The sequence below is a fragment of the Pelmatolapia mariae genome, linkage group LG20 (genome assembly GCF_036321145.2).
Source record: "Pelmatolapia mariae isolate MD_Pm_ZW linkage group LG20, Pm_UMD_F_2, whole genome shotgun sequence".
Classification (NCBI taxonomy): Eukaryota; Metazoa; Chordata; class Actinopteri; order Cichliformes; family Cichlidae; genus Pelmatolapia; species Pelmatolapia mariae.
In genome coordinates this window covers 33,566,992-33,639,080 of record NC_086244.1, presented here as the reverse complement: position 1 = coordinate 33,639,080, position 72,089 = coordinate 33,566,992, and the positions used below count along the sequence as shown (strand labels likewise).

The 72,089-nt window shown below is 40.4% G+C and overlaps 1 protein-coding gene across 2 annotated transcripts; it reads left to right on the top strand.

Moving 5' to 3' along the window:
- Positions 1-12,406: 12,406 nt before the first annotated feature.
- ajap1 (adherens junctions associated protein 1) lies at positions 12,407-65,789 on the top strand. 2 transcript variants are annotated; one of them, XM_063464206.1, is made up of 7 exons: positions 12,407-13,033; positions 13,217-13,340; positions 44,404-45,146; positions 56,771-56,858; positions 56,999-57,241; positions 58,576-58,708; positions 59,635-65,789. In XM_063464206.1, exons 2-6 carry the CDS (start codon positions 13,312-13,314, stop codon positions 58,646-58,648), a joined length of 1,176 nt encoding a protein of 391 aa, XP_063320276.1. In that variant the 5' UTR covers positions 12,407-13,033; positions 13,217-13,311; the 3' UTR covers positions 58,649-58,708; positions 59,635-65,789. The 2 variants fall into 2 exon arrangements, with proteins under 2 accessions (XP_063320276.1, XP_063320275.1); XM_063464205.1 differs by having other exon boundaries at positions 12,407-13,340.
- Positions 65,790-72,089: the final 6,300 nt, after the last annotated feature.

Sequence of the window (72,089 nt, the reverse complement as noted above, 5' to 3'; positions counted from 1 at the left end):
TCTCCGCCTGCAGCAGCCGCAGCTTCATCCACGCCTGCAGCAGCCGCAGCTTCATCCACGCCTGCAGCAGCCGCAGCTTCATCCACGCCTGCAGCAGCCGCAGCTTCATCCACGCCTGCAGCAGCCGCAGCTTCATCCACGCCTGCAGCAGCCGCAGCTTCATCCACGCCTGCAGCAGCCGCAGCTTCATCCACGCCTGCAGCAGCCGCAGCTTCATCCACGCCTGCAGCAGCCTCGCTGCCGTCAGGTTCCGCAGCCGTCTCGCTGCCGTCAGGTTCCGCAGCCGTCTCGCTGCCCTCTGGTTCCGCAGCCGTCTCGCTGCCCCCTGGTTCCGCAGCCGCTCCGCCTACGCCTGGTCCAGCTTCAGCCTCTGCTTCTGCTACGCCTGGCCCGGCCTCTGTGTCTTCGTCCACGCCTGGCCCGGCCTCTGTGTCTTCGTCCACGCCTGGCCCGGCCTCTGTGTCTTCGTCCACGCCTGGCCCGGCCTCTGTGTCTTCGTCCACGCCTGGCCCGGCCTCTGTGTCTTCGTCCACGCCTGGCCCGGCCTCTGTGTCTTCGTCCACGCCTGGCCCTGCGGTTGCCGCACCGTCATGGGACCCGGTCCGTCCTGTTCCGCCTCGGCTCTGCCGGCCGTTTTCCAGGCCTCTAAGTTGGCATCGTGGCCGTCGAGGACGGCCTCCGGAAAGAGTTCGTCGCCGCCGCTGGCATCACGGCCGACCTCCAGACCAGCTCAGTGGCCGCCACTGCCTTCCAAGTGGTCGGCCTCCCGATTGGTTTTGCCTGCGGCGCCGCCGTTGCCGTGCGCACGGTCGGCCACCAGAACCGTTTGCCCGTCGCCACCGTTGCTGTGTGCACGGTCGGCCACCGGAACTGTTTTCCTGTCGTTGCCGTTCGCACGGTCAGCCTCCTGAACTTTTTGTGGACTCGTGTTGAGTTCCGGTCTAGTTTTGTTTGGATTGTTTCTGTATCGCTGGACTTTGGATTTCTTGGACTGTTTCTAGGTCTCCAGTGTTTCTGTTGTACTGTTTTTGTTTTTTTTGTGTTTATGGACTACTCTGGACTCATGCTCCTTGTTTTTTGTTTGGATCCTCCTCTCCGCCTGCCCGCACACAGAGCCCTGACACTAATGCCTGTGTCTCAATGTCACCTCGACTTGTGGCCCGCATAATGACGTGAAGAAATATTTTTAAAAAGTATTATTCAAAAAAGTATTTAATATGAAGGCACAAAGGCAGAGTGTTACATGCATTGCATGTATGAAGCATGTAAATATAATAACCACTGCAGCCAAAAAGAGTGCCTGACGAGCCCAGTTGTAAGTAAGCTATTTAGACTCGAGTGTACACTGTGTTCATGTTTTCCTTCGAAACAATAAGTTCCATTGGAGCAGCCTTTCAAATCCTCTCTCTGTCTCTCGCTAGCAAAGTTGACCCAGACAACAAAGTAAAGCTAGTTTTCAGCTACGAGCCCGACACGGAACCCGACGATTAGCCAGAGGTCCCTTTACTACGGTTCGGAGCCGCAGACCTGTTTTATATACGCGTGGAATAGTTTTCGATACGAGATCGCTGCAAAAAGTGCAGCCTTACCTAATGTCCACCCTATTGTTACTTATTTTATATTAAGATTTAAAAATCTAGTTGCTATTGGTATGGCGAGTAACCTTCAGTAATAGTAATAAATCACACAGCAATAGTACATTCATGTAGTTGTAAAAAGCGTGATAATATATTAAGTAATCCAAAGTATTCAGAATACGTTACTCTCATTGAGTAAAGTAACAGAATATGTTACAAAATACATATGGGGCATGTATTCTGTATTATGTAGTGGAATACATTTTGAAAGTAACCTTCCCAACACTGCAAAAGATATTTGAACATTTGACCTTATTTGACCTTCAAGAAAAGGTTAGAGGTCCAAAGTAACAGTCATATTTAGAATTCCCATATACCTTCCTTATATGCCAAGAGCATACAGGAATATATATTCTATTGTTCTATTATCTATTCTCATCAGTATAACGTTATAGCAGTAAGAGAAATAGTTTATTATCACTTAGACCTTCTATTGACCTGGTATGAGAGGTCAGAGGTCAAATGTGACATATTTTAAATCTTTATATGGTGCTTTCTACGTGTCCACTACACACACCACATTTGTAAGAATCATAGTTTTTACGTTATAAGGCTTTTTGACCAATAAATCGTTAAGCTGACATTAATGATCTTGGTGGATGTAAAACAAATTTGAATGGATTGCTAACACGACCCCACTCTACACTCACACAAAGTTTTATCAGAATTCATTTAAAACCTTTCGAGCTGTCGTGTTTACAGACGGAGTGACGGCACTACTAAAAAAATAACCTCCTTGGTTGGAGGTAATAACTCTTCGAATGGCCATGTGTTGATGAGTTCAAAACAACATCCTGGGGAAATTTGTGTGCACGGGGCGCTAGCAGACAAACACGGATGGAAAATGAATCTCCCGTAAGCATAAACTCAGTGAGCAAATAACTATGCAATGGCTAAGCTATTTGTGTTCATCATATCGAAGCTGCTGCTTGCTGATCATCCTACCCTTAGTCCCTTTGACTCCCCTTTGTTACTCGTGTAAGACCAGTGAGTAAAAGGCCTTTTACATAACTTGACCTGCTCAGCCAGCTGAGTTTGTTTTTAGTGCAAACATTATCCACTGACATGAAATAACTCCTAAATAACACAGCTGTAGCCAGTCGTTCATTATTTAACGAAGCAAAGGAAGTTCGGCAGATGAAATGCTGACTCTATTGCAACACTGCTTCTCTTTCACTCTTGAAAGCCAAAGACGTATATCCAGCTGTTCACAGTCATGCTGCACAGCGTCAGAGCCACTATAATCAACATAAATCCTGAAATATAGGTTTGCTGTTGCAAAGCTGCCTTGTACATTGTTTGCACAACTACTCCTTGAATGCAAATATTTTATTCTGATGTTGTTCTTATAATACATAAAGGGGTGCACAGAATTTTAAACCAGCAAACACCAAAGGAACGCTCCTTCTTTAGAGGCCACAAGTTTGTGATGTGGTAATGGATAACACATACATTGTAAGGTATTATTAAACCCTCCCACATATGTTGCTTGATCCCCACTAACAGCCCACACATGCCCATCATGTAGGCAGAGTCAGAAGACATAGAAGACGGATTCAAGGAGATGAACTGAAATGTGAAGTCACATGTTGGGTGTCTTGATTTGAAAATCAATCAAGCTCATATTGGGGAGTTTAAAAAGTGCCAAAAAAAAGTGACTGGTCAGTTAGCAGTTGTTTACTCTGGCATCAATGACTCAATTTCAAAGTAGGAGATGCTTTCTTGCACCTCTTCTTGGATGATAATGACTTTTCTTTGCATTTTGTGTTGGCAATTTCACACTGCTTTCCTCTGGACAAGGCTGAAATGCAGCACACCTCCTCACTCTGTTTTCTGTGCCGTGACTTAATTTAATGTGGTGTGGATAATTCAATTCACAATGAAAAACCGAAATGTTTTTTGAGTTATTAAAGACAACGGCTTGATTCATTGTCCTTCCCAATATGTGTTTTTCTCATTCATTAGTCATTAGCATGCCAAATGTTCCATACACAAAGACTACATTGATCAGTTGTGTCTCCTTTAGTTGAATTGTGCTCTAAGAGGAAGTGGATGAAAACTATGGATGGCCTGGAGTCAAGGAGCAATATATATCAATAAATATCTAACATAAAGTAGTCTTTCTGAGTAGACTGTAAGCGAGCTTCACTTAGCTTCTCTTACAGATCAGTGAGTGTGCACTACATAATGCAGGCAATACCTTCTGTTATTTATAGGAAAACTCAACCCCTGCTTTCAATTGAAATATTCTAATTAAAGTATTACATGTTTTATGTCTCAGACTGAATACTAAAAAAAGTGGAGTGGACAGTTTCCACCAATCCAATCATAGCAGAGTGCCAAATCGGATTCCTTGGCCACTCCGCATGTGGCTCAGAGTTAATGCCTAAGAGCTGAGGAGAAGCAGGACTATATTGCTGCCCTTTAACAACCTGTCTATTTATAGATTTACAGACTAATGTTAAAGAATAACAAGCAGCATTTAAAAAAAATGTGCTTTTTATTTGGCATTGTTTCCTATTTTTCAGCACAAAAATATGATCTCTGGTAAGTTAGACTGTTAATCCCAGCTGCCACTAAAATGTTCATCCAAATGATGTTGCCATAGTAACATCAGCTTTAGTCTCAGTCGAGCCTGCACATATTTGACCCATGAGATGCTGTGATTGTTAGATGTATGGTTGACATGCTAAAGAGTAGCTTGTGGTTCTGTGTAAAGCATATCAGAGTAAGGAGACAACACGTTAATGTGGGTTCAGCTCTGCATGTCCTCCATCCCTGAGAACTGAAGGTGGGCAACTCAGCCACTCAGTGTACTGCCATCTACAAAATAATAATAATGATGATAATAAAAGAAAACATTAAAGGTCATCTCTTTGTCTTGATGTATTTTGGCAACATTTAAAGAACAATTTTCATTCCCAAGTGCACCTTTTATTCAGAACACTGGACATAATTAAAGTTGTAACATAGGAAAAGTATATCTACACCAATATCATAGCTTACACAGCATTTTGCGATTAAAAGAAGCCAGTACAACTTTTGTGATGTAAAAAGTTGCTTGAAGAAATCCAGAGACTCCCCTGATAGTAACTCTTTTCCTCACAGTCTTTTAGGCTATTCTGGGAGACATGTCTGCCGGCTGATTCTGATTGGCACTACTTTGCCTACTAGTAGCATGAAGAGGAAAGTAAAAAGTGCCTATGTTGCAGCACTTGCAATATATTTTATCTGTGCTTGTGATTTCAGTTTGAAATTCCCACTAGCAAAGACGTTGACAGGAGAACCTGAGATTACATTTTTTTTCACTCTTTGATTCATAACTTTCTGTCATACCATGGAAGAATAATTTAGAGTGTTGTGCCAGGATTTGTGGGGTATTATACATATATAGTTGTTTCATACAGATGTTTTTAACTTGATTTTCTTTCTTGCAAAGTGTTGAATAATTTTCAGCTGATTTATATATCAAACTGTTAGATCACATTTTTAAAAGTAGTTAGATTTAATATGAACATTTCAAATGTAAATGTGTTACTGCCGAGAGGGCCAGGCTGTGGGTGTGGACTCAAATGCAGACACAGAGGGAGGCAAAACGGGCGTGAACACAGTGCTTTATTTACAGTGCCTAGTTAACTTACAAAGCAGGAAACTATGAATGCTATGAACGGAGAATGCTATGAACTGTGGAAGCTATGAACTGAGAACTATGAGGTCAAACTATGAACATGAAACTCTGACTGAGTGCTATGACTAGGTGCTAGATTTCATGGACGGATCCTGGGAATGGAAAAAGGGGCAGCGGCTTGGATGGAGGTACGCAGTCAGTGTTGCAGGTTAAAGTGTCATGCGAGGAGGGGGTGTCCAAGGAGTTCCGGGTGAGGAGTGTCCAGAGAGGGTCCAGAATGTACTTGGAGCAAGGGAGTTGGCAGGGAGGCAGGCAGGTGGAGTCTAATGATGAAAAGGAAGCAACCAGATGACAGAACCAGCGTCCAGGCGGAGATGTGAGTAGCTTAGCTTGGGAAGCGTGACTGCCAGGTGGGTCGTGAGTTAGCAGTAGATCTGGCAGAGGTCTGTTGTGAGTGCTGGTCTTATATGCTGGTGACTTGATTGGAACCAGGTGTGGAAGCTGATTGGAGTCTCTGCCTGAAGGTGGAGCCCAGCGGAGTGGAAAAACCCCGCACTCACCTGGGCCATGACAAAATGATTGGAAATGTAATTTGATCTGTCTGTGATTCCCTATTTAAAACATGAGCACTTTGATATTGATGAAAGGGATTGATGGTTAGTTAAATGTGGCTTTGAAGATGCAATGAATAAAGAAATACATAAATGAAAAGTTGCCACACAAAAGTAGGTGACTAGTCTCTTCTTTTAACATAAGGAATGTTGGGACAGATACCTTATATTTTTGCTTGATAAAAATGTGTTATCTTCTCAGTCTTCCGTGTAACTCAGTGATATATCCTCTGTCCAGGAACATAGTCCCACGTGAAATGTAAAAAATGTTTTATTCTTGATTTTAAAAACCCCCCAAACCTCTATATTATACAACTATACAGCCACACTAACATTAGCATGGTGGTTCAGTTGCTAGCACTGTTGCCTCACACCCAAGAGGTCTGGGGCCTTTCTGTGTGGAGTTTGCATGTTTTCCCCATTCTTGGGTTCCCTCCAAGTACTCTGGCTTCCTTCCAGAGTCCCACATGAATGGGTTAGGTTCACTGATTATTCTAAATTGGTTGTAGGCATGAATGCGATAGTGAGTAGTTGGTTTACGAGCGCTCTGTTTAAGCCCTGTGACAGACCGGATGTCCAGGATGTAACCCACTTCTCACCCTATGGCAGCTGGAATGGGCTCTAGCCCCCTTGCAACCTTGAGCCTGATAAGTGGAAGAAAATGGCCAGATGGACAGGCATCTTGCTTGGTGCTTGGCCTCAGCGTTAGAGCACCACTGAAGACTCATATTCCCAATCAAAATCGCAATCATCAACTTGTGCCTGGATCTGATCCTCTGGCCCAAGGCAGCATGTCCTCACTGTTGAGCCAACAGCCCCATGGGAGGAGGTCCTCCATGAGGAATATCAAGGGAACTATTATATACACACTTGGCAGCTGTGGCAAAGGTGTAGGGCTGGAAGGTGAAGGTGTGGCCAGTGGTCGTTAGCTGGAGAGGCTAACTAGAAGGCCCACTAGAAGACTGCTGAAGGAAGTCCACATCAGAGGACAGACCCATTAGAAGGCAATTAAGGAACTTGACACTGTCACCGACATAAGCACGTGGCGGACCTGCCTTGCCTGAGGATGTCATGTAATCAAAGGCTCAAACACCCAGTGTGGCTGATGTATACAACTGAAGATGTATTGCAGTGGTAGTAACTACATGAAAGGGTCAGAAGGATCTTTCCAGCATCACTCAAAGCAAGTGCTGTGATGAATTTTCAGGGACTGTGACACCAGGTCAGATCAAGCAAAGTTATATAAATACAGGACCAAAAATCTCTATATGTTTACACTGAAATAACATAATGCAGTAATGTTAAAGCAACTTGGAAACTCTTTCTTTTTTTCCTTAGTGCTTCCAACAATAACTCTAATAAATGCAAACATTGAAAGGATTTCTTTTTTTTATTTGACTGAGCAGCTAATTAAATAAAAAAAAAGTCTTGTCTACCTTTCCCATCTGTAGCTCAAAAAAGAGAAAGGAAACAAAAAAGTCAAGACGGTAAGCAACAAAAACTAGTAAAGTTTACTGGCTGACAGTCACTCACAATAACTCATGCTGATGAGAGGGGATTTGCTCCATGTGGTCAAGCTCTGAGACAGAGTACTCAGCAGCTTTTGGGACTCTGGATTGGGGTTTCGATTTGTGAGGGAGAGTTAAAGTTATTTGGCTTCCTGATTTAAGGGGCAGTGGTGGAGTATCAGAGATACAAGCTATAATTAACATATCACTGAAATGTTTGCTTTGTACTGATAATCAGACCAAAATGACTAATGATGACTGAATGATGAATATTTCCCTGTTTAAGGAAGGAAGAAAAGTGTGCATACTTACAATATAGTTAAGCTTTTAATTTGACTAACTTGTGGAACAGAGTCTTTTAGCCAGAGCCGAATAGCATTTTACTCACTATTTCATGTTTCCTCATAGCAGAAGGAGTTTCATCACATTTCCCTGCATGTGCATCCTTTAATAGTATATTTACATCCTGTATACAGACACAGTTTCATACAACTCATTTTTGAAAAGCTCATTGTGAGACGCAGTGAAATAAGTGTAACGTTTACCGAAGACGGTTGTCTTGCCTTAATCTTTGTAGACTGATGTTTGTGAGCTCTGCTTCATACTTGGATTTGCTTTTTTCTTTTAGTAAGTTTACAGTTTGGAAAGTAGAGGACGCCGTCCCCTGCAGCACCAGATTCTGTTTGTGAAAAAACAAGTGAGGGGCAGCCAATCAGAAGAAAGCCTACAGAGACTGTAGCCTTAAATTGAGACACTTGTTTCAGACAGGGTATTAACTGAGCGCCCGGCGTAAGATAAATGAGGATTAGTTTGAACTATGAGTCATGTAGAATTATTCCAGTGGAGTCCAAGAATAAAAATACGGAGACAGCACAATAGGTCTACTTCACTTTGTGAGCCTCTGTGCGCTTTCCGCTTCTGCTTCCAGTCACAGGAAACTTCTATTAAAGACAGAGTGAGTTAACTAATACATTATAAATAAACTGTACATAATTATTAGCGTTCACTGGAAAACTGAATCCATATGTGTGCTTACAAGCTCTTTTCGTATTCTCTTAAACATCTGTGCTTGTGGCCGTTTGTATAAACCTCTTAAGATTTCACTTTAGATTAAAGCCTTGGGCAGTTCAATTCAGTTTTATTTGTATAGCACCAAATCACAACAGATCTGGCTCAAGTCGTCTCAAGGCGCTTTGCACAGTAAGGACAAGCCTTCACAATATTATAGAGAGAAACCAAACAATTCCCTTTGAGCAAGGACTTGGCAGCAGTAGGGAGAAAAAAAACACAACAACTCCCTTTTAACAGGAAGAAACCTCAGGCAAAATCAGACTCGGGGAGGGCGGCCATCTGCCTCAACCGGTTGGGGTGAGGGAAGAGTGAAGAGCGCAAAGAAGAGCACTGAGAAGCAACAAACAACAAATACTCACCAGGTTGCTGAGGCCAGTAACAGATCAGAGACATGCAACCGTGGAGTCGGAAATACCCGCAGAAAGGTATAGGGAGAGAAGGGAGGGAAAAAGCACAGGAGAGAGAAGACACAAGAGACATAAATGGCCTCTTCCTCAGGGAGAGACTGCATGTTCTCTGCGTGTACCCCCAGCAAGACCACAGCTTTAAACTTCTGCAGCATCAATTTCACCCTTGCACACTTAACTGTACCCACAACTGCTGTTCAGAGTGACTCAGTCCAGCTTAGCAGACACACAGCAATACCCAAATCCCTCTTCCTTTTAATTCGCACTCTCGTGGCGGGGTGTTAATGGCTTACACAACAGATGTTTAGTATGCTGCGTTTAGGTCCATGTGAGCCCAAGCCACCCGCAGCCTTATATATGACAACCTGTGACTCTTATCTCGGAGGCAAAATAAGCCCGTTAACACTTTATTGCACATATGCTGCTCGCATGAAGTAACAAAGGCAAAGGCACGTGCGAGTGCGCACACAAACAGGGAAAGGGAGGAAGATGGCATGCAGAAACAGCAAGTGTGGGATATGGAGTGTGAATGAGAAGGGATGAGATGGAGGAAGTGACAGAGAGAAAAAGAGTGATGACAGCTTCCATCTGCTGCGGAGCCACGGACCGCTTCCTCAGACAGAGATACCCACTTGGATCAGTACGTACGTATACACAGTAATGGAGTAATGAGGGTATTTGACAGAAGTGTGCTTTATAGCAACAATTAGTGGGGGAGGAAAGTCGCCTCTTCGTGTATAGAGCAGTCACTGTTCTGAAACAGCTGCAGTTCTGATTGGGAGATGAGTGACTTTCTTCATAACTAGATGCTGATCAAGGCAACCCCAGACAGGCACGCCAGAGGCAAAGTGGGACTCGGGTTTAGACACTGAGAATTGGAGTGCAAAGCAAATTCAAATTCAGTAAATACAATGGCTATACATGCTTTTTTTTCTTTTCCAGGAAATTCTAGAGCGGCTGCAAAGGCTAAAAAACAGGTGTGATGCGTTCACCGGTTTGACACGTTGACCCCGAGCTGTACAAGAAAGGCCTGCACATCCCCTCTTTCTCTCACGCAAGAGCTGGTCTTGTCATGGGTAATATTTTCACCTATCTCGCTGTGCGGTCACATCAGCACAATGATTCTAATGAAATTGGATTTTGCCTACCGCTGATATCTTGTAGTACAGGTGTGCAAAAAGCCCCCAGGTTGACAGTTTAATGCTGCATTCGTGTCATATGGGAACGATGGTAGATATAAGCCCCTCACTAGAGAATACCTGTCGCTTTAGCTTCAGCACTCAGCTAGCAAATGTTACAAGGAAAAAACATTTAACCTCAGATTGTGGAGCTATTCCAAAGCTCGGGGTGATGTGATTGATCCTGATGTTCAGAGCACTTCCTGATATCTGACATCACTTTGTAGCCATCTCTGTTTATACTGTATATTGTACACTATGGACCTTTTTGACTTGTTGGTCAGGGAGTGTGAAAAGCACTGAAAACATCAATCACAGGTGAAAAACACATGATAATCAATTTGATTACATTGAATGGTGGGTGAGACCCCACATTTCTAATGACAAACTGATCTAACAGAATACAGAAATGTGTCTTTTTTCTGTCTCTTTTGAGCCTTTTAAAACAGTTAACGTGTTACAGACTTAACTGTAACTCTACTCACGTGTTACAGAGTAGGGGACCCTGCTTACATTTACTTAAAGTCTTACTTCTTTGGCATACAGTGAAATAATCCCTGCTCATTGCCTGCTGTTGCCATGCTTTCCATAAACAGAAACTGGTTCTCTGGTGAAGGACCATGTCCTAGTGGCATCAACAGGAACTACACATTCTGGATCATGACACCTGTACCAAGGAATATGGGAAGTATGAGCCAACACCAAACTGAAAAAGGATGGGAGGTGGAATACAAATTATGAATGATGGTAATAAAAACGTATTTCAGTCAGGCAAGTTCAAGTTCACTTAATACCACTTTCTTACAAAAGGCTGCCCATATTGTTCCATTATTCTTTCCAGTTCTTTGGTCAATTTACACCATCAAAATAAATCAAATGAAAAAGGTTTGAAACTTCAATTTTCCATTTTTTGATTACTTCACAAATGGGCTTGTCTGTGCCCCTGGTTAAAATGTTAATGTTTCATATTGGGCTGTTGCTTCAGAATTGGATTTTTGAACAAAAAAAGGGACTCTTTTTAATTTTCCGGGCACTCCTTTGTGGTTGGACTGGATCATTAGAGCATTTGCAGAGTCTAGAGACAGTTTAGAGTCTACAGTCAGCAATAGACCCGGTAATACAATCGCAGTATGTATCATATAGGCCAGTATTACCTTGGCTAATTTATTATCACACTGTGTTAGACATGAATAAAATGTCTTCAGCCACAGGTCAATGTATTGTTGTATTATACCTTACATGTGCTGTGGTAGACTAATTATTGCTGTGTCCTTGATTGGCTACATATTTATTAACCATTTTTATTTATTTCCCAGAGATTTTTTAATCCAAAAATATTGCTTCAAAAATTTATAAAGCAAATAAGAAAAAAATAACTTCTTATCTAAACTGAACAACAAGTTTTGCGGCTTCAACGAAAGACTGTATATAAAAAATGGATTTAGTTACTGTGATGCCATCTAGTTCAGCTTTTTGAAACCAGATGCCGGGACTGAAGAGTATATGTGATTAAATCAGCAATCCCGCTCCATCACAATTCACAGGTTATTGCTATAAAAAAACAAAAACAAATGCGACCTTGAACCTGAACACAGTTGGGGTGAAGACCCATTAGGCAATCATCGTGTATAAGTTTCAATAAAATTTCCTTTCAGAGTAAAATCTATTCTGAAGGGAGTAGCAAGTCTTGTAAAAATTGCCCATAAAACAATAAATATGATTTTGGCCTTTATGACAATTCAGATGGCTACTCATTAGATAATCATTGTTTAAGTTTGATTAAATTCTGATCAGTAGTATAGGAGGAAGATTAGAGGAGAGAGGGTGATTTTGACAACCTCCTTTTGCAGCCAGAGGCATTTATGCTTATTGATGTCCTTTTTATGTCCATCTTTTATATACAGTCTATGGCTTCAAAAAATGCTATACAAAGAATAACTAGCAGTTTGTGAGCAAGCTGATATTGAGCAGTGTTGTCGATCTCTTATGCCTGGCAGAACATAGCAATACCCAGGCTAAATGAATTGGGTCGTTTCTATTTTATGTGTCTCATATCATATAAAATATAAATTATTTTATGATATGCTATCTTACAGGCTACAAGGTTATTTGGCACAGCGATTCCCTTAGCTGGCTACAAAAGTGCAGATACGTAATGGTCTCACTGTTATATGGTCTTCCAACCGTAGTGTGCAGCTCTGCACACTTCTGTACTCTACTGGACTTGTCATACCCAGTCTTGCAGTCATGAATGTGCACCCATATGACGTGAGACACTCCAGCACATGACATATTTGGCTTTAAAGTGACGTCACGGCAGCGTGGGGCTCAGCAGGCAGATCGTTCGTCAGTCTGAGAGAAGAGGAGCAGCAGGAGGAGACGTGCCGGTCTCCTCTCCGCTGTAATGACAAGCCCTCACAGCCACTCTCTCCAACTCCTCTGAAACAACCCTCAGCCTACAGGATTTTCCTCCGCCGCTTCCCCTCTTCCTTTTTCTTTTCAGTTGCACCTTATTTCATTTTATTTTCCTTTATTTTACTTTATCTAACCTCTCAACCATCCCCCTCCACAGAGATGTCAACAGATAATGAAGACCCCCTGCCTCTGGTGACTTGAATCCTCCCTGCTTCAGAGAACTGAACATTCTCATCTTCCGCCCCCCATTTTTTTTCAATTTTCTTTTTTGGACGTTCATCTGCCGTTCAGCAATGTAGGAAAAGTGACGGCGTCATTTCAGCAATGAGGATGCCAGCTGCATGCCCTGATTTCGGCTCTCGGCGTCTTGCATCTTTGCCTTTTCTGCCGGGGCGACTGAAAAATGAACGATTTGCGTGAAGGCAAAGTTTGAGGGTACCTCTTTCGGTTTCCCGCTCACCTGTCCGCCTGCACGCGCCTACCCCCTCTCTCTCCTCTCGGCTGGTGAGCAGGGAGAGCAAATCATCGCCAACAGAAGAACTGACGAACAACTTCAAAGAGACCCGACTATTGTTCTGGTATTTTTAGTGGAATTTTATTTTGTTTGTTTTTTTCGGCAGCGTTTTTTTCCTCCTTTTTTTCCCCCTGTCCTTTTTTTTGGGAGGAATTTGATGTGCGCAACGTAGAAGGATATGGCTTAAATGATGTTTGCGTTGACAGCTGGAGTAAGGTCCGTAACTTGAGTGCTTTCTTTTCATCAGCAATTGCCGACTTTGGTGGAAAAACCCATCCAAATGGGAGGATACCTGGAGGACTGAGTCGGTTTTCGACAGTCGAGAGAGAGAGAGAGAAAAAAATGTGGATAAAACGGAGTGTCGCGCGCAGGTAAGGCACAAATTATTTTGTTCAGTAATTACTTTGTACTTAAATTCTTGAATGATTAGGGGGGAAAATGTAGACTGTGATTGTGCATTGTAATTTCTCTTCGACAGCGTGTCTCAATTTTTTCTTTTAAATCTACGCCACTGCAAGTTATTAGAGTCTGCTGGAATTGATGAACGAATAACATAGATCAATTGGACTGTGAAAAACGCGAGACTGTGGCTGCCGCTGTGTCAGAGTTATACACACATTAGCTGCTTTAGTGTTGGTAATAAGGAATATCCGGGTACAGGCTTTCTATAGATATGTTTTGTGATTTTTAAAAAAATTTTAAGGAAGAAAATAATTGGAAAATTTCACATCCTGTACGCTGGGGGTCGCCAACAGTACGGCGCAAGCGACGCACATACATTCGCAGATAACAGACGCGTGCTCAAAGCGACACGTGTGTAGACACACACGCGTGCGCGCGCGTGCACAGTCTCAAGGTTAGGTCTGTCAATTCCTCCCCACTTGTGAGAATAAACGCGTGCAGGTGAGCTCCACGTGCAATTCGTTGGCATAAAGTGAAGGTAAAATGAGGAAATAAATAAAACTGAGAAGCTTTGCCCCCCAAAATATTAAAGTACTTGGTGTTCTGATGAGTGCGTATCCAAGCACAAGGAGAGGATGGCATACAAAATATCTGTGCGCAGGGGTCAGCTTGATCACACTGAACAACACCTCCCTTATCTTTTTAGGCTACATTAAAGTCTTTTTGCCAGAGAAATTGTTTTTTTTTTTTTTAATGATAGATATGATAGAACTACATCCCTAAAGTGAAGATATAGAAAGTAGGCTTCAGACTCCATCTGATGAGTGAGGAAGTCTAAACAAAAGCCCTAAGTGAGATCATTCATTTGCCCCAAAGTGGGTTTATAGGTAATGACACACTGCAAAATGAGACCAAGTCTGTTTTCTTGCCACCTGCTGGATCCCATTCCCACCGGCAGCTCATATTCCTGCCCAGTTGCAGCCGTACATTTGTTATGCATGACACACGCTGTACATCTTTAGGGCTGACCTCGCAGGGTAATGGGAATGCACGTCTTAGACAGAGCAGTTGTGCGAGATGATGAAATGAAATGCCATGCCTTTAGATGGATCGGCAAGGGGCACAGAGAAACCAATTTCCATCATCGGGAATTTCCTTGTCACTTGCTCACACAAACTGGAATGTCCAAATGGGACATTGGACGATCTGCAGCCGCTGTTATGGACTGAAGTCGCTTGTTATTAGCAGTAATGTACCCTGTTTTGTAGTCAGGTATTTTTACTGGCTTGGGCCTTTTCAGGGCGCAGAAGTTATTGTGCACACAGGAATCTGTGCACATGCATTAAAGGCAATAAAGTTGTTTATGTGACAGAGATCTGTCCATTTTCCTTTAAGTTAAACCCCAATTAACAAAACTCGTTAAAGAATATTAAAATGCTCTCGGTAGTTCAGTAGCTGTAGCCGAAGCGTCTTCATGAGGTGCCCACGGTTACTCTGTGCACAAGAAACCCCGCCACAGTCTAAAGTTTTGCATTGCTGTCGCTGATTATCAGACATTGATGGCAGCAGTTGGTGGCGGGGCTTTTACTGGAGTGATTTCCTTCCCTGCAGTATGGGTGGTGAAAATATTTGTTTTCCTTTGTTTGAAAAAAAAAAGGATGGATGAACTGAATGTGTACAGAGAAAGCCACTGTACCTGTTGGAAGAGACAAAGAACAAACCACCTACAGAAAGTAAATATGTGGGCGTAAATGCAACCGCGCTGGCTTCAGTAGACCAGGAGAAAAAAAAGGGCTGATGGAGAGTTACAGATACAATTTTAAAAAACAAGGCTTCTAGAGATGACTACAGTAGTTACTCATCGTTCTGGGCAAACCGTCTCATTAAGACAGCCTGTTGGCTAAGGCTGGGCTTTAGTAATTATCACTATTATTTATAGACTTACTAAAAAGACTGTAAAGATGTGATGATAACATGGGAACGAATTGTAATTGGGTTCTTATTTCAGAAAAAAAATGTCATTTAAAGTAGCCATCCCAAATTGTAAACCAGCTGTTTGTTGGTGTGCATTCAGTTTTTCTCGTAAATGGATAACAATGAACGCTCATGACCTGCGACATGCTTCACTGTCTGTGACGTGTGAAATCTTCCAGTCAAAGCTAAATGCCGGTAATTTGCAGCGTTATAACGAGCTTGAACCAGAGAGCATCTGACTCGAGGGTTAACCAGCGGGGATTCGGCTCTCACACACTCGGGATCTCTGGGCTGAGCCTTTCATGGATGTCACACAGTTTCAGGTCCCCCATGGCGAGCTCTTGTACAGCTGAGGCACCGGAGATGCTATCAAGCCTCGGCACACTGCGGCAGTAAAAAGCGTTGCTGACTGAGACACCAGTTGCCTTTTACGAAGGCTTTATTTGTCTTGTTTCACTTGCCTGGAGGAGGATTGTAAAGCGTAGATGGCTGTGTCTTTATGTTTAGCCTTTTCTGTTCAATAGGCATACGTCGAGTGATCAAGAGTGATACATCGAGTGAATTTGACAGTAGTGATTCGGATATGCACTAAAAAAGAAAAGAGAGTGGTTTTAATGAGCTGTGAGCTGCCTAATATTGCTACACCTGGTGATAATTTCTTTGGTATTTTGCGAGTTACTCCTGTGTGAAAAAGAAAACTGTTATAATAGTCTAATTCTGATTAATATCACTGGCTTAATGAGAAGGGTTCCTCATGTATTACAGTTTGCAGTGAGGTGTTTTTTTCTTCCCCAATGAGAAACAGTTGCACAGCATCATCAGTCTGCAGCTGGTTATATGACAAGCCGTGGTTCTCTTAGCTAGCCCTACTAAGAACTCCAGGGCTAAACATGGCATTACTGTGTTAGGGGCCATCAGATATTCAGATATTCCTATGATTTAGGTGCCATCTTAATAGCCTCTATGAGGGTTATTAACTGGGCCTCTCTGGAGCGTGATTAACCTAATTTGCAGTGAAATAGGCTGTGTTGCTTCTTGGAGATCCTATCCTCTGGAGGCGTGTGTGTCTGTGTGTATGTGAGAGTGTGTCTGCATGTGTGTCATTAGCACCCTGTGCTCAGCAGGAATCTGTTAGATCCAGAAGGACTGGTACAGGTTGTCCCTTTCTAATGACATAAAAGACAAAAAAGGCATGGACGCTGTCCATCTAAACCTTCTGGAAATACCTCTGAGAAAGAAAGAGAACAAGAGAGAGGCTAGCTGTTGTTGAAGACGTGGGTGAAACATGAACGACCTGTCACTGACTGGCATAGCAATTAGCAGAGAGGAGTCAAAGGCAGAATGGGACCGTAACTGCTACTGTGCTTTAGTTTCTTACTGCAACACATGAGTGCATATCAGAAGCTTGAAATGAGAAGCCTGGAGTTTAGCTCATTAAGTTTTTTCTTTCTTTTTTTTTTGAAAACCGAACACTTAAAATACTTGAATTTATGTGCTGGTGATCAAAAAAAAATCAATAGCATTCAGAATAAGTGTTTTGCTTTGTGGAACCGGCTGTAGACCGCCAAAGGACAGTAAACCTCCGAATAAAACCTCCATATTCAGATCTCATGAATTTATAGTCCGTGTTCTAACTTTATTGGCAGCAACCTTCAGCCTGATTGTGTTTAATGACTGGCTTGTCCGCTTTGTGCTACATGAAAAAAGTGTGCGTGTTTCTATCGCACTGGAGCACAACCATCCACAGAGTAAAGGAACTAACAGCACAGAACTCATACTTGATTCATGTAGTGAGCTTTTGCTGGATCAATACTGCCTCTACAAAGGATCAGACTTATCCGTCATGGCCCTTCCCACTAACTGGCCTTCTCCAGGCACTGGGGGTGCCTCTCAGAGGGCCATTTTCTACTCCTCCTCCTCCTCCACCAAAACCCCAAACTGCCACCTGCTTTATTTTGTGTTTAGGTACTTAGTGGTATTTGCTGTCAAGTTTGGCACAAGAGACAAACAAGACTTAAAGACAGTAAAGGGCTGATATGATCGGAGCACTGTCCTGTTATTTCTTTTTTCCACCATGTTTCTTTACAGCCCTGCTTATCTTTCTGAGCATGTGGGTCATGTACACTCTACTGCAGGACATTGTGCAGTGGGAGTAATTAATGGGATGATGCAACACTCTTGGCTGTTGCGCCTTAGACCCCCCATATACACACATATACACACTCTGCCCCACCCATTTTCTCTTTTGTTTGTTTTCCTCGATGAATTATGTTCTGACCTCAGCAATGCAGCAATGTTTCTTACACTACAGCCATAGTAGCAGCTGCTGCAGCTCAGCCTTTCAGGCATGGATGGAGTCTTATTTGTGTGCATATCTGTTTGTGTGTGTGTGTGTGCGCGTTGCACACTACCAAAACATTTGGAAGATTTCATACAATATTTGCCTCCCAGAGGCCTGCTGCACCGAGGCAATCCATAAATCTCTGGAACTCTTTGCAAAGCCAACTGTGGTATTTATCTCCCTAATACTGGATATCTACTGAGGACAGCTTAACTCCTACACCTCGCAGCCTGCATTTTTACGAGCAATGCAAACACATGCCGCTGAGATCCCTAAAAATAAAATAGCTAAATAAATAAATATAAACACAGCAAGCATCTAGAGATAATTATAAACAGTACATTTTGATTTATGATGAGAAGAGCTAGGATTTATTTTAGAAGTAGAGTGGGGAAATAAGGGATGTACTGAGGCATTCGAGCATCATCCAAAGTAAAAGGTCATAACAGAAGTTCATGTTTCTACACAGATGATCAGTATCTTCCTACCAATGTTTCTGACCTTTCAATTTGATGTTCAAGATATTCTGGAACAAAGCTCATGTATTACAGATAACATGGAAAGGTACTGTATGTTCACTATCAGTAACTGAGGAGGGTCGCTCTGTATTTCTGGTAATTTGGAAAAAGGACAAAACATTTAGTTTCCTCAGAGTCAAGATGAAAGCCGGGCCACTGTGGAAGGGAAATTGTTTCTATAACCTGCATTAAAGCAGACAACTTGAGTGATATGCCTTTTTTCTTTTATTGCTGATCAGTGGGATATGTCAGCGGGGATTGTAAACATCTGGCAAGTCTCAATGCTAATCACATTCATTTGATACCAGAGGCATGTTACTTGGTTAGAGTGGCATTGAGGAGGATTTAGCCACCACAGTCAACAAATTAGAAACACAACGTAGTGGGAATAAGCGATTTGGTTCCTGTGTATCTTGGCAATTGTGCTTGCCAATACAGAACCATTTGCATGTAGGTATGTTAGTGTGTGTGAGTGCGAGTGTGTGTATACATGCTGGGTTATATTTGCCCCATCACTTAGTCTGAGAGCTGAGAGCTTGAGCACACAGCCCTTTTCACTTTCCAACAAAGGCGTGATTGCATATTCAACAGGCTGCAAATACAGACTCAGGGTATCACGGCTCTTCCTTTAAGTGGACAGAGGATGAACCCCCTCAGGTCTTCTTGATGAAATGCAAATGCTTCTGCAATTGAAATGCAAACAACGACCAACAACCACGGTCTGATTGTCAGTTTAAGTATGCGATGTAAAGCTGAATGGGAGGGTTAGAAAATGTGCAGTACATAAATATTGGACATTAAAACAATAAATTCTTATAATCAGAGGATAAATGATGCCATAATTATATCAAAAAATAGATTTGTTTTTAAGGTACATTCATCACACTTGAATGTTTCATGAGCGCTATGAATTCAGAACAAGTCAAGTAATGAATGAGCTCAGTGAGTGTTAATAAAGCGACTTGTATTGATACGGTGCCACGTTTGTATTATATAAAGATGTATTATTATATTCAGGATTTCTGTTTACTGTTTAGCTGAAATCCAACTACACAGGTCAACTAATTAAGGTAGGCTAAGCTATCATATGAATCCAACTGTAAATCAGTGCTCCCCTTCTGTTATAGATACATTTTACTTCCATATTCCACTTCCCAGTGTCTCTCTGTCTCCGCCTTCTCTCCTCCTGTGTGCACATACGCAGTCCTGCTGTTCTGTCTGTTCCACCACACAATTAGTGATTAGCGCTACAGCAGGTAGCTAGTGCTGTAAAAATCAAGTGCAACATAAAATTGTACCCACCCTCTCCAGTCACATCTAATCACACATTTATATGAAAAACGTGATGCTCTTCTTCCATGTTTCTGCACTTATGTCTTCAAAATAAATGACTAAATAATACAACTGTTATTGTGGGTATTGATTTTTATTCCACATATTAATTTATAAAATTATTATGTGGAATATTTTAACTATAATACATTAGAAATACTAATTTTATACATTTAGAGCCATAATTTGTTTGTAAATTAGACCATTTCTGTAATTTTGCCTTTGTACTTGTATCCCCCCACAAGGGATTTTATATCAAACAATCAAGATGTGATTGAAGTACATACTCAGAGGCTATAAATTAATTGGAAAAACTAACCTGATTTTTAAATATAACGACTGTATTTATTACTTGGATTCTTTGACTGACTTGAAGAGTCCTAATTTTCTTTATCTCGACAAACTTCATTTGCACTGTTATGTACCATCTAATCAATTTTGCAGCATTCGAAAATCTGAACAGAATATATACTTCACATTTCTTCCTGCTGCTTCTGTCAACAGTCACATCATCAATAAACAGTGGCGCCCCAGTACCCCTGGCAGCCATACAGCCACATCCTGTCACATTGCCTCCATCATGTTTCGCAGATAACGTGGTATGTTTAGGATCATGAATTGTTTCTTTCCTTTTCCAAAGTTTTCTCTTCCCATCATTATGGCAAACAGTTTTTTTGGTTTCTTCCATTTTTCTTTGTTTTTAGAAGTTGCACAGGCTCTTTTAGATGTTTTCTGGCAAAATCTGACCTGGCCTTCCTGTTCTTGAGTGTAACCAGAGGTTTGCACCTTGTTGTAAATAAACACTGTAATATTTTAAGAATGAATCAGACTGTTAATGTTGCCACTCCTAAATGTTTTGCTGTCCCTGTGACAGGTGTGCTCTGTTTTTCAATGTCATGACGTCTTCTGTCCCTTGGACTAACATCTTGTGGAGCATATATTTAAAATGACAGCGAAAAGCTATAAAATACACATCCAACACTGTGAATCGACTTCACACATTCTGATTGTTTTGTCATGAAATAACAAGAGAACACAGGCTAGACCTGGCCATGAAACTTCTTGGCCAATTAATGTTGAAGCTGTAAAACTTTCTGAAATAAAGCTGAAAGTATGAACTTCAATTATATTTGATTGTTTGTGTGTGGTGTGTAGGGTAATAACTACAAAAACAGGCTTTGTTCAAAATTTATGACTCTTCCTGTAAATGCAAAAATCTAATAAAACAAACCTACGGGCATGAAAAAACTAAACAAATAAGAAAACCTTTGACAGCAAATAAACCACAGTTATTAAGAGTGAAATGGTACTTAAACATAAATACTGTTAACTTTAAGTATAGCAATGAAGCCCTGCTACTGCACTTGATAGTAGACAAAGGACAGCTGACTCACTGCACCTCCTTGGTGATTGTCAAATAATAAATACATTGATGATGACTGAGAACAGGCTATTAATTGAAAGAAAGTAGGGCACATTTTTGTTATTGTGACAGTTACTATTATGTGATAGCTATGGTAACATATGTGTAACATTGGGGGATGAAAAATAAAAACGGAAAACATGATGTTCATCATGAGGATCGCTTGTAGTTAAATGTATAAAGACGCAAAAACTCCCGTCCCACTAATCTTCCCTCAGAAATAAAAAGGCCGTTGGAGTCTTTACCCTGAAAAGTTCTCTGCACATTGGGAGATATTGGAGGGAAAAAAAGTGCCAAGCAAAGGGAAAAATGAAAAGTGAGCGGAAATGGATTAAAATAACAATAGAGCATTTTGCTAATAGTCCATTTTGAGCTGTTGCCACAATGTGATACTGTCTGTGAGAATTATGGTGGATAAGAAAGGTGCTGATGTCTCTAGAGACATACTAATGCTTTGCATGCCTTACTTTGTGAGAATGTTAGTGTTTGATAATGGATAATGCTGACTGTCATTCTTTCTCTAAGACATGTTGCCTATTAGCACATATTAAATCCTGCAGACAGTTTTAGTAAATGAGGCTTTGCTTTCTATTAGAAAATAATTAACTTTTGAATTTGATAAAAATCTAAAGCACTATTTCAACAACGTCTCAAAGTTCAGTGCCATAAAATGTTTCCATTGTGTCTGGGTCTGTGGGCCAGGTGCCAGTTAAAATGAGTTTTAAATGGAATAATGGAACAAACTGTGTAGCCTCATAATTCACAAATATCCTGTATGCAGCACCATTCATCAAAGCTGCAGAGAACTCCTTTCAGCATTTTGTATACCTTCTGACATTTTCAATTTGCATTATCATTAACAGTCTATTGTGTTTATTGAACTGGAAAAGCAGGCCTGCCATATTTTTCACATGAATAACATTCATTTCTCTGAGAAGTTCAGCCTTTTAAATGGTCGTATATTTTCTTAAATGACAACTGGGTGTTTCTTTCAGGCTGTACGCATGATTACACACTGTTCTGCAGATTTTTGTTTCTTTTTCAAGAGATGATCCCAGTCAATTTAGGCATTATCTCCCTGGAGACACATTAAGCCCTTTCAGATATGCACTTCTTTGCAGCGATCACACTGCGCCTGAACTTGTCGACTTCATCCTTGCACTCTGGTCATGTGTCCATAAAAGCAGTGGTGGCAGTATTACTAAATTGGATGTAGTAACTATAAAAATGACACAGTATAGTATTGGCATATTTTGCAATATTGTACACTAAATATTAATATTTTCTTAAATAAATTAAAAATACTATGAGTACTATGAACACAAGGTCTCATCTCTCTGATGCCAACATGTTGCCATCAGTCTGAATGAGTTTTTGTCAGGGAACACAACTCAAGGAAACTCGACTCAATTGGTTGTCAGTTGGTTGTTTACTGGTTATATTCATATAGAACAGGATGGTTGCTGAGCACAGGTGTAATTAAATGGGAATTTCTGTCTATAAAGAAAGAGATATGCAATTTTGATGATTTATTACAGTTAATTGCTGGATAATCAAAAATGGATTGAATGTAATTGCCAACCTTTAATTGGCATTCAGTTGCAGACTGATTGCAGTCCAGGGCTCGCAAAATCGCTAGCCCGACGTCCCGGAGCTAGCGATATCTCCGGTCGGGCGACCAAAATCTATCTCAGCCCCGCCCGTCGGGCTATATGATAACCCGACGGGCGGGGCTGAGATAGATTTTGGTCGACCGGAGATATCGCTAGCTCCGGGACGTCGGGCTAGCGATTTTGCGAGCCCTGCAGTCTGACTCTGTCTTAGAGCAACATCTATGGCAGGTTTAAGTGACAGTCTTGGTGTGCTTGACAGTCATTTTGCAACGAAAAAGACAAAACAAAAAATTCTGAAGGGATTTGATAACCTTTTCTTATTGGATAAAACAGACATTGATATGGTTTAATTCTAAGGACATAATTTGCAGTTAAAAACAAGGTCCCACCTCTTGTAGTAACTATACTGCATGCATTACTTTAAACACAATAAGTTTGAATACTTGCACTTGCACTAAAGAGCAGGCATGCACAGGGCATGTAACATGTGCTGCATGTGCCGATAGTTTCTCAGTTTGATAAAGTTGTTTTGGAATAGCATTAAATACTATTAAGATTACAAACTATCTGTCTGGGAAACATATTCTTCTGCCATTTTTTTAGTAAGAAAAAAAAATCATTTAATGCAGCACACATGTACTAACCAATCATGCATGTACTGTAGCTCTCTCCATCTTATCTGTCATGAGCAACATTAACATAAAAGAAAGCCCACTTTCACAGACTTTCACAGACTGATGAAGCCTGCAGTATTATAGTATCAGCTGTATTATAGTAACCCATGTCTGAAAAGGGCTGTAGATTACACCCGACTCTAGCTCTGATCTGCCTGTCAGGTTTAAGTGATCAATGTACTGAGGTGAGATCAGGGTAGGCTCATAGAATACTGTGGCTACGAGTAACCGCTAGTTGCAGTGATATGACATAAATATTTCAGCTGTTAATGGCTTCACATTTTTACTACCGATGCCCTCATAATAGTAGATTTCATGCAAACCAGTGTAGAAGAATATTACTGTTATTGGAACCTTTGCATTTGCTTTATGTTACAAAATTTCAGCTCAAATTTGCTGGCAGCTTTTGCATTGATAGAAACTGCTTATTTTGCTTATAGAATGTGGTAGATTTAACTGACAGATAAGCAAGCTACATTAATGGTTAAATGAGATGTAAGTCAAATTCATCCAAACCTTTATCTTAGTTCATCAAACAGTTATAAAGGAAACTGAGTCTGGACTAACATGGTGGGCTGAACAACACACCAGTATGTGCTTATTAAAATAACAGATGCAGATTTAAAAGCAGTGACCAGGCTTATTGCCAGAAAGCAGTCTTTGTGTGATCAGTAGCAAAAGCACATTAACTGAGTAGCCTGTACTGTAGGTCAGCTCTTCATGTAAATGGATAGGAGGATGAAAGCAAATAGCTGGGGGGAACAAAGGTGGTGTTATTTCTACAATAAATAAAGAACAGCAGATTTCATTCTTTTTTCTTTTTTCTTTTTTTTTTTAAAGGCAGAGCTAGTTTGATTCCACCCAGAATCGTGTGTTTTCTCCATTGTGTGGAGAAAACAGTGTGAGAAGAGAAAGAAGGCCTGAGAGACAGGTGTATTAAGGGCAGCAGAGTGGTCAGAGAGTGTATTTGAGTAAGTGTGTTTCTGGACCTTGTTGAAGTGAAGCTCCCACATATTCCCTCAGTCCCCCTGAGAGTTCTGCACCGTGTGAGCACTGTGCAAAAAAACAGCCTCACTTTTGTTCTATAACCTAAATGTCCCAAAGGTCTGCAGCCCTATCATCTGCTTCCCACCCCACACGCACACAGATGATGAAGCAGCAGTTTGAAATTAAACCTGTCTGAATATATTTAGTCTGCATCAGATTTATTCATGCACATAAAACGTCTGCTTTTATACATTCTAGATCTCGAGTCTATTTGGTCACAGTACACAGTAGAGGTTGGGCAATATTTTCTCAAAATGATGTTACGATATTTCAAGGAATTTTGTGATAACGATATTTATGATGATACAGAAAAAAAATACTGAAGTGTATTTTCCACCATTCTTTTCAAATTAGCTCGTTTATGACACACTAACTGATTCAAAGTGAGAATCTTGTGCATTCAGTTGTCAGCAGGAGCAGATTTATATTGCATTACTAGTGACATAGCAGTATATATAGTAACACAGGAAAGCCACAAAAGTAGCCAAGGAAATGTTATGTAATAGTAAAACATAACTGCTTATCACTTTAGTTTAACAATAGCTAAAGAAACTTTACCTTTTAACTCTTCGGGAGTCTGGGATGTTGAGCTTTTTAACCAGCTGCTTAAAGTCCTGTTTTACCACCATGTAACCGCATCAGTAATTTTCCTTTACCTTTCACACAACTGGCAGATGTTCCGCCTTCGTCCAATCGAGTCATTTGTTAAAGCTCGGGTCACACGTGTACTTGATGGTTTGTTTGTGCCTGAAGTGGTGAGCCAAGTTTGTTTTTTCCACTTCGGTGTTCCTGCATTGTAGTGTCTCCAGCTTACAATATAAAGTGTCTTAATTTACTGTTATTGTGATTTTGTATAAATAACATTATATTGAACTGAATTGAATGTTTTGCAAAGTGCTGTGTTTGGTTGAAGTGACTTCTTTACTAAACATCAATGGAGGCTGACACATGGCCTTTGCTGTCAGACAAATTTGGCCTTGTTCTGTGTGCTAGGGAATATCATTGTATCAATGATAGCGTGATACCACCACAACACAGTTTATCACAGAAAGAGTTGCATACACACAGTAAAGTATGTAAAAAATAGAAGCAAGTTTTGATGCATGAAATACGTTTTTAATCTTTGTTTGCAGTCGATTTCTCTGTACATCATTTTAATCATCATTTTAAACCCAAACATATTCTGTGATTAGTTTTTGGTTACAGCTGATCGAGTTTAGTCCATTGTAAAATTGTTGATTTGTTTACCAAACACAGATGAACTCATTTCTACACCGCCGCATTTTCTAACCAGCGGTCTCTGAATATAAACTAGTACTGATACTAATATATGCACAATATTATCATCATCAGTGCCGTCATACCATGACTGACTGAGATTGACCAAGGCTTGGCTGTTGGCATGCCTCAAACTAGCTATAAAAGCACCATCTCTGATCTTACTGAACTTGGTGGAAATCTGACTGGACAGAGGTACTGAGATGAAGTGTTCTAACCTGAACTTGTGGCATTCTTGCAGCAGCAGTCCACCTTTCAGCTATTTCAACAGAAGACTGCTTGTTTCCACACTGCCAAAGTACGCAGCAGGGCTTTCTGGATCCCAAGCATATCCAGACACTTCCTTGGCCAGCTTTTATTTATGTCTGCTATTGAACATGCCTAGGACATGCTGGGTTGACATGTTCATCAGAAACAGCTACAAACAGTGACCACTACACAGCTGTAACGACAGACACTTGTGCAGTCTGTGCGCAGATGGGTGTCAACTTGCATAACGTCCAAGACCTCGTATTAAACATCTTTTAGTCCAAGCTTTATTAAGTTAGTATCTATAATATCTATTTAAAATACAATACAATGTTTCTTTTTTGACTTGCATATACACATACATGGAAACAACTGTTTTTTAATGTAATATTTTGTTTTTCTCGCCGACCACAGATCTGTTTTCTGTAAGATGAATGCATCTGTATGATACCTGTTAAAATGCAGTTTTCTCAATCGTGATCTACTGTATTTGTAGTCACTAGTCACTAATCACTAGTTGACATGGTTATTTACCAAAAAACAGCCAAAACAGAACATTTGTTATTATTTATGATACCAGGTCTGTTAAGATATTTTACTTTAAAATCCCAGTATGGACAATCATGGTAGCACAAATATATTGTAAATGTGTGAAGAGTCAAGTTGGTAGCAACTAAAAGTGAAAATCACCAGACACCCCATGGTATAAAATTATCACAATACTTCGCAAGATACCACATTCTGGCAATTTTTAAACTTGGTCAGTGTCTGTTTTATCCACTAATAAACTGATGTTATTTCACTCCAGTTTGACAGGCTACTAACACTGTCACTTAAACCTGTCATAAATGTTGCCTTAAGATGGAGTCAGTCTGCAAATGAATGGGGTATAGTTGGAACTTACATGCAATCTTTTTCCAATAATTACCAGCTAATTGTGATAAACCATCAAAAGTCACTGTTGCCATCTACAGAAATTCACATTTAACTACTACATTTGTGCTCAACAACCTTCCTGTTCTATAGGAATATAACCAGAATACAGCGATGTGACAGCCAGCTGAATTGATTCCTGTAAGTTTTACTCATTGACAAAGACTCATTCATACTGATGTCCATGTGTTGGCAATCTGTGGAGTTATAAATTAGACAACAATTATTTGTAAACTGTCAACAGTCTCTCTGAGGCTGATAGCAATCAGTCAACTTTATCAAGCTAAGCGCGTCCACTGTCGGATGGATTTTCCGTTGAGTTGACTTAATGCAAGTTTTCTCAGTGAACATTATCTCAGGATGGTGATGCATGAGACAAGGCCTCTTGTTTGTTGTATTTTATTGCATTGAATAAAATATCGATATTTGGTGTCCTTGTATCAATAAAATCTCACCACGCAAAATACGGCAATATCATGCCTTCATTTTTTACCCACCACTAGTAGTGCTTCGGCAGTTCCACCAATGATTCAAAAAAGCCTCAAACATTAGAAGCTTCATTTTATCAGTGGGGAATATGAAGGTTTGAGAGCCTCTTTACTACAGACATGGATCAAAACAAAATTTTAAAAGGTTCATAATTTTACATGAAACTGGCTTTGTAATCATTCAACCTTTCCTTTTGTCTTCCACCTGCTGCTGATGTGAGCCTGTCTGCTCTGGGTCTTCTGCCGGGAGAGAGCATGATTTGATTCAAGTTCTACATAAAAAGCCAACTGAATGTCTGGTCATAAGTCAAAGCAACATGTTAAATATTTCATGCACTTTTATTAATCGGTCTAAAATGAGCCAAAAAAATTTTTTATCACAGGATGTGTTTTAACCCTGTCAGATTGTCTTTCTGGAGCGTTTGGAATTTTCAGGAAACTTACAGCTAACAGGAAACATTTTATAAATTTGATTGTACGGTTTGAAAAAAATAAAAGCTTAGCTGACTAAACTGATTCCACTCCAAACTTCCTTTGCTTTCTTGAAGTGGGATTGTATAAGGTACTTATCCATAGTCAGAATATTACCTACTGTTGGCATGCCCTCAACCAGATATGGAGATAAAGCAAGGTATTGATGTAGGCGTGTATTTTAGCCACCCACTTACAGAAATCAATATTAGATTAGGCTTAGGCTATGTTTAAAACAGGCTGTAAAACATTTTTCTGCCTTGCCGTCAGATGACCATTTCACAATCGGTGTAATCGCCTTCTAAAGTCACTGGACTTTGTCAACACAGTAATTTTACCTCGGAGAATGCTGGATTTGCAGGTCAACTGCTGCCTCAAGTGATTAGCTTATTTTTGTTATTTTCTGATCACACAGTGGTGGTCCAGCAATCCAGTGCTCTGCACGGTAAAATTACAGTTTGTGTCAACGAAGCCTGTTGATTTTGAATCAGCAAACTTTGATTGTAAGATTAACTCTGTAAGCCTCCCAACTTTGAAATATTATTTATTCTTGGACAAGTGCCGTGAGAGCAGCCAGACATTCAGGTTTCATAACCCAACGTCAGAATATGTCTTTGTCAGCTGTAATTTCTTATCCTCTATCTCCCTTAAAAATCTCACCTTGACAGGGGAAGTGTATAACATTGATCATATTGATAAAGATTAAAGTAAATATCCCAGAGTGCGATGCTGCCAAACCTTTGGTCCTGGCATTCATGTGGATAAAATTTCACAAAACTTTGCATGATTTTTTTTATCATCTTATCTTAGCAAGCTTTCCATGATGATTCTCCCCTCATTGCTGTCGGATTATTCTCCTAATGATTGGACTTTGTGTTTGATTCTTTAGTAAAGCTGTGAGAAATTCTGAACTACAGCACTAAAAATATTTGTAAGTTTGTTTTGATCATGTGTGGTGTCTTCTCCAGTAGCGCCTTTGTTTTACAGAGAGAGCCAATTGTTTTGAGCCTCCCAACTTGAGGCGGTTTCAGCTGCACAGGACATCTCTGCTGACCTCCTCTTGAACATAGTGATTATTCTGGGTCAGACTCTTTTAAAGCTACATGCTGGAATTAATGGAACTGGGAAGGGCAAATAGGGAATGTTATTGTGCCCTTGTTTCTCAGCTGAAAAAAAAAAAGACATGTTTTACCTCGCTAATCCTAGAGGGGTCAGTCATTTCCATTCAGTGTAAATTTGTGTTTTCTGTAGGAAAGCACGTCAATTCCCAGTGTGAGAGTGATGGAATTATTTAATGTGTGTCGGCATTGTTTTTCATGTTCTAGAGGTCAGAATTGAGTCTTTGGGGAGATTAAGCAGCACTTTAGCTCCCCAGGTCTTCATCCACTTGTGGTTTTTATTGTGAGGCTAAAATGACATTAATCCTCTTATTACTACTACTGAAACCGGAGGTCTGTTAGCATAATGTGACAGTGCATGATACATTTTCTGTTATACAGTTCTATCAGTCTTACCTGGCCAGTGATCTCTGTGGCAAAGGATTATTTGATGTTTGGTGACTATAGACAAGTTAAGTTCACTACCAAGATATTGTGTTGTGAGGTCAGCAGTGACCAAAACAATAATAACAACCAATTATAATTACCACGTAAAGATTTTAGGTTAACTGAGCCACAATGCAATGCCAACAACATGTTCATGAAAATCTAGAACTTATCGATATTCAGTTTGCAAGTAAATAAGGCCCTGTTGTAATCTGATCCAGCAGTCAAATGCAGCTAGCTTTGCCAGTGCATCCAGTCTGCAATCCTATGTGCATTGCCCTTAGAGTAAGTCGTCCTTGTTCTGTGGCCTGGATGTTATCAGAGAGTTTTTACCCCCAGAGGGGTAAGACTACCACACAGCTCCTTCCCTGTTCTCTCCTTTCTTTCTCCATCTCTGTCACTCTCTTAGGGTAATTCAAATGCATACTCCATATACTCCCATCTCTATTTTAAGAATCTTCTCCCTCGTGTGGACATGCTGTGCTTGGGGCTGGTCGAATTGGGGAAGGTTGAATGACTGGAAACAGACTGTATGAGCGCTCACAAGCATCCCACTGTCTTTGGTGTGTTCTCAATCCATAATCCTTTAAAGTTGTTCAATCTAGCAACATAGCCACTGGAGCGACTTAATAGTTGCCCCTAAGTGTATGACTTTCAAGATATGAACCATCCACAAATCCCCTGCAGGCTTTTGCAAAAAGCCATGACAGTGTAATGTTTTTCAAACAACTTGGTTATAAATAATGTTAAAGGACTCAATACCAGAATTAATGTTTCTAAGGGAAAAAGTTGATAGCACAGACATAAGATATTAATTCACTGACTGATAATAACCTTCTGTTAATCTGCAAACATTACAGTAGCTATTATAACAGTGTTGGGAGAATGAGTATATGACCATGAATAATAAATGTGTCAACAAATACCTCCTTTTTGTTGATACATTTAATGTAAACAGGAAACCCCTAGTGACCTCCATCGAAACCCGAATAAGCGATCAGTGTAAACACAGTCTACAAACTTGACATGCTGACTAATCTGCATTGTGCTGTTATGCTCAGTTCTATTGTTTGCTTTAGCCTAGAAGCTGAAGTATCTGAAAGTGGTTAGAATACAGCAGTTTAACACAAAGCATAAATCATGGATAAAGAGGTACCTTTTTTATATAAATTTTTTAAGTTCAAGGCAAATAAAAAACTTTTCACCAAAGAAAATATTTAACAGTTGGAAATGGCCTATGACAAATGTCACCTACAATCCAGTTTTGAGATCTCTTTCCAGGGCCTTAACACCCACTCACATGCGTCAGTTGAGCTCAGTAGGTCTCATGATATAGTGAGGCAAGGTCTCATAATAGTTTCACCTGAAAACTCTGGTGATAATGACCCACACCCTTTTTCACACCTTGGCTCATGTGTTGACCAACGATTGATCGTGTGCCTCAACGACCCTCTTAATGAAAAGCTCCCAGTAGGACTTAAATACCTTTTCTTTACAAGCTCCTTAGTTAAACAAAGTTGTTATATTACTTTGCGTATTCCACAGATTCATTTGAGGTCATTTTGAATTTTTTTTAAATAAGGCTTAACAAGAAAACATTTATGGCAAAATGATGTCTTTACATAAGACAAACTACAACTGAGAAGCAAATGTTGGTGGATATCCATAACTGAATACAAATTGCGATCAAAAACTTAGCCATAGAAACAAAAATGAGACGTGATACGATGATACACAAATGATTAAACGTTGCCAGTTTCCCCATGGTGCAGCATGTTGTTGTGGTGGGTAGCACCATCACCTCACAGCAGTCCTGGGTTCAAATTTGCTTGCCAGCTTGGGCCTTTCTGTGTGCGTTTCCATGTTCTCTACTTGGCTTCACTCTGGGTACTCTGGCTTCCTCCCAAAACATGCATGTTACATTAATTGGTGACTCTTAGCTGGCATGATGTGAAGGTGTGTGATTGGCTTTATGATAGCGCTGCAGTAGATCGGTGACCTGATGTACCCTATGACAACTGGGATAGGCTCCAGCCGCACCACTCAGGTTCATGGGAGAAAACGGATGGATATCATCTTGATAAATACTATCAAATACAAAATTCTGTTACAAACTGAAAACTTGAAGGTGTGGCTTATCCTCGAAGTGATGATAGTTGAGTATTTATGTACAACTCAACTTCAGTATTCATCAGATACTTTACTATGATATTTGTCCCCAAGGGTCAAACTGCCAGTGTGTAGTTCTACTGTACCATGCTGAGGCATCTAAGGGACAATGTTCAAGAAGAGCACATAGAATATGATTTAACTACCTGCAACTGTATCTACTTTCAGTTGTCTCGATAATGGCAGGTGGGAGTAATCAAAATGAGGCCCAGGAGACCAGAAAGCACAATAAAAGTACAAAAATCAAAGTCTTTGACCAAGATACAGTGGTCGGGAAAGTCAGCAGAGGAGGCTGCTGACTTTCCCGACCTTTCACGAGGACCTTAACAGTTGAAAGTTAAGGTCCTCGTTACTATTTGATTAAATATGGTAATAAATTCGTGGTAGCATTATGGTTTTGATTGGCAGATGATTAATACTAAAAAAGGGGAAAAAAACCCTTAACAAGATTGAAAATATATCTTATTGTATGTTACTACCAAATTTATGTGCAGTGTTTACATGTTTCACTGTAGCTGTATGTAGGACTCTGCTGCGTTCTGCTGACATTTATTCTAGTTTCTCTGCCCTCTACTTTTTTTTTATTTTGTGTGTTACAGATCCATAATCAGACAATTTGAGATTACTGAAGATGACCACAACCTTAAGTGCAATAAAATCTCCCTAAAATCCTTAAGCTGATGGCACTGAATACCTTATTCAGCGATATTAGGAATACTTTATTGCTTTTCTGTTACAGCTTCCGCTCTCTACAAACATTATTATTATGTTTTTTTTAAAAGAAACCAATAAAAAGAAGGCACACACAACCTCCACCACTACCCCGACTCCCACTGCCCAGCCAAAGGGTTCTGTCGCGGGGAACAATATGAAAAAAGAAAAGTCAAGTTAGTTAAAAACAAGTATGATGCTGAGATGTTGTCCTCCAGTTTATACTCATAGTCTCATTTTAACCTCTTGCTGCGCCTGCTTGGTCCAACCAGGGAAAACCACCCACTGCATCGTGAAACTTTCTGAACTGTAGCTGGTGAACCTTTTCCCCAGTGTATATATATCTATATATATATAGACACATATATATGTATATATATATATATATATATATATATATATATATAGACACATATAAGTGTGTGTGTGTATTTACAGGTGCTGTTTTTAGAAGTGTGTGGGAGACACATGAATACCATAGTTCAATGTGTAAATACTCTATAAATTGCTCGTGCTACCCTGTATAACACCAGTTACTTTCTGTACTCTTGAGATTGTTCACAAAAGGCTGAATCGGAGCACTTTTCCTGGGGCATGCAAAGCCCCACTGAGAGGTTATAAAAAAGGAAAGGAAACCATTGGTTCAGTCTAAATCTTGTCTGGCATATAGCGTCTGCCATTCCACCCAGATTTTCAGCAGAGGTGGAGTCACCTTCAATAAGGCACCTTTCAAATGCCAGCCAAGAAAATTATGTGTACTCAGTGGCAGGGCTGTCAAGACCATGCTGATCAAATTTCTATGGATGGCAGCCTGGGGATCCAGGTTGAAGGGATTGAAGAAGGCATGCCTTTTTCACCTCCCTCAGGTGGGAAGCCCATCTGCTGAGGCCTCAGATCTGCAAACTCCCAACAAGTTCTAATTAAGACCTACTTCGCACAAGTGATCACAGTGTGATGATGAACCAAGAAATGGGCCAGAGATAGTGCGCAGAGACAATTAGGTGCAATATCTGATTAGCTTCAGAGATAATAGTTCTGTTTTACTGGGTCTAACAGGGTGAAAAGGATGAGTTCAAAGAGTCAGATAATCCTTTACTAGGCCCTTGTACTCTCATGACGATAATTTAAGTACACTATAAGGAAGAAATTTTCCTCTAAATTTAGACTTTTTAAAATAGTCTGTGTGTAGTATCACTTTAATGTATTCTTAACTGTTTTATCACTCTCTGTTAAGCTTGACTTCTTCTGATTACTAAAACATCGAGGCTCTGTGAAGCATTATAAAAAGGCTTCAGAAGAGCCTTTAAAGTTGGCCTCATTCACAGATGCTGTTTCCTGCCCTTTGTTTCTTTGCTTATCCGTGTCCCACTGGCAAATGGTTTGCAGAATTGCTGCGCATAATAGCCTACACAGCACTCAACTACTTTGATCTTTTCTAGGGAAAGAGCGGAATCATCAGGCACCGGGCACTGCTCTCCTTTTTCAAGATGCTTGACATGTTGCAAGCCGTAAGGATGTGATGAGTTTCCTCTTCACTCAGATAAAATGGTGGTTGTAACCGGCCCAAAAACCGTCACGATGCCGACTGTCACGATGCTGACTGTCACGATTAGATTATTTATTTAGATTGTGGTCGTTTGACATATTTAATACAGCAAATCTGGCATTGCATTGAAATCCTTAAAAGAATTTGACAAAATAATACTGCAAATATGAAGAAGATAATGATGATGCACAGACTGACTTACAGTTTAATGTTATAAAAAAAAACCCTCTAAAAATGCAAGCTCCTCCCATCATTCATGTATTTATTGACCTCATTATGTGCACACGTCTATTAAAATTTTAATAATGTACCAGTTCAATTATTAAGCTTTCAGATTTGCTTTCCACCCAGTTTATCCTGTTTTTATCAGCTGAGTTGGTTATTAGTGTAGGTTCTCATTCATCCAGGTCATGGTAGTCTAGGGTCTCACCTCTTAGTGGGAAAAGTTTGTCTTGTGCCAATTCAAGTGAGTCGACAGAAAAAACTAAATATGCAACTAACCTGACGTTTGAAATAAGCCTGTGAGTTGGTGCGAATTAAATATATTTCGGGGTTTTTTTATTTTGTTTGACCATTAAAGGAATTTGAAAGTGTGACTTTGGACTGAGATGTTTATAAACCAAAGAATTAAGCTAGCTGACACTCAGAGAATTCAGACTGTGAGTAAAATAAAATTATAGTGTTTTTAATATATACAGTCAGGTCCATAAATATTGGGACATCGACACAATTCTAACATTTTTGGCTCTATACACAACCACAATGGATTCCAAATGAAACGAACAAGACATGCTTTAACTGCAGACTGTCAGCTTTTATTTGAGGGTTTTTACATCCAAATCAGGTGAACAGTATAGGAATTATGACAGTTTGTATATGTGCCTCCCACTTCTTAAGGGACCAAAAGTAATGGGACAATTGGCTTCTCAGCTGTTCCATGGCCAGGTGTGTGTTATTCCCTCATTACCCCAATTACAATGAACAAATAAAAGGTCCAGAGTTCATTTCAAGTGTGCTGTTTGCTTTTTGAACCTGTTGCTGTCAACTGCCAGGATGAGATCCAAAGAGCTGTCACTATCAGTGAAGCAAGCCATCATTAGGCTGAAAAAACAAAACAAACCCATCAGAGAGATAGCAAAAACATCAGGTGTGGCCAAAACAACTGTTTAGAACATTCCCAAAAAGAAGGAACGCACTGGTGAGCTCAGCAACACCAAAAAACTAGTGAGCAAATGCTTCGAGAAGCTGGTCAGGGACTTCATCTGCTCTGCACTACCCGACTCACTGGACCCTCTACAGTTCGCATACCGCCACAACAGGTCCACTGATGATGCCATAGCCCTGACACTCCATGCTGCCCTGTCACACCTGGAGAAGAGAGACACGTATGTGAGAATGCTGTTTGTAGATTACAGCTCAGCATTCAACACCATCGTTCCCTCGAAGCTGGACAGGAAACTGCAGGATCTAGGACTGAGCAGCTCCCTCTGCAGCTGGATCCTTAACTTCCTGTCTGACAGACGCCAAGTGGTCAGACTGGGCAGCACCACCTCATCCCCCATCACACTGAACACTGGTGCTCCACAGGGGTGTGTACTGAGCCCTCTCCTGTACTCACTCTACACCTACGACTGCACGGCCACTAGAAACTCCAACATCATTGTGAAGTTTGCGGACGACACTACAGTGGTGGGTCTTATTACCAACGGTGATGAGACGGCCTACAGGGAGGAGGTCAGCGCCCTGACCCACTGGTGTCAAGACAACCATCTCACCCTCAACGTCGCAAAGACAAAGGAGTTGATAGTGGACTTCCGGAGGTGCAGAGGAGTACACACCCCCATCACCATCAACGGCGCAGCTGTGGAGAGAGTGAGCAGCTTCCGCTTCCTTGGTGTACATCTGGCTGAGGATCTTACGTGGTCAGTACACATAAACAAAACAGTGAAGAAGGCGCAGCAGCGCCTCTTCTTTCTCAGGAGACTGAAGAGATTCGGCATGAGCCCCCGCATCCTCAGGACCTTCTATCGCTGTGCCATTGAGAGCATCCTCACTGGATGCATCACCACCTGGTACGGCAACAGCACCGCTCACAACCGCAAAGCTCTCCAGAGAGTAGTGCGGTGTGCTGAACGGATAATTGGAGGTGAGCTTCCCTCCCTCCAAGACATCTACAGGAAGCGGTGCCTGAGGAAAGCGGGGAGGATCATCAAGGACTCCAGTCACCCCAGCCATAAACTGTTCAGACTACTTCCATCAGGAAGGAGGTTCTGCAGCATCCGGTCCCGTACCAGCAGACTGAGAGACAGCTTTTTCCATCAGGCCATCAGACTGCTGAACACTTCATAGACACCTCACCCTCACTACTGGAACTTCAACATTATGCACTCCATACTGTCTATAAATACCACTGTTTTGCACATACCAACCTCTGTATATTTTATATATCTTATTTTATTGTTTACTTTATTTCATTTGTAAAACATGTATATACATACTATATACACACTCAAACACACACACGTAGAAAAACATATTTAGTATACACATTCAGTAATGTATATACCTTTACATATTGTACATATATTTATTACTTTTTAGATTAGCCATTTTTATATTTTGCTTGTTTTACATTATTGTATTTTGCACAACTCTGTTGCTTGTGAAGCTCGCACACAAGAATTTCACTCACATGTACTGTACCAGTGTACCTGCACATGTGATGTGACAATAAAAGTGATTTGATTTGATTTGATTTGAAAACTAGGAAGACCACGGGACACAACTGTGGTGGATGACCAAAGAATCCTTTCCCTGGTGAAGAAAACACCCTTCACAACAGTTGGCCAGATCAAGAACACTCTCTAGGAGGCAGGTGTATGTGCGTCAAAGTCAACAATCAAGAGAAGAGTCCACCAGTGTGAATACAAAGGGTTCACCACAAGATGTAAACCTTTGGTGAGCCCCAAAAACAGGCAGGCCAGATTAGAGTTTGCCAAACGACATCTGAAAAAGCCGTCGCAGTTCTGGAACAACATCCTATGGACAGATGAGACCAACATCAACTTGTACCAGAGTGATGGGAAGAGAAGAGTATGGAGAAGGAAAGGAACTGCTCATGATCCTAAGCATACCACCTCATCAGTGAAGCATTGTGGTGGAAGTGTCATGGCGTGGGCAGACAAATGCTTCAAAACTCATTGGACGGCGCTTCACAGTGCAGGTGGACAACGACCCAAAGCATACTGCAAAAGCAACCAAAGAGTTTTTGAAGGGAAAGAAGTGGACTGTTTTGCAATGGCCAAGTCAATCACCTGACCTGAATCCGATTGAGCATGTATTTCACTTGCTGAAGACAAAACTGAAGGGAAAATGCCCCAAGAACAAGCAGGAACTGAAGACTGTTGCAGTAGAGGCCTGGCAGAGCATCACCAGGGATGAAACCCGGCGTCTGGTGATGTCTATGTGTTCCAGACTTCAGGCTGTGATTGACTGTAAAGGATTTGCAACCAAGTATTAAAAAATGAATGTTTGATTTATGGTTCTTATTCTGTCCCATTACTTTTGGTCCCTCAAGAAGTGGGAGGCACATTTCCAAACTGTTGTAATTCCTACACCGTTTACCTGATTTGGATGTAAATACCCTCAAATAAAAGCTGACACTCTGCAGTTAAAGCATGTCTTGTTCGTTTCATTTGGAATCCATTGTGGTGGTGTATAGAGCCAAAAATGTTAGAATTGTTTTGATGTCCCAATATTTATGGACCTGACTGTATATACATATATACGGTACATATATTACACCAATTCATGATCTTTGAAGCATTTTTAGTGTTGGTAATGCAGACTACTGGTGCAGAGAGTGTAACAGAGTTTTAAACAGCATGATAAATCCAACATTTGCATACATTCAGTTTAACACAGACCTGAATTTTGCTGTCAGTGAGATAAATTAAAGTCAGCTTAAGCATCTCTATATGATGCTTCAGCTAAGCCCACATAACATATGCTTCTATAAGAGGAAAGGAAATGTAATTACTTAATTTAGAGTGCCATAGTCTCTGTGCTGCTCAAAGCAAGAATCCGCAATCGCTGCTCTGCCTGAGTTCACAGACGATGAAAGAGTAAAAAACAATAGGCTGGAAACCCAGTGGTCAAGCACACACCACAGTAGTCCACTTTTCATGTCAACAATCTGACATATAGGATGCAGACGCTGTGTCTTCGAGGCATAATAGCCCGTATGAATGGCCTTTTTTTATTAACCACTCACACCCTTTTCTCAAGCATTTGATTCAGGATTATGCCGTGAATCTTTTTCACAGACTTCAAAGGCTACTCTTCATTCATTTTGGTCTTTTGATGGTATTATGTTGGTTAAGCGAGGTTTCCAGTTTCAAGGCCAGGTAAATGGTATTAAGTGCCGTACGCGATGGATTACTCACTGTAATGTTTTCCTGTTTTGCGCAACAGCACTGCATTGGCTTTTGAAGAAGAAAGTGACAGAAAATCGGAAAAAAATAACGAAAAATTCATTTTAGTTCCAGTGTTAGTGAGACAGTCACACTGTGTGCTGAAATTCTGCTGGCAAAGTCTTCACTTTGACATTTGTTGTTAGATTTCGGATGACCTTTTTGGCATTTGCACATTGGAAGCTTATATATGGTTTACTAATAATATATTTGTGGCTGACTGTGATTTTGTGCTTATAGATCATGTGTTTAATTTGGTGTGCCTGTCAAAGACTAATCCCCCCCCCCCCCCCACACACACACACACACACACACACCACCCCCCGACTGTGGCATTTGTAAAAAGCTGCAGAATAAGTTGAAAGTAGATTTACTGAATATAGTACGGCTTAAACCGGCAATGAGCAGAGTGAGAAGTCAAGCTTGGTGAACCTTCCTCCAGCGCTTTTTCATATTTGGTAATCTAAATATATTGCTCCAAAATATCACATCTTACATACACTGTTACATCACTGAGTTTCTGTTGAAATCCTACATCACTTGAGTTTGGTTAAGGATGGCAGAGGCTTGAAACACACGCACACACACGCACACGCACACACACACACACACACACACACACACGTTCCTTCAATTTCTTGCATTTTAGTGTAATTAGAGTCCACACACATAGCAAGAACCACGGTTGCTGGATCGATAAGGTACAAGAAGCAGTGAAGGATAGCAGCAAATATGTTATTTACAAAACATATTGTGCTTTATGTGTAATATAATGGTAGAAACTCCTGGAATGTGTCTACGTGCTATGCACAGCAATTTTGTTTTGCCTGATATGTCTGCGAACAGAAGCCCAAGGTACCTCTTTCATCTGCTGTCTGTCAAGTCTTGGTTAAAATCATCATTCTAGCAAGTCTTTCGCTGACCTTCAAACCTGAGTCCTCCAGGCCAGCAGACATGCTAATTAACGGATCGGTCCGTAACTTCACAAAGCAATTTCATTCCCTGTATGTCTGGGTTCAAAAATGGGCCTGGCATACTGAGATTCAGGACTAAAAAGTATCCTGTAGGGTCACTGAATGATGCCTGAATAATGCATTTAAATTGGCTTTCGGTTAACTTCACCAAGTCTCCAATAAACATGTGCATGAGATACTCCTTCTTGTGAAAGGACTGCATGTAAGAAGGGGCCTGAGAAACTCATTAGAGAGTCATTAGATGTCACAAGCTCTACTAAAGGGATTTCCTGCCATATCGGCAAGGCTTACCTATATTCTGAAGTTAGCATTGACAGTATGATAGAGCATGTGCTCATAAAATAGGACACCAGACACACAATCCAACCAGAAAGCAATCTGGTATGTTCATGCTGTGAAAACTGCAATTATTCCGCCATCTGTGCGGTATACTTGTAGATTATATTTTCATTATGCAGGATGTCAAAGAGTATTAGCAATTCTGAAATTATGCAAGTGCTGTTCTTAGAAAACATCGGTTGAAGGAAATTTATCTGTAGCATGTGTTGTTCTTGCTGTAACTTTTTTTTCCTTTTCTGTCTAATTCAACACCAATATCAACACATTGCTTCACAGTGTAGAAGGTATGTGAATGAAAGGCAAGTGAAAATATGTCAACATGTTAGTGAATCAAGTTTATGAACACTGCTTAATTTTAGATACATTTTAGAGCAGTAATAACAGTATTTTTTAAAGATCTCTCATTATAGCTACTTTATATAAAACACTGGCCATGACTAAAAAAGTAGTTATGGTTTTGCTTCTTAATATTGATCAGACAGTTTAGTCAAAATAGACTAATAAAACATAAACCTTGAAGTCCACAATGAAGTTAATCAGCTTATAGTTGACTTCTTATAGGTGCTCCTCCTTATGGTTCAAAGCATTTTGGTCCATTAGTACATAATGCTCTCCTCTTTTTCAAAGTAATTAAGAATGATTAAGCGAACCTACTGGACAACTTGGAGTTTAGTATCTTATCCAAGAATACTTCAACATGCAGGCTGGAGGAGCTAAGGATCGAACTGCCAGCCTAATGATTAGCAGATGACCCGCTCTAGCTCCTGAGCCACAGCTGTGATACTAAAGATGGTGCAGGCACAGAAAGAAGTTCCTTTTATTTTAGGAATAATTTTTGCATCTGTGCTCTCAATGTTCAGTTGACAATGAATAACATACAAAAGTTACCTACCACTCCCTAATGAATGAAGTTCAATACCCAGCATGAGCTCAGTATTTGTTGTCTGTGGTTGTTATTCACTTATGTACCGCTGGCAAAAAAGAACAACACTTCCATCTTACTCAATCATATCAGAGACTTGCGTGACTGAGATCATGAAAGTCATCTCTGCTGCCTTTTGTAGGCATCTCTCCTCAGGGTTATTTTTGCTTACATTGTTCTGATCATGTTTGAGGTACAGCAAACAAACATGGTCAAAAAATGTTTACACCGCATTTTTCCCTGCTGTAAAATAATAATATTCCTGACAGCCATTTTCCTTATCAAGTATTGCAATAATTTGGATTGGAGTGTTAAAATTTACTCACCTGAAGTGTGCAGGTTGAGCAGGTGCCAAGATCTCAGTCTGAGGTCAAGGCCAAAACACTCACAAGACAAATTATTATCCATATTTTTAACTGTCAAAAATCAAATGACCTTGTCACAGCTCTTTCGTGACCACATCAGTCACCATTTACAGCTCAATTAAGATGTCATTCTAAATTATTTATCAGTTAGTGGTCGGCTGGTTTCTCACACCTTAAAAATGGAACGCTGGTGATAATAAAAGCCTGTTCTTACTCTTCATGGGCAGCCTGTCTACATAATAATTGTAAAGGTCTCTAGTTAGCATGCTGGATTACCTTTGAATTATAATTGAACAAGTTCAAAAAGTGTGAAGCTCACCTTTTTTGCTCACCTCAAGTGACAAGCAGTGTTATAATATTACTGCCAGGCAGCAACAGTTTTATCTTTTAATATGTTTTTATGCCACTGAAGCGCTTTGAACCTTGTTTATAGCTCAAATCCAAAAACCACATTTTCTCTTCTTGTTTTTTACATTCGAGGCAACAATCTATGCAGAGGGTCAGGTGGAGATTAAATGAATGGGGACTGACATATGTACCGTCGCCTGTGAAATATACATTTAATTTGTTTTTAAAAATTGGTATTCTTAGTGAGTAGAAATGATTTAGCAAGGCTCTTGGCACGCTGTACTTATTTTGTCCTATTTGTGTACATGTGCTTGTAAGAAGCATTGTTTATGATCAAAGCAATTGTAGATACAACGTTAAAAAGTTTAGTTTGTCTCATCAAATGTCACTGTAGTATAGTTAGTAGGGTCATCATGATACTAGAACTTTACACTCGACACTGATAGCCAAGAAAATACTTAGTACCATTTTCCATCAGTGGGTAGAAAATTAAGAGTTATGCAGAAATAGATTAAAACAATATTGTTATGTGCAAATGTATTTATCTACATCCCAGTCCATTCTTTTTTTCTGCTGGTGACTTAGCACCCTATTTTCATTGCTTATCAAATGCAGTTGGTGAGGTAGGCTGCCACTGTTTCTGTCGCGCTGTTAGTAGACTTTTCTCTGCTTTGATCTGGGACTTAAAGGGAACACACTTAACACTTAAAGTATAAATAACTGTGTTATCCTATTCAACACTGCCTAGCTCCCACATTAATGTCACTTTGTTATTATTGGATTTAGCTAGACACTGTTTTGATAATGGTTTTGGATTCAGGAGACAGACACTATCTCTACTGTTAAGATTAGGCTTAAAACTTTCCTTTTTGCTAAAGCATATAGTTGGGGCTGGATCAGGTGACCCTGAATCCTCCTTTAGTTATGCTGCAATAAGTGTAGGCTGCAGGGGGATTCCTGTGACGCACTGAGTATTTCATTTTCAGTCACCTTTCTCACTCAACATGTGTTAATAGACCTCTCTGCATTGAATCATACTTGTTATTGATCTCTCGCTCTCTTCCACAGCATGTCTTTTATCCTATAAACACATCCTATAAACACATCTTCTCTCACCCCAACCGGTCGCAGCAGATGGCTGCCCCTCCCTGAGCCTGGTTCTGCTGGAGGTTTCTTCCTGTTAAAAGGGAGTTTTTCCTTCCCACTGTCACCAAAGTGCTTGCTCATAGGGGGTCATATGATTGTTGGGGTTTTCTCTGTATGTATTACTACCTTACTGTTGTTGTGATTTGGCGCTATATAAATAAAATTGAATTAAATGGAACTGAAATGAATAATAACCCATGGCTAATGTGGCTGTCGCATAATAGTTAAATGGCTTAAGGTAAAGTTGTGTGTCAACTGGAGGAGGCAAAGATGGTACTGTCTGTATTGAGACTGTTGCAAATGAGTATCTAATCCGGTAGTAGTTTTTGTATCGATTAGTAGCTGAGTATTGATTATTTGGACAACTGTAATAGAAACATGATAGAGACGTTATGATTATATGATCAAAAGATGTCTAATGCTGCTTCTGACTGTTGACAGACCCGTTCAAACTTTCCCACCCATCATTACCTCTCCACAAAAGTCCTCCGTATGGGTTTAAATTGGCCAAGGACAGCAAAGATGAAAGCAGCCCATAATGAGGTTCCTCCCTTAGGATTCAATGTGTAGCTTTGTCCCAGGGGCTCCTGAAGGTTGTCTGTAGAATCAGTCTGCTATGGGGTGCAAGCCCGAACAGCCAGCTTGTCTGTCACCTTGCCATGCAGTTAATGTTGTCTAGAGGTGAAGTTTACTTAGGGACAAAATATATTTTTGGACATCATAAAATATGAAAAAAATGTACGCACATGTGATATAGGTGAAGCTTTCTGCAATGTAGTCATCATGCCTCATCTTAAAATATTGCACCGTGATCCACACTTTTATTTTAATTTGCGCCCTTGTTCATAACTTCTTCATTTAACTTCAACCAAGTTTGCAACCGTGGCTTTTTCCACAGTGTTCACAAATGTGAAACAATAAGGTTCTTCATTTTTTGTTGTCATGAAAAGACTGCCATGACACATCATGATGCCTTATAGGCGATCACTGTTCATTCTGACAACAAATGATAAAGAAAAGCTGCCTTGTATTAAACTGTTTGCTCCAGCTCCTCTCCTCTCTGACTAGAAGTAGGTTTTTGAGTTTACCGGGCATTGAGCTGCTGCGCTAGGAAGTAACCTGCTAACTTCTCCCCAAAGCTAGCATAACTTGATTCCTCACGTAATTTTTTCCAGATGCGTTATCGGCATCAACAGTCGGTGAAAACATTAACATACTCTCACGGACGTTTTACAGAAAGCAAGTAAAATAAGGTAAATGATATAACTAAAATGCAATAACATTTAAAAAGTCTTGAAAACACAATAAAGCATGTAAAAAGACACAGACATAGTAATTCACTGTTCTGTATAAGAGTGCAAGGTAAGTAAAAGTTAATATCACTAGATATCATATTGTAAGCAGTACTCAACCTCAACAAAGCTAAAATACAACATCAAACTTCAGTGATTCGATTTTATAATCCAGCCACAAACTACGGAGACACCAGCGAGTCAAAGTGCACAGTGGTGCATATTAAGGCAGGACCCAGCGGGAGTTCACAGTGCCCAAAGCAGCAGAGAGGAGCGAAAGAATCTACGACTGAAAATAACAGCATGTACACACCGAAACAGACCTGTTATATGTGAAGCTCGCTTGTGCATTCCCATTATTGTTACACTAAACCTCCTTAGATGTTTCTCTGCACGACCAGATTTCCCTTTTGGGAATCAGATGACTTTGTGTTTTGGAGGAGATAATGCTGAATATAATGATGATCAGTTAAACGAGGACTGACCTTGTGTGTTGTTGTTATCATCACTGGGTTGATGTGAATCTGCAGCTTCGCCCTCCCTGCTTGTTACAGTTGAGAGTGAAAAGAGCAACTCCAGAATCTTTCCCATGTTCTGCAACGTTTACCCTGCGTCTGACCTTTATGTTGTTATTGAAGAATCACTTTGCGAGTCTAATTATTATCGTAGTGTAATTGGGTGTGTTTTCCAGAACTTGGAGTTGAGCTTTGCTAAGTGTGTAAATAGGGGATAATTACTGCTGTGCATCTTGACAAAAGAGCTGAAACTTGGTAGGATGGGAGATGGAGAAAATTAGATTTGTATGTTTTTAACATTTAGTGCTAAATCTAAAACGGTGCCTCTCATTTACTCTCTCTTTGCAGTCCGTCTGCTTTGAAGCCAGGCAGCTGTGTGGGGCATCGGGTGTGGATCCTGCTAGCCATGACTCACCTTACCTTGGACTTCTCTGTGTGCAGCCCTCTCAGTCAAGGTCTGGGGATCAAACTCACGCCTAAACCGGTGCCTCGCTCACGGCCTCGCTTGCAGCCCCTCTGGGATAAGCCTAACATGCTTCACTGGAGAACAGTGAGCCCGTTAGCCCACCGGCTCCTCAGCCCTGTTCCTCCGCCCCAAGACAGCAGGGCAGGAATAGTGCCAAAAGTTAAAGGTCAAAAGCATTGGAAGCCAGCACACAAAGGACAAGCAGCGTGCAAGAATTGCCGGCTGAGATACTCTCAAAAAGAGACGGGCGATCCTTTGGCTGTAATAGCAAAAGCTCCAGTTGCTTTATCAAGCGGGAGGTTGTTAATTAGAACCAGGAGGCAGCTCAAATGGGACAGCTATGACAAGTCTCAGGAGGGCCGGACTACAACAGTGGCTGGATTTATTGACTGGGGACCCACGGGGACTGATAGCATAGATGAGGATGGCAAAATGGAGCCAAACTTAACGTCCACCAGGGCTGCAACTACTACAGTGGCCACAACCACTAGCACTACAACCAGGCTCTCCCAAAGGACGTTCACTGTGGTGACCACAACAGAGTCCAAGAGCACCACCAAGTCCTCTATGAGCAACACGGAGTCTGTCAAACCACCAAAGCTAGACCCACCAGGGGACACACCAGGTAAGAGATATAAGATATATATATAGATATGTTTTTTTTCTCTCAGTAACAGACAAACATAGAGTGCTGTGAAGGTAATTCTTCAAGTCAGCAGTGTCCAAACATGCTACTTAGATTTTCTTTTGCAGGTTGTCTTTTTAATAAAACATTTCTCAGGGGAACCTTAAGCGGATAAAGGTAACACATTTGTTAAATCAGCTCTGAAAACATTATAAATAAATTATGAATTGGCTTTTCTCTGCAGAGCTTTATTTTGTGATATGACAAGTTTTCCACAGTTGTGTTTACAGGTATATATACGTAAAACAGGTTCTATAGGAATGAAACTTGTATGTTAATGACATTTCCTAACAAATTCATAATCTGTTTAAGCCCCAATGGATCCATGGATAATTGGTCACTCTCTGACAAACTGAAAATCAAATGAATCTGAAATATACAGCTTTGCTTTTACACTGAAAAGGGGTTAAATGTGTGACTATCACACATTTACCACCCTTACTGGCCTAGCCAGTAACGGTCCTGGCTAGACCCCCCATGCTTAAAACCAAGCCCTGGAATGGCGCGGCTATGTCTGCAGCCTGTCCGCAGCTCGGACGCAAGAATTTCACTACATGTTGTACCCTGTATAATTGTGTATGTGACAAATAAAGGTTGTTGTTTGTTTGATTATAAGCCTCTATAATCACCTTTTCACTGTACATCTGATGATCTGCTTTCATGACTATAATATTGCAGCTTAGAGATATAGGCGCTGATACTGACAGACTATGCCCTCGACCATATTGTAGCCCTCGGGTCTGAAATACTGTAGGTGGGCATTTTATGGGCAAGGATTTTTATGGGCAGTTCTTCTGTAATGTGGAAACACAATCCTCTCCTGCCGGGCTTATTAGATTTAGTATGTCATTATGTCTATGAGGAACATGTTTTTTATTAAAATGACCTATGTAAGTTATGTTTTAACAACTTAGGAACAATAACTGTGGTAAATTAAGTTTTCCCATTTAGTGCAGTAGCAAAAATGTCATAAAAGTATGCAAAGATAAGGAAGGACTTACTCAGTTTCAATGATAAATGTTAGAGGAATCAAGAAAAGTTCATGCTGCAGTGGGAGTATTCAGATAATGAACACTATTTGCTGTTACTCAGTGCTGTTCCAGTTCTATACTGGAACAATGATGCCTCCCAAAACAGCCTTGAGTGTTAGTGGCATACATATAAGTTGCACTGTGATTGAACTGTATATAGCACATGCAAAATGAAATGGCAGGACATAATTATCTTGTCAGTGTTGTTGTGATCTCTTCATTTTCTCTTGATTGGGAGGTAAGTGTGAGACCACCTGTGATTCAGATGATGGCTTGTATCCTGGAGGAAATCAGTCACCACAGCTAACTGAGAGCTGATAAGAAAGGAGAGTTGAGACTTTTTCTCCCTCAAACTGGTTGAATATTATTGTATCAATAAGCACATTGTGTCTGATCAGAGCAGATGAAGAGAATCATGTTTCAGAGCGAAGAGTGGGTGTGTAATCGCAGCAGAAATTTTCCCTCTGCCTTCACAACACGTTAACCCTCTGCCTCATATTAGCCCCAAGGCAAGATGTAATTACCACACGAGCAGTGCAGCATTGGATTGCTGATGAATTGAAAGTATTGCAGATTGAGAGGCGCTTCACTGTATGCCTGTCTCTTACTCTCATATCTCTGAATTGTCTTAGTGGATGCATACAAAATTTCTTAGTCATGATTGATGAAACTTGCAGTGGGATAACCTCTCACTTGCAAACTTAAACTGATTCTGTTAAAGTGGGCAAAGTGATAATAAAATTTATTTTAATTTATCTAGGTTTCTCCTTCTCTCTTACCACTATTCCTCATGGGAAATCCTTTCACAGAAGGTTAAGACCTATGACTGCACTTCCGGATGTCTACTGTGTCTAACCTGCCCGCTGCACGCAATGTTTTTTGACTTTAACAGGCAGATGAGTTGACATCATCTGACAGCAATGCTAACAACAGCATCTAATCTGTCAGTGCCTAAGACAAAAGGCTGCTTTGTCACAAAATAACTGCTGAAAGTTATTTTTCGTACAAGACCAACCCAAATGTCAGTGCTTAAACAGAGCTGTGTCGAAGTCCATTTAAGGTTAGTAGTGAGTAGGAGAGAAGCTGGTGCACATGCATGCAATGTAGATGCATTGCTCTGAAATAACCAGTGCAAAAGACTGTGCATGCATCATGCATGCATGCAGAGAGTTCAAGCGCATTTGGCACCCAGCTGGTATCTGCTGAATGTACTTTTCGCTCCGTGGTTGTGCCTTGCCATCCTCCAAGCTTTCACTCACTCTGCTAAGTTAACTGTGGCAGTTATTTCAGGTGAATGATACAATATTTTCATGTACATGGAAGTGCCGCCACATTTTAGTTCACATTCAAAACATGGAATTTGAAGAGCCCCAAGTCATCTGCAGCCAGTATGAGAAGAACCTAAGAGACTATTAGTTTCGATGTTATGAGGATTTAAACAACTTATGCTATTTACTAACCAAGTTATTCTAAACTAAACATTTTTAATTACTGTTGTAATTCTCCTGTGCTTGATTGTTTACTATATTCACAGTATCAATAAGCATGTATAACCCCAATTCTGAAAAATGTTGGGATGCCGTGTAAAATGGAAAAAAACAAGGTTTAAATTGAGAAAATCTGCCCTTTATTTATTGAAGGAAAAATATTAGCTCATTTTGAGTTTGATAGCAACTCTTCTCAAAAAAAATTGGGAGAGGGCCACGTTTTCCACTGTGCAGCACCAAGGGCACTCAAAAGTAACTGCATTCTTAAAGTATCGATGGAGAATGACAGTTAGCTCATAGCATGCATTCTGGATTCTGGGGTTCTGCCATCCATCCATCCAGCCATCCATCCCTCCATTCCCTCCATCTTCATCGATATATACAATTTAAGGTCACGGACATTCTATAAAAAAATCAAAATTATTAAAAATGCTAGAAGTGTTATTTCAAGTTGGATGATTAATTACAAAAATGCAATGCTCTGAATGATTGCTAAGAAGCTGCAAAATAGCTGAAAAGGATGTCTAGAAATTATGTATTTAACAGAGCCAGTTATTAACTAATTAAGTATTCATTTGTTTGGTACATTCATCCTTGCACTTACTTTCAGTTCCTTCTTCTTCTCTTCATCTATAGTGTTGATGCAGTCTATAGACTTTCTAAGGCAAAAAGGTCCTCACGGCATGGGCTGGTAGCACATTTCCTAAAATAATTAGATTGCACATATTCAGATCAAAAATGAACTTCCTTATACTAAATCACTTAGCTGCTTTAGCTCAGCAGCTCAGAAAATGTCTATATCTTTGCTGCTTAGGCACTCACTGACTATGAGATCACGGTACAAGTAGAGGCATGCAGCCGTGCAATAAATGCACATTATGACTCATGAATATTGTATGCTCGCACAAACGCAAGTCGTGAATGTACTTGGTGTCATCCCATATGGCGTGTGTGTAACATGACTGTAATCATTTCAGAGTGTAATCGCTGTCAAACATGAATGCAAAGAGCAGAGAGTGGCAGAGAGTAGAGGAAGCTACTTTCGACTGCTCTCTTATTCACAAGGATTTGCCAGTGATAGAGGAAGTATCCAAAAAGCCTTTTTTTTTTTAAATCAAAGAAGAAAGAAAATAGAAGTAATGTAGATTTTTTTCCGACAGTAGTCTGAATGTTACATTCTGTTGCTTGACTGTGCTCAGATAAAATCATTAATACTTCAGGTGACGGTGAATTTCTGAACGCATGTTGCACCTGTATGACCACAAGGATAGAAAAAAAATGTAGAAAAGCAAGCTCCACAGCACTTTGAAAACCAGGTTTATTCTGTCATTAGCGGAAATGTCTTCAGATATTAAAAAAAAAATTCCAACTTAACCCCAGGCTAAATCAAACCTAAGACTGCCATTACCATGGCAACAGGCAGTTACACCTGTGTTGACGATTGGGAGTCGAGTCAAAAAAGGAGGAAAAGAGAGCTCATATTTTGTGCTTTTCTAACATTGATTTTGGTAGCACAAAGAGAAAGGAAACTGTCCTGATCCTGACTGCAGAATTCACAGAACTATACTGAAACCTGAAAATAATCCCACCTATGCCACAGGGTTGCACTGCGCTGAGCTTTTATGCAGCAGAAAGTTTTCTGTAGTGTTTGCTGTTAATTTTTCCCATATTTTTTTGTCATAATCTTTTCTGGATTTTCTGGAAGTCCTTATTATTCTTGAGAGACTGCAGCTCATTTGGATCCAACTACCATCAAAAGATTGTTTCTTTCTATATTTATGTCAGTGTCCAGAAATGAACATTTGAGCTGTATTTCCTCATGCCTGCCGTGGGATCCAGTCAGTTACTCTGACATTTCTCCAACCAGTTCGGGTTGGTAGAAAAACCAGCTACGTAGTGACACAGGGAAAGTACTCGACAGCTTGCCACAGCTTGACTGAGTTGCACTTGTTGAATACAGGCTATGTGTCTTAACTCCCACTCGCTGTTGGCGTGGATGCACAGGACAACAAAAGGGATGGTTCTTTCTGGCAATGGTGAAAATTCAAATTGTTTAGACCGAGATAAAGAAGTGAATGTTGCCCTTAATCTGTGTGAAGGAAGTAGCTTTCGCATGCCTTCTGTCTCATTAACCGAGTTTGAACTATTCTCATGCATGTCATCTGTCAGGGCATCCGTTTAACACCTGTTAAGTTTTATTGGCTTGCAGCCGTAGGTTTTTATGATTATGTAATTAAATGCTTTCTCACAGTATTATAACCTTTGTGGTTAATCACCAACATGCAATCTGTAGTTTCTTGTATTAAGACAATATGCCAGCATTGTGCATGTTACACATTTTACTTTGTTTGGATTGGAGTTTTTCGGGATACTGTAAGCAAACAGGCTCCTGTTGATCCTGCTCTCTCTGGCCATCATAGAGGAGCTGAGGGAGGATGAGTAGGGAGCGGAGGCGGGTGGAGGGGGGGTGTTATAGCTGTGGAGCCTCCAGATGCTCACTGATTGTTCCTGTTGTTTGTGCTGCTAGCAACTTCGACCCCCCTCTATTCCACGCAGATGGAGCTGTCAGCTCCATTATGGATATGAGATGATTAAAACTCCAGTCAGCAAAGCCACTACTGATAACTTGGGCCTTGTTAGATGATCTGAGGGTTGCAAGGTTAAATGTTGCAGTGTTATGCAGGGCCATCGAATGCCACCACGTGTTCCCGAACGGTCCCGTTGAGCCGTCGGTTGCTTGTAGATGATGTTTAAAATGCACAGAACAGCATTCAGCGTATGAATTCGAGGTATTTAAACTAAACGGATCCATCTGGTAACAAATCACGTCACGTTATCAAGTATGTGATGGACCTGTGGGTAAAGTGGATGGAGTTTACATCCACTGCGGAGCAAAGTGAGCACATGTAAAATGTATGTTAAGTGTCCCAGTAATCTATTTTTAAAGAAGGCAGCGCGGCGAGCATTGTAATGCAGATTTTTGACCTGTGCACACCCATATAGGCGTACAATGCAGCCTCTTCAACAATGAGAGATACACATAGAGACAGAGAGAAATCACTTCTCCCAACAGTTACCATGGCAATCCAATAAGGTTGCCTTTACTCTCTGTATTGACTCTCAATAAAGTGAGTAAAAATGAATCTCCTTTTCTCAAGCATTAAATCTGGACTTAAATGCTGATGCCCGGCGACAGGCGTGCAGAGTCAAACCCCCCCTGTTCCTGATTTACAGAAATCTCAGCCAAGAGGAGCTGAGCGGGCTTCACTGAGCAGATGCTGTTTCACTTTCTGTTTTCTCCAGCTCTTTCTCCGTGGCTTGACACGTCCGCCTCAAGGAAGAAGAGTACAGATGTTGACCGAGACACTGTTTTGGCTACGTTAGATTGTTCTGTCAATCAAAAGTGCTTAGACAGAATTTTTAATATGACTACTCCAAACTCTTATTTGTTTTATTTTTGGAGGTTTTGTTGGAAAAAAAAGAGAGAGCGAGAGAGAGAGATATTGTATTGCCTGGCAGGAGTTTTAGGTCCAATCGCCTGCTCAACAGTTCAGCTAGGCTTTTTGTTTGGTTTACAAAAATGCCTCCTGTCACCAGCATGGTAGTACACAGATTTTTCAGAAGGTTGTTTGAAACCGCCTCAGTAGCAATGCCATTTTACACCCTCCTGAAAATTGCAGTAATTTTCATTTGTTTGTTGTAGGATGAGCTCTTGTGTGCTCCCTGCTGTTTCTAATACAGAGAAGGACAGAAGAGGAGCGCATGTTTGTGGAAAAAAGGCCATTGCCTTACTGGAGCAATGGACTCTAGCTACTTTTTTTTTTTTTTGGCAATGGATTGTTGCATTTGCCATTGAGCTTGACTTATGCAGCAATGCTTTTGACATTGAGAGAAAAGATCTGTAGACTAATTGTTTCCGATCTATCCCTCTTTAGCTTTCTTCCTCTCCCCCTCTCGCTCTCTTTCTTCCTCTCCCTGCTCCTCATTCGGCTCTCTTGTCCGCTTCTTCAGTGAGCATTTTAGATTGCTCGGTGACTCTGTGGAAATCAGCCCTAGACTGACACTTTGACACCAGCATTAATCGGCAGTTTCTAGCTATCAGTAGGCAACCCTTTGATGGAAGCCTTCTCCTAACCTGTTTTGCTCAGTCTTGGAGGGTTTATATAGGCATGTATTGGGTATGCCAGAACAAACACACATTGCAATCTGTGGGAATGAGGTTGCTCAACCTCTATAAGCTGAAAGTCTGGTTTACAAATGAGGACCCTTTTCTACATTTTTCAGGTGCTTTTAAGCAAATACTGCGTGGGCTTTGGTGCCATTACCTCTAAATCACTTTGCGAATAATGCCTAAACCCACTACATGTAGACGATGCAGTATACACACACACACTCACACTAACACAATAACTCATACATATGCACAGTGATTAAATATTGATTTTCTTTGTAGCACCATCACCATTGAGTTGTTGCATCATTCTAATTTACGAATGAAACAGCAGACAGACAGAGCTTGCATCTCAACTACTGTTTAGAAAGGCTAAAGTAGATTCCTTGTGCATGGAGACGATTTGAATGATGTTTGCTCAAGTAGAAATTTTGATATGCCACTGAACAAATAAAACGACTACTGCTAATATTATCAAAATAAATGATGTCCCTGTAGCTCACAGTAAGCATTTGCCTGGGTTGAGCCAATCCCAGGCCAGCTGTTTCATGTCAACATGCCGTTTTCTTGCTACACTTTCAGGTCTGACTTAACTGCCACTATTCAAAAGCTAAAAATAAATCTAGCGAAATAAATAACATAGATGATGGCTGAATTTCACTCTGCGGGTCCCATTATTCTGGATGTCAACACAGTGGCTTACTGGGATATCCTAATGGCATACCTGAATACCTGAAATATTTCTACTAAGACATTTCAAAATGACCCATGCAAAAATTATGAAAGAAACTTACATAATGTGTACTTATATTCATAGTCACTGGAAATATACTCATTTAATAACCCGTTAGCTATAAGGGAAAATAACAATTTGTGTGCATAACATTTTAAGCCAAAGTGATATTTCAAGACACTGACGGCTGAGGAGTTTTACCCATAAAAATCATACTAGATTTTTAGAGAGAACTGTTGTGACTGTATTTTCCTTCATAAATACAGCCATAATCATCACTCCACAACTCAAGAAATTGGTGACTTATAAATATAAATTAGTAAATCTTCTGATTAGAGATGTGATTCTTCAGATTAATGCAGCAACAGTGTAAAAAGTGGATGTTTTTCCACTTGGAGGCAGCAGAGTAAACACAACACCAAATTTTTTATACAGTTGTAATGGCACACATGTCAATAAAATGTTTTTGCTTGACACTTTGAGCAGACTGAAAGTCCCATATTCACTGGTATTAGTTTTGTGTCCACTAAGAAATGTCCTGAGAGAAATGCCTGGCTGTTGAGCTGCTGACTGTGCCTGCTGTTTGGTGCAAAACAGGTAGGAAAAGCTGCCTACGGCATCCAGAATTACAGAAGATAAACTATGTACATAAAGAGAAAGGTTGATGGTTTAAAACTAGAAGAGAACCTGGACTGCACAATCCCCTATCAGTTGTCTTGCACTTTTAAAGAAGGCAATCTAGAGCTGCACCGACATAGGCGAAGTTTTCTTTTTCCCATGCTCCACCACTCTGTAAAGGTGGGGCTGTTATTTTTGGTGTACATATATCTGTAAAAATGTTACTGTATTTTTGTTCTTTTGACCTTGTTGCTTTGCTGAGACAGATATTTGTCTTCAATGCATTAACGTTACATTAATTGACTCCCCAGAGTTTTTGTGTCTAAGCTGTCGCTCTTTTATTAAAAATAGGTGGCAAGGGGAAATTTAATTTAACTGCACTTCTTTTTGTTGACATGTTCATCAAACTGTCATAGCAATGAAGGTGAAAAATCTCATTTATTCCTTGCTGGGAGCATTGATGGGAGCTCCGCAGAGGTTACAGGCCAGCAGTCCCTTCCCTTTTGTATCACTTCATGTCCCTATTTCCTCTTCCTTCCTCCCTCTGCCTGTGTGACTCTCTGCTGCTCTTTGTTTGGCAGTGATTTGACCAAACAAAACCTAACTGGGTATCTCTAAAGCAAGGTGACTGCCAAAGGTGATTTTTCAAGCTGACTGCCAGGACACAATGAGTTTTAGATAGAGAGGCCAAATTTCCCTCCCTCCAACTGGCAGTCGTGGATTAAAATAGAAATAGCCTCTGCACTCAGATTTGTCACCCGTGTCATTATCTGCTCCATTATTCCCACAGCCTTAAAAGTACTGCCCTGAAAATTAGGATGTAATAGACTTAATGTTGTGTTTGTGTTGCTGGACCTCACATTCTTGGGTGCAGTTGTTTCATTAAAGGACTGTGCGATGAAACTGTGCTTGTTTTGGCTCCAAATGGCAGCCGGAAGTAACTTTGATTTAAATACCATTAAAAAATAGCAATAAGATGTAAAGCCGCATCAGTAAGCTCTGCACAGCATGTGAATGTTTGCCTAGCGTAGCCAATCACATTCCCCTCATACAAAATTATAGAATTCTGAACATGTTTACAGACATCAATCATCATATTTGTCAGTAAATGGCAGTTTGTAATTTACTAATTGAAGTTCCACTTGTTTTCCTGAGCTGAGGAGTGTCCATAGGAGGCTGGAAAGGAACACAGCCTAATTCTGTCCCATAATGGGATTTAATCAGTAATGGCTTTACAAATCCAATTAGTGCAGCTTTTGATTTTAAAATCTACTGACTGGAAAGTCCCCCTCTTTCAATCTGACATCGATATAAAATGAAGCAATCCTCAGTGGACAACTCAACTATCGATCAAGGTCAGGTTGGAGCTGTATTGTGCCTGAATTTGGACAGATGTTAATTTACAGCTGAACACTTTCAACTTAACAGCTTCAGCATAAGCCTGGCACAGGCAGAGAGGGGGGTTAGAGGATACAGAGGGGATATGAGGCAAATGCAAATGACTTGCCAGATAAGTTAATGTGCCTTTGCCATGGCAAGGGACCCTGATTGCACTGGGAAGGTAAGGCTTCCCTGAGCCAGCCGGAGATATCATTAATCCAAGGTTGACCTGGTATGTCTTTTGCATGGTCCTGCCCACCTAAGTTTGTTGTCTAAGAAGAGGCTGTTTAGACAGATGGAAGGCAGAGGAGACGTTGTGTGCTTTCTAAAATGACCGAGCAGCACTTCCTTTTGAGTGTTTCCCGAAGACAAATTGGCTTGGATCAGCAGCCAGGCAGCTGGCTGATGGAGAGGTGAGATGTATAAGGCCCACGTGGGCATTTTCATCATGACGGCTTTTCTTTCCATTTTTTTCCCTTTTTTTGGCCTCCTGCAGCATGTCACCTGCTGCAGTGTGTCATTGTGTCCTAGTTGCCCTCATGCTGTATCACTCACCCACACAGATACACACTAACCTTACAGTACAATGCAATAGGCTTGCACTAATCCTTACTTTAGACATGTCCTGGGCAGTTTTGTTTGGATTACTCTCCTCTGGCACCAGTGAGAGATCAGCACACATGAGTCTGAAGTCTTTAAGTAATAAGAGCGCTTTTATGCTTTAGTCATACAGAACATACAAATGTGGGCTTCATATATATGTGGAAGCTGATTAAGATGTCCTGCATAAACAAAAGGCTGAATACTTGTATGGCTTGGCACTGTCCAGAAAGCTTAGCAAACAATCGTAGTGATTGTGTGAATTTACAATGATATGGTTGCCACCGGGTTGACTTGTGATTATACAGAGATTTGTGGGTTTTATAATCCTCCTTAGATCAAATAATAACAAGCAGTGATTCATACAAAAGTGTTCTGTTCTAAATTGACCACTAAAGACTCGGTCCATATGAGTTATCATTTTGCCAGCTAGCAACCACTCTTTCCTTCTGATAGCCCTATAATTGGGGCTTAATTTTTTCCAATAATGATTTTCTAAGAGCAGGGAGACAAGTCCAAATAGATCTTACTCAGCCCAGAGTATCATGAATATTAACAGTGAGTGGATAGGAATGTGACCTCAGAAGTCCTTGCAGTGACTGAGTCAGTGTTTACTGTGGTTCAGATTTTGACTTTATCAGTGAAGAAGTGAAGTACCACAGAAATGCAGGAGTATATATAACCTCAGTCACTGTATGCTACCTGCCCAGCACCAGACAGCTAACAAACACAGTTAGCAGCGATTTGGAGAAATAGTGGTATATGTGACACCAAAATTTAATTTAAGGTTTCCAAAAACACCTTAAATGTGGAAAAATGTTTCAGTTTACACAACAAACCAAACATTCAAGTGAATGCAGTCTTTCCTAGGCGGGCCATGACTAGTTTGCCATCTTAAAGTGGTAGTACTTTTCTGCGAATTATATATGGGCATGTCTTGTTGCCCCAAATCAATTAATGATTCACATAATGTGCGTGTGTGTGTTTGTATGTATGTGTGTAAGTGGCCTTGGTTGTTAGCTGTGCAATGGCATGCCTCCCTTTAGAGTGTTCAGACTGCAGATCATCTTTTGATCTGTTTTATTTTCATGCATAAAAATATACATATGTAACATATCAACTTGTTTGCTCTCATTTAATGTTTAAATAAAAGCCTTGGGGCAGTATCTACAAAGACAGCGTTATGGAAAAACATGTCAGTTCTTTTTTGTAGAGCTACTGATTGTGAGTTTGGTGACATAATATAAAGTTCCGATCTGCAGATTAGAAAACTCACTTACCCATTCGAGCGGACTGTACTGTAATAGAATAATTTCTAATTCTCAAACTCAGTCAGTGTCACCAGTACTTGCTGCAGCTTGTTATCCTCTACATTTTAAGAGGACTGGCCTCGAAACTTTGTCAAGTGCAGCAAGTTTGTGCAGTTCAAAAAACAAAACAGAAGTGAAGTGCTTGGCCATGTGCTGTGAACAACAGGGGAATCCATTTCCTATACAAATGATTGTAATTCTCTGTTCTCCTGCACATTTCTGCCCTTTTTACAGGTTTGGCAGTTCACCAGATAATCACAATCACTGTGTCTCTCATTATGGTTATCGCGGCCTTGATCACAACACTCGTCCTTAAAAACTGGTAGGAAAGATTCCTTTACTTTTTGCTTCACGACACGTCAGCCGCGCACCCCCGTTCCTTTTCAGAGACCCTAATAGATGAACGAAGGTACAAGGTATGATTTTATGTTTGTTTCTTGTCTTTGGTGCGTGTTTTTGTAGCTGTGCGCAGTCTGGAAATGGTCGCCACAATAGCCATCAGCGAAAGATCCACCAGCAAGAAGAAAGCTGCCAAAACCTGACAGACTTCACCCCAGCTCGGGTGCCCAGCAAGGTGGACATATTCACTGCCTACAACGACAGCCTGCAGTGCTCGCACGAGTGCGTTCGGACTGCCGTACCCATCTACACTGATGAGATGATCCAGCAGACGCCTGTCTACAAGACTGCTTATAACGGAAACAGGTACTGACTGTATGACAGGTGGATGCACACTTCTCAGTCATTCAGCACTTGGAAATCCACAGTGTGAATGTTATTAGCATGTGGCTTAAATTTTATGAAGCTCCGTGCTGAGCAGCAAGGCTTGATCGGTTTAAAATAGGTTAAGAAACGTTCCAGTAACTTGTGCTCAGGATTAAGAAGCATTAAGCAGAAATAGATGAGAATAAGAACGTTGAAATGTCGACCACGACTCCTCACATTCGTCTCCAAGCTCGTGTTTTTACCCCGCAGCCACAGTCAGCTTCAGTCGGTATTTTGCTCGAGCAAATCTACACATAAATTGGCGGACTGCTTCCCATCACCTCATCCATCTGCCGCGTGCCTCAGCATGTTCAGGCTGCACTCACACAAAAAATAACATGCTCTACTGATTTCTATTGGTGTAATGAGTCAGCTGATAGATGTCTTTACTGTGTCGTTTTGTGTCTGTCTGTTCATGGGAGTATTAAACGTTGGCACAAAGGTGTACGCTTTGAACTTCAATACCTGCAAGTTATGTAGTATCAGTAAATACACTTTACATGCCCAAGTTTACCTAACATGTAAAGTGTTATATATACAGAGAAACATTAGGCGTGAGATCTGTCTTTGGCGAGTCGTTGGTGCGTTTGCATTCCGCTTTGCGATTTAACCGGACAGGTAGGTTTCACATCGAAATCGCACACACTTTGCATTGCCACGGCGACAATAAGTTCGTGGAGTATTGACAATGTTTGCTGTCTGGGTGGATAACATAGTCATCTAAGCCGCAGGGCCAGCAAAGATGGTCACACTTACTCAGTGAATCCAAACCCTGTAACAGATTCATTATGTTGGCAAGGATGGCGGGATAATTCATCTGCTGTAAATAGTCTGCTTTTAAATTACACAGGGATGGTTAGGTTTTTATAGCTTGTTTTTCACAGGTTAACCAACAGCACTGCTGAAAAATCTAGGATTTTTTTTTTTTTTTTGCAGAGCAGCCGTCCGAGGCTGACATAGACCTTCACCCAGTGCAGGTCTCTGTCATCCCGTTTGTGTACGTGACAGTGGTACCGTGTTGATTTTGGCACTTAAGGCTACCAAGAGACATAATTAGGCCTTGTAGCGTGTGCAGCATAAAAAAGAAGAAGTCTTATGAGAAAAAGACACTGCTCACCAATGATAATTTTAGAATCAATTATAGGAGGTTTACTATCAACTAATATGTTGTGATGGTATCTAATATAAAAATGTAACCAGTCTGATTACATCATTTATATTCACAAGTTAACTTCTTGCAGTGTGACTCTGACTTCTTGCGTTTTGCCTAACAGGCCCTCACCAACTGAAAGACAACTGATTCCTGTGGCCTTTGTGTCAGAGAAGTGGTTTGAGATCTCATGTTGACGAGCTGAAGGCCTTGTTCATGTTCTGTGGGTGGAAGAGACTTCATGAATTCACGCTTTGGTGGGTACCGCAGCACTTTATCCCCTTGCAAATAATCATCTGAGCCTTCGATCCCCATGGTGATGCTGCCCCACTTTGGGAATAAAAGGGAACTTGGCATATGTTTGTTATTTGTGACATGATTATGCTCCCTTTCCATCTTGTTCCCTTTTGATATAAAAAAAAGAGGAGGAATCCGGTTCAATGCAGTAGCCCGGGTCTTTAGCTGAGATAAGAGACTAATTATGTGAATATCAGTACTATGGTCACTGTTAATTATTTCTCCTCTCACATCTGAAACATTTTCATTGATATTTTTGGTGCCGCTTTTATTCTTACACCAAAAGTGCATTGTTTGGTGCATTTCAAGGAGTAAGGGGCACTTTTGCTTGACTTGTGACACATTTTTATGCGTGGCTAAAATATGCCAGAATGGGCCTGCATTTGAAATTCAAAGCGTGAACGTTAAACACATGGTCTAGCCCCACAGTGTTGCTGGAAGGTCAAGAGGCGGTGTAATGTTTGCTATTGACCCAGATTTTTAAGAGGAATAGATTGCCAGCAGGTAACACAGAGAGGCAGGGACAGGGACCCTGGGTTGTCTGGACACACATTAGTCTCAGTCAGCTTAGCTTTCCACAGCCTGCTCCCTGTGCTGGAGTCCTAAAAGACATAAGATCCCTTTTTATCTTTGCAAATCTTGTGTATTTTTTAGGCTTAAGTGTATGCAACAATAGACCTTAACTGTACTGATTTTTAATACAACACTGCCCTTTCACATCATTTAAAAAAGGCACTGGAGTCACATGTTTTTTGAGACAAACCCATATTCAACCTACAATAAGTCAGAAGCAGGCTAGCTTTAACAATTTCATGTGTGTGTGTTTAATTTTGCACTGGCAACATAATGAGAAGTAACTGGGGTTGTGTTCTCTGCATCTCCACAGGATCCAGTTGGAAACAAGAAACACAAAAAAACAGCTTCTTTTGTAAAATAGCGTGATCTTTGGACACTGGTGAAGATATTTATTTTTCTAGAGTTGACAAGCAGCAGCCATATCGCTGCGAAAACCATATTTCCAAGAACCTACAGTCATTTAGATATAGATTATATATAAATATATTTACAGGATGTATGGAACTAGACTGTGGACGTCACGGATGTCTCAAGGAAAACATTAGCCCTATCACAGAGGAACTCAAGGAGCTTCTTCGGGAGGAAGATGAACTGTATTTCTGAACAATGTGCCAATAATGCCACTATGTGCCACAACCTGGATGGACAGAAGTTTCAACAACGACTGATGGACTAAAAAACAAGCCAACAAAAAAAAAAGAGCGTTATATTAACCCTGTATCAACTGCAGTTACATTTTTTTCTTTTGTTTTTTTGGTTTTGGTTTTTAAAGAAATATGAAAGTACAAAAAAATGCTAAATGTATTTGAATATGTTATGAAATAGTTTTAAGAAATGTGTTGCAAAAGAGTCTAAAAGATATTTATATGAAGCACTATTCTATTAGCTGGGGAAGAGAGATGATGGAAAACGGTATATGCTTTATTGGACGGTTAATTTAAGAAAAAAAAGAAGAAAAAAAGTTGTTTCTACCGGTCCCATTTTAAAATCAGAATAGTCGTGTCTATTTTTTTAAACACAAGAGTCTGCCACAGCCCTAACGGGGGAAGTCAGAAGCGCTTGGAACCACTTTTTAAATACTCCCACCTAAGCTGAGGTAATATCAAAGACAACCATCTGAACACATCTGGTCCAAGCCAGTCCAGCGCCCACCTCGACTGCTTATTATGTAAGATTTGCATCTGATTTAGGAAAATGGAAAAATACACAAAAGGCTTCTGTGGCGCAGGCGTGTGGCCTCGTTAGATCCCACAGCGGCACATTCACGAGTGAGTACAGCCACAGACTGCATGGAGCTTGACAGGACATTCATACTGCCTCAGGTCTGTCTAGCTTTCTCGCACACCTCGTATCAGTCTCTTGTCTCAGCAGCTGTCTGGGATAAATCTAACCGCTGGTTTCGATTTTGATCCGAGCTCCAAATTAAAGGGTAGAAGAGATTTAATCTGAACCTCCTGTGTTCAAATAAATTGTGGTCATTTGTATAAACAGCAAAGTTGAAAAACGGATAGTAATTGAACATCCCCACCCAACTCCCAACTCTCAACCGGTTTGACAAATTAGTTGTTGAGCCTGAAACTCTTAAATTATAGGCGGAAGTCTATTTAATTCCATCCTCAACCGATTTGTTCAAGGTGGAATTAAACAGAAGAAATGGGAAGCTAAAAATGTGGTGTCCCTCAGGATCAAAACAATCTGCATGGTTTGTTTAACTGTGGAATGTAAGCAGGAAGGAATCCCCCATCAAACACAGTTTTTTAAGGGTTCCCTCTCTCCAGACCCAAATCCACTCTTGAGGACAATGTTTAAATCATTCAGTAGTTCAGCTATCACAGCCAGGATGTTTGGGGTTACTCTCGGATAATTTGTTTTAATGTGTGCCGTAGAAAGCTGAGCAAAAAGGAAAAAAAAAAAAAGGACGATACAGAATTAAGAGGAAAAAGTTCTATTTTGTACTTTCAAAGGCCTAAAAACACTCCCTCTGTGTTTTGTTGTAGTAAGGGGATTAAGACAAACCAATCTGCTGCTGCCAAATTGGTTTAAACTTCTGGTGAGGAAGGACAGTAAAGCTCTCCTGAGAGCTTCCTAGCACCAATACTTTTTATTATCATCTTCAAGCTCCTGAAACAGATTAGCTTTGTGCTACGAAGCTTTCGAGAAAGTTGTCTGTTAATCTACCTTTTTATTTTGCTGTGGGTTTGTACAAAGCACAACTACAATTCTGCAATTGTAAATGTTTATGGCTGTAGACAGCAATATGTACAGATATAAATGATGGGTTTTACTGGGTATAGACGGTCGATCTCCAGTACTTCACTTGGTAGGTTTTCGGACTTGTACTCACTTCCTTAAAGGATTCAAGACAACAGGTTGTCCCAGTGATCAGTATCGGTACGTGGGAGCCATTCAGGAGGTGTCTAGATGGCTTGGGATAAACACTGTGGTGCAAAACTCCTGCTCTGGCCCATTCACAACATGAAACTCATCTCATGAATGACCCATACCAGTGCAGCCTCACGACAGGCTGCGTTGCTTCTTTGACATAACATATATTTTTTTGAATGAAGAGTGATATCTTACTAGTAAGAGGGTTATGAAACTTGCTGTATATTATACACGTGTAAATGTATTTTCTATATATTTGCTTCTATTTGTGTACAGGTGTGTTCTATTTTTCAAGACCTCTCCCATTTTTTGGGAAGGTTTCAGCTAGGTCGGGGATAGTGTCTTTGTTTACATGTGTAACTACGGTATTTCTTTCAAAACACAAAAACTAACCTTGTGCCAAGCTTCTTACCTGCACTTTCAAGCAGTTACTTGTATTATATCTTTAGCTAACCAGTATAATACTTCAGTAGACGCTGCAATAGCTCAGAGACTGAAGAGTGATTTCCAGGTGGAAAGTAAAAACAGTACCGAGTGGTTTTAAACGGTGTTGTGATCATATCTTGGGTTCAGCTGTATCCGTGGTTGGCTGGAAAACCAATGACTTGCTCTTCTTAACTATCATTTCTGCATCGATTTTAATAGACAGTGTATCATCACATGAATAAAAAAACAAACAAAAAAAATGTTAATCCAACAGTAGCTGCCAAGAAACTAACTAAACTTGATCTAGACTGGATTGCAATCATTTGTCACCATCCTCATTTTGTATTTGTATATACATACTGCTACAACTGCCCCAGAAAATGTTATTTACTGTAATGACTCTGAAAATAAACCAATATCAGCATTTATTCAGCATATGAAAAAATCAGGGAAAGACATCTAAAGGAAAACTTTTGAAAGGAGGATCGTTCGTGAAGTACGCTGTCTGTATTTTCCTTTTTGATGTGACTGCTAAATAGTCAGGGTTAAAAATACAAAAAGCCAACTTCAGCGTTGATAGGCAACGTTTTCATTTTCAAACTTTTTCAGTAATCCTGTTTTTATTCCAGCTTTGGCCTTCAGCTATAATCCCGGCATGGCTGTTGCGATGGCAGTGTTGGTTTCAGTCAGTATGTTAGGTGTACCTAGCATGCTAACACACTGAACTAGGCCCGTGAATATGACAAACCTTACACCTGCTCAACATTGGCATGTTAGCACTGTTTACGCGCTGATGTTTTAGCTGAAATCACAGCTGCTGTGCTTCAGTGCAGCCTCACAGGGCTGCTAGTTTGGTTGCAAATTCTTCTGCTTCTTTAGCTTTGGCCAAAATTTCTGCTGTTTATAATGACAATGTACTAAACAAGTAATTTGCCAAAACCTGTGGGAGCACAGTCATTTTGCCTGATCAAGCCAGGTTATCAAATCAATTCAAACTCCAATTGTACAGAGAAAACCTCAATAATCAGACGGCCCCATTGAGCAAGCGCTTGGCAACAGTGGGAAGGAAAAACTCCCTATTAACAGGAAGAAACCTCCAACAGAACCTCAGGGAGAGGCAGATGGGCGCCTCTCCCTGAGGTTCTGTTGGAAAGAACCTCAGTCCCCAAATGAGGCGTGAGGGGAGGGAGCCAACAACAACAGGACAATGAACTTTCAAATAGGAATGTTTGTGAGATCATTTTACAATTTGCCCATTTCTTTCTCTTTTAAATGGCTGCCCGATGTAAACAATTTCCCAGTTACTCTGTTGAATACAGTATATTAATATTATTGAATGCAGTGATGGCCAAAACTGTGTAAAAAGGTCTTTTCCCCCCCTTAATTTCAAGCTGTGCTAAAGTTGACTGTCGTTTTAAGCTCACATGCTACCTATAAGAGACCTACACAGAAATTTGAACAACTTTTAGTCTCACAACTTTAAAACATTTGGCTGATTGACATTTGATGTGAACAGTTTCATCTGTTAACAACACCGTATCTGATGATTGTGGAATATCAATGCAACTAGCTAAAATTTGCTGAACATTTCAGCCGAGATTATACCGATAGTGTGGGAAAGACTCTGGATTCCTTGGAATATACTAAATGCTATAATTGAACAACAGGAAACTTTGACTTTCTGAAGTTCTTTGTGTATTAATACTTTGGGGAAAAAAGTTTTTGAGCTTTTTTTTCTTTTCAGGCATTAGGCGTGTTTCAGGCAGATCTATAGAGACTTGAAAAGCTTGATTTTAATGTTAGTATTTCTCTTTGAAATCATGAGGAGCTGCTCTCTTTGCATTCCTGAAGGACATTTAGACAAAGAAAAATGTAACCAGCAGCTGTGATCTATATTTTAAACAGTCGCGGATGTCTGGAGACATCAGCATACAGCACGCTTCCCCCTTTTACCGCTGTCTGAAATCAAACTGATGCGTAAGGAAACGTCTTACTGCTTTCTTGCCTTTTCAGTTTACATTTCAGTATAGCAGATGAGTTTAGTTTAGTATAGCTAAGAGGGAGGAAAGTAATTCCACTCAGCCCAGTCAGATTTGATTGAAGAAATATTGTGTTGTTGGGTTAGGTGTGGGGGTGGGGGTTACTCGACATGCCTTTTTTTTCACAGCAAATGAATATTTTGCGGTTCTCGTTTCTGTTTCTTCAGCAGCCCATAAAACCTGTGCTCTCCTCGACATAAACAAGCTATCAATCAGCGAGGCTTTTCCTGTCAAGATGAACGATGTGCCACATTTACAGAGACTGTGATTCCTCTTTGCATGTCAGATACTCAGAGTGGAAGTTATTGACATGTATTTTGTTTGAATGACATGCTAGCTGAAGGACAAAGTTGTTTTCTTTACATATATTAATGGAAGCATTCATACCAGAGGAACGGTCAAAGGAATCAGTGTATTGGCTATATTGTGGACGTATTAGCACACTGTGTGATAACAAAAATATCTCGAGGACGCTTTATCAATGAAAACAAAAAGAGACGTTAAATTAGAAGGTGAGAAGACGAACTGAGAGGAAAGGATAAAGTTTATCTTTACAGAATGATATATATCCATCCTCGGCCGGTGTTTTGGCCTTTTGTGAAATAGTGACAAAATATGATCCACTCATGCACGGACACATCTTTTCTCAGTCAGCACTATTTTCAGGCTAATGCTAGTTGACGTGTTTCTTTTGAAACTGTCCTCTGACAGGTAACTTAGAAAATTTGATATTTCCTAAACATATTAACAAAAAGTGTTTTGATCCAAATCGTGAGTTTTTTTTTCTGAACCAAAGAAACCAAAATCAGCAAGTCGAACGAAAAGAAAAAATATATAATGAAGGTGTAGATAAGTCTTTGGTGAAGGTCTGTTGATGCCTAATGTGTTGCTTTTTCAAAATTGAAGCACAAAAACCAACTGTGACGCAGCTCTTTTATGCCTGAGAACTTCAATAAAAGTGATTATATTGTTGTGACTATTTCACAAACTGCCCCGAGACTGTGGAGGTATCTCACTGGATCCATTTATTTCTTTTTTTACTCCCAGTAAACTGTAGCTCCTCACTCCTCGCTTTTCCGCATCTTTTCAAAAAAATAAAAAACTAAAAATCACGTACTGTGCGCTTACTGTATTTTAAGCGGAGGGCTGCGACTCTCCTCTCGGGTCATGTTTTTACTTTTTCTATTCACAAGAGCTAAAGCACTGTCACTGTCAGTGCTTATCAGTGCAGTCAGACTTGAAAAAGACTTGAAAAAAAAAACCCCGTCTTTGTTTGCAACATCTCAATTCTCTTATAATCCCTCTGCTAGAATGAGACTAGCAGCGTGACCCAAATCTGCTGTCGTGTCAGCTAATTCATGCAGATGGCCTCTAGCCCTGGATCATGCCTTTGCGAGCTAAGTGCAGGCCTGAAATGAGTGACACAGCGAGGGAGTTCGGAATAGCAGGAAAATGGGATAGTCTGCGATTGCATGTTCTGCAAGAGCTGATCAAAGTAGATGGAGCAAAAACAGCAACAAAACTAAATATAAGAAGTACAGTAAAAGTTCAAAGGTCAAGGGGTGAGGAGCTTGTATAGATTCTTTTCTGTATGGGGCAGGGGGGAGGGAAGGGCTTTTCACACAGTGGGCGGGGGGCACACAGTGGTCTGTTCATTGAGGCTGACTTACAATCATGATTCATACCTACCATGAAGGAACCTGACTCAAGTTGTGTTGTCGCCATAAAAATGAAGAGTTTGTACTTTGTGACTCAAACTTTTATATTTGTGTTTAATATATCAATGAGTACCTCTGTTAACTTTTGTATAAGACCTATGACTATAGTATATACAAACACACTTACACACACAAAACACACCTCCACGAAAAGGGACTCTAGTCTGTCTCTGTGACGGCTAAATGTTGTATAACTTTTATTTTGTGTCTTATGAACCACATCTCTTCCTTTTGTAGTTATTGGTAAATGTTACGATTTCCAGGTGACTTTGATTTGGTTACTCTTGTACTACTAAGCTCTGTATTTGCAAGCACTGTAAATGCGATTCTCATTGGACTCGTCCTCTGTACATTTAGTACTCTGATGTTGCTATTAATAAAATGTAAAACAACACGAGCTTGTGCTATAAGGAGTTTGTTGGAATGAATCTGGGGGAGGGCAGCGATCTGGGCAAATGGCACGAAATAAAAGATTTGAATATGAATCCAATCGATGCTTCTGTCAAATCCGATGATGTGCAAAATTCTGAGCAGCTATGCTTACTTAGCATTTTAATGAATAAACATGAGTTATCATGTCAAATGTGATACATGAGCATTAATAATGCTAACAAATGAGACCAGCTCTCACATCCACCAGCATTTACACTATGTGGTATCAAGGGCTGAGGGTTCTTCCAGTAACCACAGTGGTAACAATGACTCATGCATCGCTTTAAAAGCATAAAGATGACACCGTTGGCGAAATATATTAAACATGATGAATATAATATGCGGAACTCAAACAGCTCTAATATTCTAGACAGAACATGAAAAGTATCATCAGGGAAAAACAAAAACAAGAAACCTCCAGCAAGGCAGCACAATTTCAGGGTAGTATTTACTTTTAAAAAACTAGAACTGTATTTTGGGGGGTGAAACATAAAAGGGAGGTCAGGGGTCAAATGTGAAATTATATTTGGATGCAGACTATGATGTGAAATCTCCATATACCGGGATCATCATATCAACTCAAATTTGATATGAACACAGTCCTCTGCAAAAAAGAGAATATAGACTTTAAAGAACATTTTATGTATTTTTTATTGTTGATTTTCTTTTATTTGGTGTTACACTGTTTTCTCGATCAAGAACAGAAACTCCCTCAGCAGTATTGTTAACACCTGCTCCAAAATCACGGGGGTCAGGCAGAGAGGTTTGTGTTCACTATGGGAAAACCAGGTGGCAACAAAGGCAAAAAACATTAATATCCATCCTGAACATGTTTTGTCATCTGAGTTCAGGAAGTTGTTCACAGGTTACCTTTTACCCCAGAGTAACACAAACAGAAACTTAAAAGCCTTCATTCCCTCAGCCATTAGACTACTTAACACTGTCACGGCTCATTTAGACTAATTTTTCTGTGATTGTTTATTTTTAGATATTTGTGAGTTTGACCATGAAATATCTATCTTGATCATCCCAGATGTGAAGCATTTTTAATTGATCTATTAGTTTATTTTTTGCTGTTTCCCTTGTAAACTCGTCATTCTCTCCATTTCACAGCCTTTTGGTGGTACAGTGTTACGGCGGTTAGCATTATTGCTTCAAAGCAAGAAGGGCCATTGATTCAAATCCATTGGCCTGGTAGGAGTTTACATGTTCTCCATGTGCCTGCGTGGGTTCCTTCTTGGTTCTCCAGCTTCCTCCCACTGCCCAGAGACATGCACATTAGGTCCACTGCGGATTCTAAATCGGCTGTGAATGTGAATGGTTCTCTTTCTAGCCTCCAGCCTGACTGTGACCAGCGACCTCGATGAGCAGAAGAGTCTAAATGGATGACCACATTTGTGATTGGGTACATTATACATGCAGGATTATCTTCATAATATTAAATTAATAAATTGGACTCTATTTTATGTTAATGACACAGGAAAAAAATGCAGTATTTATTTATATTAAAGGAAAGTTAGTGGAAAATTGAAACTTATGAATATCACACTATGTCACTGTTAGTAATACTAAGGTCAAGAAGCTCTCTTCATTGGCTCCAGTCAACTATTTCTTTGTAAAATGACAAAAATAACTAATAATAACGTGCTTCGTGGCCTGCCTGGATAAAAGCCTCCAGAATGAGCAGTGACATATTTGCAGGGAAAGCTGTAAGCGCTCCAGTGGTTGTTTTTCTACCTGATTAAGGTGCGAAATGTCTTCTCGGCTCGCGTTTCCTCCTATCTAAACCACTCAACCATTAATAATAGCAATGATTAAAGCTTTGCGAGCGCGGACCCTGTTTGTTCAGCATGCGCCACACAATGGTTTTTAAAGGCTTAGTGGAGAATCCCACTTAACACTCGCCCAAAGTTACAACCAGCTCACATGAAAAAGCAACTGACACCAAGCAACTTCGCACCAAGTGGTAATTATTATATATCCTTCATATTCAGATTCAATAATCAGTTACTCATCTTATTTGTGATAAAACTAAAGCAATTGAGTATAATTTTTGAGCCATAGCTTGTATATGTTCTTAAATATCTTAACAACTACTGGATGGATGGATTGCCTTTAATTTAAAGAAAATTTATATTTCTTCCACTTCAGCCGCACTTCAAAAAGGTCTAGGTTGACATATTGTATCTGTCTTATGCATCTTTCCTTTTTGACAAAATTCACAGTGTAACAATAAATGTTAATTTATCTAAGCATTGTGATACTGCTCCTCGGTTTAACAGCATATCTTGTTGATCAGAGGCTTCTCTTTAGTCCTTGCTTTCTCACCCACGCTGTGCTTTTGAGATCACCTGGAGATACGGTTCTCCTCTCATGTTTGACGAATCGGCATGGGCAGAATGAGTCCTCCTCTGTACTCCCTAAAGCCAGACTCTGTCCTCGGGGAGGCCTGCCAGGCCGCATTAGCATGAGGCCAGTTGGATCAGTCTACACTGACTGTGACAGGAACGGAGCCCCTCTCGCTCCTCATACATTAAATAGAATTATGCAGCCCTGTCTGCACAGACGGACACGATCAATGGAGTGGACGGCACATGCCAACAGCTGCCAGGGAGATACTTCAGCACGGTGAGATTAATCCCAGTTGCAAACCTGCACCCTTCAAAGAGTCTCCTGCCGCCTTGCCCAGACAGGGGAGTCAAAGTTGATTAGCTCCTTAGTTGTCCAGTGGGGAGTGGAACATCCAGACCACCTCTGAATGGCAGCTAAGATAGTGTAGGACAGGGCTGAGAAGACTACTAAACTATTCTACTCACTTTTTCAATTGACATTTTAGAGCCTTTTTGAGGTGATTGGCTTTGTCTACCGAGGTCAAGCCTTGTCAGTGTGAGTGCTTTTCCAAACCCATCTCATATTTTCCATATTTCTTGAAGAGACAGAATGTCTATTGTGCTGGAAAGAAGAGCCACACATGTCCTGCTTTGTGCCATAAAGTAGTCTTCTCTGTAGGAAAGAAGCAGTTCTTGTTGCCAGTTCTTTGGGCTCCATATGAAAATGTCTTGACAGACTGTTATGCTCATGTTTCCTCCTTTGGCAGATGGTTGGGAGCATGTTGAATAAAATCTGACAGTTTAGCAACACAATAAAGAAATTCAAAATGGTATGCCTCAGGCAACTTGATAAGTCATAGCTGCAGGTGATGTAAGGCTGCCACTGTCTTGGTCTTGGCCTTAAAACAGTGGCTGCAGTACTCGAGAGCTAGGGGACAAAATGAGCCACTCCTGCAGGTCTCCAACCAATTGGAGGATCTGTGCTTATTCGACAACATGCAGAGGCAAATGACTCCTCTTGATAAGCTTACCATTTGTGCAGTATGTAAGGTTAGCTATATGGTGCACTACTTTATGTGCAAACACTACACTGTCTGCCAGACAGTATTGCCTAGCTACTAGGTTTCTGCACTGAACGCCTGAAAGCAGTTTTCTGTTACTGCTGCCCTAGCATTGAAGTCTGTGGAACTAGATTGGAGTCAGCTTAGAGTTTATGACCTGAGTAGAACTTTCTAAACTCTACTCCCATTCAATGCCATCTTGTGGATAGTGCAAAAGTCTCTTAGCTAGAAGTCCAGGTGGTATATCCAAGCACAGATGGTTTAAACAGACACCAGCAAGAGTAGAAAAATAAACAGAGGGATCAACATTGGTTATCGCTTCTTTTAAATGTTAAAACTTACACACATACATATTGCATAATTATATTAGCTACAGTAGTACCTTGTGAGTCAGTTTTTCAGTGTCTACCTGAGTTTACTCAGATCTTCTTTGTTTATAAAAGAACTGAATAGCACTGAATCAACATTAAGGTCGTGTCTCAGTCCAACCAGAGAGTGCGGCACACTGATTAACACCTCACAAGACAAAATCATCAACAAATTTGCCTGAGCAAAATACAAATAAATGAACCCATCTTATTTAGTTCTTTTGTATTTTCATTCCCCAAATTTATTTATTTATTTGTTTTTACACTGTTTTACTGTAGGGGTTATGTTCACTGGCAACATTATTGGAGAAAAAGAAAAAAAGGAGGGCTTCCTTCAAAGGCAGTGAAGTGAGAAAATTATATGTGTAATAGAGAGTGTCTAGCCAAAAAATGAATGCAACCATCAGCCATTTCTACAAATCCCAGCAAATAACATTTGTTTACTATCAAGTAAACTCCCTTGAAGCCACAGTAATAATGAGTTATCTGTCAGGAAGGGGAAAAAAGGATGTTGCAAAATGTTATTACGAAGCCAAAAATTCGACAGAGAAAATCTTATTGGATAGCTAGCAAAAACAAACATTGAACTTTAACTGAAGATATTGCTATTTCCCATTTCCTAATGACAGGTGACACTGCTTTCTTGGCCCATCGACACCCATTCCCAGTTTTAACAGTGGTAAATGCACAGTGTAGATTGCAAAACGCTCATCTATTTTACCTCAAACCATGATCTTCTCTCTGCATGTGTGCCTATGCCTAAGCAAACCTTGGCAAAATGATGTCTGCTCATAAATTGGCTTTCATAAATATTCAGTGTAACACTGCATACATTTTCTACAGAAAACGTTTTGTAAGCCACATTAGTCATGCATGCACATAGCATTTACATGACGAAGATTAAAAAATATCAGGATGTGTTAATAATACTTTTGCGTTGTGACATTTGGAGCACAAAACTTTTTAACAGTTGGTCAGATTTAGTATAAATGGGCTGCAAGGTAAACAAAGTTCTGAAAGCCAGTCATTATTTGTGACAAAGGAACCTGAGTGACAGACGTCTGCAGGGTGTCTGCTGTTTGCACATCACTTATCAGCACAATCCAGAACCCTTTGTTTGACCAGTCTGCGATTTACTTGTTCAAGAATTGTCAGGCCAAATCCAGGTTTCATGGTTCCTATGGTGACATGAGCGATCTTAATCCTTTTTTTCCATCAAAAATTTACAATTGATGCTGAGACTGAAATGATTTTACAGCTTTATTTATGAGTTAAACAAAACAAAACTAGAAGCTCCTCAAGAGTGCAAACCTCTGTCAAGGCAGCTCACGCTTTGTGAAGTATTTACTTTCAGTGTATTGACCTTGAATGACAGGTCAGAGGTCAAATGTGACATGATATTTTAGTCTTTATATGGGACTTTCTATATGATGACTATACACACCATACTTGTAGGAATCATAGTTTCTAAGTTCTAATGCTTTTGGTCAATTGTCAACCAAAAAAATCATTAAGTTGACCTTGAAGACCTTGGTGGATGCAAGCCAATTTTTAATGGATTTTATAACATGACCCTGCTCTACACTCCTACAAAGTTTGATCAGAATTCATTCAAAACTTTTTGAACTATTGTGTTACAGACAAAGGAATGACATGCATAGATGCAAGGGCTACCAAAAACATAACCTCCTTGGCGGAGGTAAGAGAAACAAGGGTGCACCAGAACATAACAGAACAGTACTCAAATATCATGATCTAGAGAAAATGTAGAGAAGCTATGAAAGTTTATCATTATTTCAGCAAACTTGAAATCAGAAGTAAGCACAGTAATGATGATTGAATTTCTCGTGCAACGGGGAGAAACACTCGCAAACAGGCTAAAACCCGGAGCCTGGAGTTGCCAGAGGTGATGTGTGGTGATGTCACCAGGCTAAAATAGCTCCTCATTAGCACCTCTGAAGCAGGTCGTATGATTAATCGTCACCAAAGATTTACAATCCAATTAA

Excerpts from the sequence above, each read along its gene's own strand:
- ajap1 (XM_063464206.1), top strand. The coding sequence starts at position 13,312 with ATGTGGATAAAACGGAGTGTCGCGCGCAG. Across the intron at positions 13,341-44,403 it reads AAACGGAGTGTCGCGCGCAG|TCCGTCTGCTTTGAAGCCAG; the intron begins GTAAGGCACAAA and ends CTCTCTTTGCAG. Across the intron at positions 57,242-58,575 it reads ACTGCTTATAACGGAAACAG|GCCCTCACCAACTGAAAGAC; the intron begins GTACTGACTGTA and ends TTTGCCTAACAG.